General features: G+C 40.2%; 2 protein-coding genes across 2 annotated transcripts; one reads left to right on the top strand and one right to left on the bottom strand.

The window, feature by feature from the left end:
- Positions 1–17,124: 17,124 nt before the first annotated feature.
- On the top strand, positions 17,125–22,382 carry LOC125289311. Its single transcript, XM_048236064.1, has 8 exons — positions 17,125–17,207; positions 17,312–17,407; positions 17,566–17,811; positions 18,039–18,296; positions 18,580–18,835; positions 19,926–20,194; positions 20,896–20,979; positions 21,080–22,382. The coding sequence occupies exons 1-6, from the start codon at positions 17,125–17,127 to the stop codon at positions 19,932–19,934; spliced, it is 948 nt and encodes a 315-aa protein (XP_048092021.1). The 3' UTR covers positions 19,935–20,194; positions 20,896–20,979; positions 21,080–22,382.
- A 1,993-nt stretch (positions 22,383–24,375) lies between these two features.
- LOC125289310 (interferon-induced very large GTPase 1-like) lies at positions 24,376–37,841 on the bottom strand. The gene is given in 8 exon segments (XM_048236063.1): positions 24,376–28,617; positions 28,619–28,671; positions 28,674–28,700; positions 35,205–35,465; positions 36,305–36,562; positions 36,796–36,853; positions 37,090–37,157; positions 37,520–37,841. Coding segments are annotated over 7 exon segments (4,719 nt in total). The 5' UTR covers positions 37,117–37,157; positions 37,520–37,841; the 3' UTR covers positions 24,376–24,582.
- Positions 37,842–68,870: the final 31,029 nt, after the last annotated feature.

Raw genomic sequence — 68,870 nt, 5'->3', positions numbered from 1 at the left:
TTTGGTGTTGCTTTAAATAGGCCTAACTATCTGATACCCTGATGAAAGGCTCTTATTATGAATAATAGCATAAGGTCTTTAAGGTCTCTCAGGCTTGAACCACGCTGCTACCAGCTCCAGAATAAAAGGCATGTTTTTTTTTCTCGCTTGACGTGAGGTTCTGTGCAGAAATACCAGTCAGATAAGACCAGTTGATAATTGTAATTTGTTGTAATTGTAATTTAAAAGGGTAAGTGGAGGCCACATGTGTACTATAAAGTAGCACAAATAGGGTGATCACCAACCAGACTCTGAAAAGGGGGACAGGTTGTGTCTAAAAGTGAGAACAAATTCGCCAAAATGAGGACACCACCCAATTTTCTGCTCATAAGCCTATTAGGCCTACTACTAGATATGACTGACTGAAGGGAAGGAGTCATGGAAGGGCTGCTATGCCCTGTGCCCTGTGGTATTTCTGAGAGGAGATTAAAGACTAGGCATATCCTACTGAGTGACATTGATTGGAGGGCCAAATAGTGAGGCGGGATCCACTTTCCTATGTCCACACTTGTGCATTCTCCTCTTTGACTCCTCACTGTTTTTCTATGAAGTTTAAATCAGGGGACTGAGATGGCAATGGCCAAAGCTTGATTTTGTGTTCAGTAAACCATATTTGTTTCGATCTGGACGTTTGTTGAGGTTCATTGACCTGATGAATGATCCAATCATAACCCACTTTTAGTGTCTTGGCGAAGATTGGCAGATTTCCTTTAAAAATGTTCAGGTTTTTCTTGGGTTTCATGATACCATGCACCTTAATTAGATAAAAACAGCCCCACAATATAATAATAATAATAATAATAATAATAATAATAATAAAGCTTTATTTGTATAGCACCTTTCATACACAGAATGCAGCTCAAAGTGCTTTACATTTGAAGGATGTAACACAATAATAGTCAGTCAGTCATTATCAATCACTTTTCTTTGCTGTTTATGTTATACTCAGCAACATATCAAAATATAGAAAATGGCGTCATAAGACTGGCAGCCTTAACCCTCTTACCCCCACAAGCCGCGCCATATGGCAACTGTGGCAAGGAAAACTCCCATATTCCAGGAAGAAACCTTGAGCAGAACCTGACTTAATAGGGAGCCCATCTGCTTCTGGCTGGCTGCGCCCTCAATAGTAGCAGATGTAGAATAATCTGAAAATGTAGTCTACAGGATAAGATGAGTTAACTAAAAGCTTTCCTGTACAGGTATGTTTTCAGATCTTTTTAAAATATTTACTGAACTCGCCTGCTTGATGTACAGAGGCAGGGTGTTCCATAGTTTGGGGCATAATGGATAAACGCAGCTTCTCCACTTTGTTTGTGGAGCACTTTGGAGTGCGATTAAAAGATTAGAATTGGATGATCTAAGTTTCCTTTGTGGTTGATAAGATATTAAAAGCTCAGATATATATGAAGGTGCTATGCCATTCAGAGCTTTGTAAGTAATTAACATAACCTTAAAATCAATTCTATAGGAAATAGGGAGCCAGTGCAGTTCAGCCAACACAGGGGTGATGTGTTCTCTCTTCTTAGTCTTAGTTAAAAGTCTAGCCGCAGAGTTCTGTATGAGTGCCAATTTCTTTAGATGTTTTTGGGAAGACCAGTGAAAAGTGCATTGCAGTAGTCTAACCTGCTAGTGATAAAAGGCGTGAATTAGTTTTTCTGCATCTTGTTGAGTTAAAAAGGGCGCACTTTGGCAATGTTTCTCAAGTGGAAATAGGCTGTCTGAGTAACTTTTTACTGATATGGGGCTTAAAACTTAACTCTGCATCTAAGATGACACGAGGCTTGTTACTTTTTGGTTTGACCTGGTGTGCCAAGTTCCCCAGATTACTAAGAATAATATCTCGCTTTAGTTTTGGTCCAACCAGAAGTACCTCTGTTTTGTCATCATTTAGTTTCAAAAGTTTTGCTCATCCACTGATTAATGGAGGTTAGGCATGCAGTGAGGGAGCAAAGGCCATCTGGGTTAGTTGGCTCCACAGAAAGATACAATTGGGTATCATCTGCGTAGCTGTGGAAGTTTACATTATGCTGACTTATGGCGTTTCCCAATGGAAGCATATATAGAAAATAGCAGGGGACCAAGGCAGCTCCCCTGGGCCACACCAAAAGGCAAGTCATGTTTTCAGATACATGATCTCCTAGACTGATATAAAAATCTCTGCCAGTAATGTAGGTTTGAAACCAGTTTAGAGCATTATCAGAGAGACCCACCCACTTAAGCCAAGCATGTGAATTAGGATGCTATGATCAATGGTGTCAAATGCATACTCAAATCCAGAAGAATAAGGATTGAGACTTTGTTTGAGTCGGTAGCTAGTCTGAGATCATTGACTATCTTTACTAGAGCCGTTTCTGTGCTGTGATTTGATCTAAAACCTGATTGGAATTTTTCAAGGATACTGTTTTCGTTGAGGAAGGTATTTAACTGATTGCAAACAACTTTTTCAAGTACTTTGCTCAAAAACGATAGATTTGATATAGGCCTGTAGTTGCTCAGATTGGTATGGTCAAGATTTGACTTTTTAAGTAAAGGTTTCACAACAGCGGTTTTAGTTGGAAATATACCTGTTTCTAATGAGGTATTTATTACCTTGAGAAAAAGGGAGCTAAGCCATCATATACTTTTTTGAGGAATGTAGTAGGGATTGGATCTAAAACACATGTTGAGGAGCGGTTTTGAGTTATAATTTTACCAAGCTCAGATTGAGTAATAGTGCTAAAGGACCTTAATTTTGGGGGCTGTTTTTGGGTGTACTATCAAACATATTGCTTGTGTTACCAATAGCCTCCCTTATAGAAATGACTTTGTTTTTTGAAGAAGTCTGCAAATTCTTCGCATCTTAGAGAGGATGCCTGACTGAGTGTATCAAAGGTGTTTGATGCAATAGCCTATCAATGGTAGAGAACAACACCCTAGAGTTTCCACTGTTTTCAGCAATTACCTTAGAGAAGTGGTTCCTCCTCTCATTCCGAATAGCTCTATTATAATTTGCAATTTTTTCTTTTTAGAATAGCACGGTGAACCTGTAACTTAGTTTTTCTCCATGTTCTCTCAGCTTTCCTACATGATCTTTTTTTAGATCATGGATATTTTCGTTCATCCAAGGTGTCAGTTTGCTACAGGGCCTTTTTTTTTTAGTCTTTAAGGGTGCCACTCTGTCAAGCAGAAGCGTCCTAATTCACGATTAAGAGCCTCTACCATTTGATCAATGGGATGATGTAAAATATCTAAATTTATGGAGTCTATAAGAGCTATGAACTGCTGTTCTGCTCTAATGTCCAAGAGTCAGCGATTTGATTGCAATTTCGGGATGAATTTTTGGAGTATGTAGTACAATATTAAAAGATACACAATGATGATCAGACATATTTATATCATTTACTGATAAGTCTGTGACTTCTATCCCTCTGGAAATGACTAGATCGAGGGTGTTGCCAAGGTTGTGGGTGGGTCCTGTAACATGCTGCTTTAGCTCTAAACTGTCCAACACATTAAGGAACTTACTGGCTTTAGCATCAGTTGTCTTATTGACATGAATATTGAAGTCGCCATTTACAATTATCCGATCATAGCTAGTGATGATGAGCGACATAAGTTCAGAAAAACTGGTCGAGAAAGCCAGTCCATAGTTTAGGAGGGCGGTATAAGGTTAATAGAAGTACAGCTGGGTCAGCCTTCAGAGTGAGGGGCAATATACTCAAAGGAAGCGAATCGCCAAAGTTGACTTCGTGTGCAACTATATTTGTTTGAGAGAATGGAGGCAATTCCACCACCTCGTTTGCCTTGTCTAATTGAGTGGAAGAAATTATAATTTGGGGGACAAGTCTCAACAAGAACAGCTTCGCTGTCTGAAGTCAACCAGGTTTCAACAAGAAACAGAAAATCCAATTTTTTCACTAATAAAATCATTGATTGCAAAGGTTTTGGTAGTAAGTGCACCTATATTTAGTAAACCCATGTTAGCTGAAAATGCCTCTGGCTTTTGAGGAATATGCTGAGGTATGGAAAGAATATTTGTTAGGTTTCTAGTTTTAAATTTGTCTTTTCTTTTACTATACGTTGGGTAGAAATCAACGTTGGAATAGAACTATAAGCATAAGTCATGCTATTGCATGACACAGCTTGATCTATGGTAGTAGTATTGTATGTTACCCTGCAGAAAACATTCTCAGACTCATCCACATGTATAATGCCATTCGAATCAATACCTGGGGGCGTGAATCTGTAATATTTTCTACAGAATGTCAATGTCTCAGTGTGGGCTATGTTGTCAGAGAGTAGCCTGGCTCCATGTTGGTTTGGGTGGAGACCATCAGCTTCAGCATACTGGGCCTCTCCCAGAACAAGCCCCAGTTGTTGACATAGGGATGCTTAGGGAAGCGCAGTAGCGTTGAGCCAGGTGTGGAGATCAACAGTCTGGACCATCTCTCAGCACCTTTTCTGTAGGTAGGAGAGGCCCAGAGATGACAAAGCGTTTTTTCTGTGCCCATCAGAGTGGTGATGAGAGTTTTGTAGTTTTCCTGCAGTGCTACTGACTGCTTATCTCTGATGTCGTTCGTGCCCAGTGTGTACGATGATGTTGTTGACCTTGGTGTGGCGGGCCAGGATGCTTGGGAGTTTCTGCTGGATGTCAAGGACCTTGGCACCAGGGAAGCAGTAGACCTTGGAGGGACCGCTACATGATGGGGGAATGCAGAGGTCTCTAACCATGGAACTGCCGATGACCAGGGTGGAGGTTGATGAGGTCCGGGGATGAGGGGGTAGGGGGGGCGCCGACTTTGAGGAGGGACCAGAATATCACAACCCCTCCACCATAATTCTCATTAGGCATGGGGTTCTTTTCAGTATAGTTATTTTTCTATGTACGCCAAAGTGTTTCTTGCCAAAGAGCTCAATTTCCATTTCATCTGACAATTGACCATTCACTGACTCCTGTTGTTTACATTGGTAATTAAATGACTGGACAGGCCTTTAACTGGCATGCCCTCTAAATAATCAATTAGCAGTGAGGTAAATTTTGAAGATTTTTTGGGGACTTGGGGACCCCAAGATGACACCTTTGTCTGTAACTCTCCAATAGTGGTCCAAATTTTTTGCCTATCTTACCTAGGGTTGCAAAGGGCCAGAAAATGTCCGGTACATTTCCGGAAACTTTCCGGAAACTTACCATGGGAAGTTAAGCTGGGGAATTTTGGAAATATTCCAAATTGGAAACTTTAATGGAATTAAAGGTAATTATGGGAATTAATTGGAATTTATGGTAATTAACTGTAAATTTTGGGTAATTCGTACAAACTGTTTCATATATAAACAAACATTTTGTTTCGTAATAAGCCATTTTATTTGAATGTTTGTATTTTCGCTTAGCTTAGCATACAAAGTTAACTAGCATGCTAGCGGGAATCCCATTCTCTGCCTATTGTTTACTAGCATGCTAAACTAGCAACACTGAACTGCCCAAGATACACCACACCACTCAACAACAAAATCCGATTTTGTTGGAACCTTTTTTTCCCATGCACATGAACGCACCATAGGTTTCCTTTATGTCTAGCCTATGCTGATTGCTGTGTGCATGTGACTGACTGATGCAGGGTACAAATTCGACTGAAATTGCATTAAATCAGGTTGTTTTGACTAATATTATGCTCTAGATGGGGTTTTGTCCACTACATTTGTTCCCTGTTATAGACTAACTTTCCATATTAAAAATTCCCAGTTTATTCCCGTTTATTCCTGTTAATTCCCATATTTTCCCGTTAATTCCCATGGAAAGTTTCCAACTTTGAAAATTCCCGGAATTTTGCAACCCTAATCTTACCATCCTCCATACTGTACATGGGTGGGGGCAAGATAACCATGGTCTTTGTCCAAGCATTTGTCACATTTCCAGTTGATTAGAACCTTTTAATCATTTAATCAACTGTAAATATAGGCATTTTCAACAAAGTACCTAGTTTTTATAGACATTCTCTCACTTACAAATGTCAACACACTTTCTTTTTATTTAAATTTAGTGTATTATCTTGTCTTTCCAATGTTGAAAAAGGATGATTTAGCCTCTATGTTACTTTATTTTCATACTTTAGTAAAAAGAAAGTCATGAACTACTTCTGAAAGTTCAGTCACTCTAATTAACTTGAAGAAGTTGAAATAAGATAGGAAATGTTTCTGATATATATATATATATATATATATATATATATATATATATATATATATATAGACACACAATGTTTTAGAAGTGCTAATAATTGTGAACAATTAGATTTTCTTTTTCTCAGAGTAAATTTGCTTCTCTTCAAGGGTTGATTTTTCCCCTTTGTTTTCACTGAGAGAGTATAATACATCGCAAAAAGATGATTTTTTATACCTGATTTTAGTCAACTTTACCTAAGGTGCCAATAATTCTGGAGGGTACTTTATGCAGTGAGACTAGTACAGTGCTCGGCCCATTCCTGTAGAAAGCATGTAGGCCAAATGCATGTAGGCCAAATGCATGTAGGCCAAATGCACGTAGGCCAAATGCACGCCCGTAAATAGGCCTTCCATTCAATGATGCTTATAATAAATATTTAGTCAGCACAAATCAAGCACTATTTTAATTGGCATTTTTTAGATCAAAATGACATCGACCTAACACTAACGAGTTTTACGAGTTTTGACATAGGGTTAAGGCTATGTTTAATTCAATTTCAATTTTCAATTTAATATCACTTATAGAGCGCCAAAACATTTCACATGTCTCATGGCGCTTTACAGAGTGTTAAACATTCAAGAGCTTGATGATTGAGAAGATGACAAATACAATTATCATATGAAATACAGTATGCAGCTGCCTAACACTCTTAAAACATTCTCTGGCATAAGTGTCACACTCTGCCACTCTGTGTCTTTAGCTAAAATGGCCATTGCCCTGTTTCCCGATAACGACGGAGACACGCTCTTACGAGGGTTTTCTACGATCCATCTTACGATCGTTCGTTTGGTTTTCCGAACTGTTTCCTAAACATGCTCGTAGCGTGAACGCGCGTGCACTGCTCTTAAGATGCTCTTAAGAGGGAGCTGTCCACGTTAATAGTTCTGAAATATCCTCTAATTTGATGGTGATGTCAGGTGACTGCACGTCACAGCTAAAGGCCTACCATTTAAACTTCGGATCTACACATTAATTCACATCAATACGAAAATAGAAACACTTTGAGATCTGCATGTAAGCATCCCAAGTAGGTTATATACCACACACAGACATAAATAATTGTAATTATTTAAGATTAGATTGTTGCACCATGCAGTAATTTTTCCGCGGTGTCACTTAAGAACACATTTGAAGATAAGAAAGAAGTCCAGTAATAAAGTGAGGAAATGTGTAGGCTTAGATTTTGATGCAGTGGCCTAAAGACTAAACCACATATTCCTTTCTCTGCTTTTACCTCATAGGCCTAATAAAATATAGCCTTCACTTAGCAAAGATAATGGCAAACTATTCTGGTAACATTTTATAACTTGATTGCATTTTTGTTCGCTTTTCATCACATTATTATGACCATTAAATGTAGGCTATGCTATTTTGCACGCTAAAATCTGATTCATCACAGGTAAACATACTAAAGAATGGGAACGTAGTTGAATTATGTATTCTAGGTTGTAATTCCCCTGTATGTCCTGTTGGTGACCTCAGTGAGAAGTGCCTGTTAAGACGCTCTTAGCTGGTAACGAGAACTCTGGAGCACTCGTAGATCTACGAGTGTTTTCACGACGCTCTTAAGCTACGATGGTTTCGGGAAACAGTCGGCAAATCTTAAGACGTTCGTAAGAGGGACGTTACGACGCTCTTAGACTTAAGATGCTTTCGGGGAACTGGGCCCAGAGTTGCCCATCTGAAGATGCATTTAACAAAGTTGACGCTCTGAACACCTATCCTTAAATTCAGGACTGTGCAGTTTGAATTGCCTCATGTCTATTCTGAGTCCAAAGTATTGATTGGTATACTTAGAGTGGCAGTTTACGAGTACATGTCAAGATCCGCTGAATGTTTTTATGCAAACAAAACTTCCAAAGGCGGTTTATATTTGTCATGATGTCTTTTAATGTTATCTCTTGTATTTCCCACCCAAACACCTTATTTGACCCAGCACTGATGACTGTTAGAGCTGAGGGATACACCTCTGATGTGCTTGCTCCTCTCCTGTGTTGTCTGTTGAAACAGATTCACTCCACGACAACTTGGCAAGGTATCCTCTGAGGAGTGGGAATGGAAAGTGATGTCATTCCATCTGGAACTCTGTCTGCAGACAGTTCTCTGTGAGAGGGAATCTGTATTAACCATTGTCAGGTCACTGCTTACACTCTCTACTGTTTATAATGAATCCGATTTCCTCTTGGATCTGTACTATTATGTGAAGGACTCCGAGTCACGTTTTGACCGGAGTCTCATTCCAGTAGTGCAACCAATTTACCAGTCAGCTCCTGCAGTCTGGTCCATAGACCTATCAAAGAAAAAGGCCCCTCTACTCCTAGAAGTGCTGAAACTCCAAACACAGAAGAAACCAGTAGAGCTGCGAGGCTGGTCAGATGAAGAGAGTGAAGTGAGGAGTTTCCTTCAGTGTCTGCCCTACATCTCACAGCTCAGGTGTGTCATATAATTTCATTGCAGATACAAACTTCACTTCTCCTTTCTATATGATATTAATGAGATATTTAATGTAATGATATACAATACTTTTACCATTTTATGTCATGTGTTTACACTGTTGGACAATGATGATTCTTTTTAGATTCCAAGAAGATTGTGTGTATTATGATCCAAGAGGAGTGCTCCAGTTCCTGGTGGATTTGAGTGTAGCAGCAGCTGTGTCTGATTCAGCTACAGGAGAGAGTTGCTCTGAGCTCTTGTGCTCTGTGTGCACCTTCCCTTTTGAGAAGATTAATAAGTATACTTATTATTTCAATGGTTCTCATCAGACATTCTTGCTGGATTTGTGTTCTTGTGTAAAAGACATTGAGATCAAAACAGGCAGAAGTCTCTTGCCTGCACTTAATCCATTTTACCAATCAGGTCCTGAAAACTGGCTTATAAACCTCAGAGAGAGAAAGGTCTCCATTTTCCTCGAAGTGCTGAAACTCCACAAACAGAAGAAACCAGTACAGGTGTTGATATGGCCAAATGAAGAGAGTGAAGTAAGGAGTTTCCTTCGGTGTCTGCCCTACATCTCACAGCTCAGGTGTGTCATATGATTTCATTCCAGATATTAACTTCACTGCTCCCATCGATGTGATATTAATTAGATATTTAATGAAATGATGTACAATACTTTTATCATTTTCATTAGTTTTTGGCTATTTCATGTGTTGTCATTGTTGTCACAATGATGATTCTTTTTAGATTCCATGGACAGTGTTTGTTTTTTAATACAAGAGGATTGTTCCAGTTCCTGCTGGATCTGAGTGTGGCAGCAGCTGTGTCTGATTCAGCTACAGGAGGGAGTTTCTCTGAGCTCTTGTGCTCTGTGTGCACCTTCCCTTTTGAGGAGATCGACAGATGTGTTGATTATTACAATGGTTCTCATCATGAGTTTCTGTTGAATCTGTGTTCCCGTGTGAAGGACATTGAGATTGAAACAGGAAGAAGTCTCTTGCCTGCACTTAAGCCATTTTACCAGTCAGGTCCTGAAGACTGGCTTATAAACTTCACAAAGATAAAGGTCTCCATCTTCCTTGAATTGCTGAAACTCCCTAAACAGAAGAAATCAGTACAGGTTTTCCTATTGCCAGATGAAGAAAGTGACGTGAGGAGTTTCCATCAGTGTCTGTCCTACATCTCACAACTCAGGTGTGTTATTAATTACAGTTGGCAACAAAAGTATTCATACCTGTCACAGGCTGCTTCTTTACTTGACCCAAATGCAGGACAACACACAAAGAGTATTCTTACCAACTTTACTTAGAGTGCAGCACAGGAACAATATAACAATGAATATAACAAAACTAGGGTATTATATGCACAGGGATTTAACAAGGCTAATGGCTTCTACACACAGTTGCGTGCATTGCAGTGCTGGAGACGAATCCCATTCACATTACATGGGCTAACGTCATCCGTTGCCGAACTGAATTGTGGGTCCATTGCGTTGCGTTGAGAAGTTCAGCTGTTGCTGCACCGACAGACGGCACCGGGCAATCAAATTACGGTTATACTTCAAGTCATTTGCATAGCTACCGTCGGGAACACCCACTGGCATGCGTTGACGGAACACAACTGTGTGTAGAAGCTGTAACTGGGCACAGGTGGATAAGAAACAAGGTATAAAAAGGGACAAGTGAACACAGGGCTGGAAACCATAATTAAACTAGCAGACTAATAATGAGGAACAGGTGAGGGGCAGCGACACAGGCACAGGAAACTGAGACATGGCAAGACAAACAAAGGAGCTAACAGGAACTAAAACCAAAGTCCTTTTAGGCACTCCTCCACTCAGCTGCCATATTTCAATGCATTTTTGGGCATTTATCGGGCATCTGTTTCGGCAGAAATGCGCGTCCGCAAGGCTTCGCGACACAAACCTTGCTCCAGGAGCGAGATCACAACACATAATTGACACGATGTCTTCACAACACACCACATGATTGGCACAATGTATTCACATGTTGACTTTTTGCCGCGGAATGGGTGGGATATGTGTAGACAACTGCCAAATTGGTGTTACAAATCCCATGCATTTCTATGGAGGATTTTTGAGTGCTGTGTCTCCAAAGCCAACAGGAAGTAAACAAGGGAATAGATCAAACTACAAACTAAGAGTTCCAAAACCAAAACACAATCTCCAAACCGTGACAATACCCCTGACAAATATTGATTTAATGTTGATTTTCTCTTGACCAATATGTTTGTTCTGACTGAAAATGACACTGCCACATTGATATTGTTCTCTGTTAACCATTGATTAAGACTCAAGATACCCAAGAGAAAATCAACATTAAATCGATATTTGCCAGGGGTATGAATAATTTAGTTTCGAACTGTAGATATTTAATGTAATGATGTACAGTACATATATCATTTTCATTATTTTTAGGTTATTTCATGTGTTGTCACAATGTTGATTCCTTTTAGATTCCATGGACAATGTTTGTTTTTTAATACAAGAGGATTGTTCCAGTTCCTGCTGGATTTGAGTGTGGCAGCAGCTGTGTCTGATTCAGCTACAGGAGAGAGTTTCTCTGAGCTCTTGTGCTCTGTGTGCACCTTCCCTTTTGAGGAGATCGACAGATGTGTTGATTATTACAATGGTTCTCATCATGAGTTTCTGTTGAATCTGTGTTCCCGTGTGAAGGACATTGAGATTGAAACAGGAAGAAGTCTCTTGCCTGCACTAAAACCATTTTACCAGTCAGGACCTGAAGACTGGTCAATAGACTTCACAGAGGTGAAGGTCTCCATCTTTTCTCGAAGTGCTGAAACTCCACAAACAGAAGAAACCAGTACAGGTGTTAGTATTGCCAGATGAAGAGAGTGAAGTGAGGAGTTTCATTCAGTGTCTTCCTTACATCTCACAGCTCAGGTGTGTGGAAATTTAATTTTCCTCCCTTTTTAAGCTATGTTGGCTTTTCCTTCATCAAATTAAAACATGGAATATTGTTTTTTGGCCATCATAAAATATCCATCCGACAACTACCGGTAGGTATGTTATATGTGTGAAGCGACTGTTTTGTTCCAGATAGCCTAGTTTGTGTGTGTGTTTATATCTGTACATGGGTGTGTGTGTGTGTGTGTGTGTGTGTGTGTGTGTATTTGTGTGTGTTGTCAATAGTTGAACACAATTGATAAGTAAATATGTAAAAATAATTCTATATTTTGTCTGACTTTTAAATGTTTGATTTTCTTCCTCTTAGATTCCATGTAAAGCTTATGATATTTCAAGAAGAATTGTTCTACTTCCTGGTGAATCTGAGTGTAGCAGCAGCTGAGTGGGATGCAGCAACAGGAGAGTGTTTCTCTGAACTCTTATGCTCTATGTGCAGCTACAGCACCTTTTCAGTTGGATCTCGTTATCTTTCCACTGATGAATTGAATCAGAATGATTTCCTGTTGAATTTTTACTCCCACATCAAGGCCTGCGAAACCAAAACACACAGAAGTGTGTACTCCGTATTCCAGTCAGTGTACCAGTCAGCTCCTGCAGTCTGGTCCATAGATTTCTCTCCCATAGGCCTCCCAGAGAGAAAGGTCTCCCTTCTCCTCGAAGTGCTGAAACTCCAAACACAGAAGAAACCAGTAGAACTGAGAGGCTGGTCAGATGAAGAGAGTGAAGTGAAGAGTTTCCTTCAGTGTCTGCCCTACATCTCACAACTGAAGTGGGTACAGTGATTATTGATAATTGGTTGCATATTAGCCAAAGTGTGTGTGTGTGTGTGTGTGTGTGTCATTTTGAAAATAGCCCTTCTAAAGAAATGTATAAAGCATATATAGAATTATTAATTATTGAAAGGTTGGTATTCCATAACTAGAGTATTTAATACAATTTTCCCTTGAATCTCTTCTTAAAGTGTCCATCATGACTATGATGGGAAGCTCTTCCTATTGGGTTGTGCAGCTGTTGGGTCTACAGAAGAACTGACTCATCTGGTTGAGTTACTGGACAACATTGAGCTGAAATGGGACTTGTACAGCAGGGAATGCAGGTCTTTGGGGCGATTGCTTAGTGTGGCCTCTAAACTGAACCTCACCCTGACACCTGAGCACATCTCTCTCAGGGGAATCAGGTTGCTCTTCAGAGGAGTCACTCACCTCCACAAACTAAGGTGAAAAAAAATATATTTTTTTTGTCAAAAGTCTTTTACTGGTACTTTTTTGCCACATTATGTATCTTCAGTTGTATGTGTTATGTAAAATGAATAGTTTATGCTTACACCATAACCACCCATTTTTAATAGCACATTTCATACACAGAGGTAATTCAATGTGCAACATAAACAAAAGCAAATAGTAATAGTACATACAGTAAAAGCATAAAAAGGGCAATAGTTTAAACATGTTTAAAAAGGAGTAATTAAAAGACATAAAAAACATAGAATGATTTAAAAAACAGTGCAAAACAACAAATTACTGGAACACAGCCAACAACTTAACAAATTAGCTGAATTTAGCTGAAAGACTTTTCTAGACTCAAAATGTGTGACACAGTGATAATGATCCTAGGCAAACAGGCAGTACACAACAGCACTCTTATTTCAGATTCTTGAGGTAGCCCCGTATGTGCGCATACATGTTTACTTTAAAGGACAAGTTCGGTATTTTAAAGTTTGGTAAAAAGATTTAAAAAAATCACTGCTCATCTGTTGAGGTGCTGGATTGACAAGTAACAATAAAAAGTTAAGAAAAATCCGCACACTCAAGTCTTTGCAAACAAGTTTTTTTACTCTATGTGCAAGCTTTCGGTCAGATGACCTTCTTCAGGCAGAGTAAAAACACATTAAGTGAAACAGTGCATGAGGTTACATCAAAGATAATGAATGCGTAGCAAGATGGGTCGTCCTAGTTCATGTCTATGAGGGCAAAGTGGAGTTCAGTCAGAGACGGGCTCTGGTTCAGTTCCCGCCTGCACAGGGCCGTGTCACTGACGTATGACTTACGTTTGAACGCCTCTGTTCCACGCCAGACAAGCCGGAGTACAAAATAAACTTGGTGTACACCTTCATTAATGTTGATTTGTAGGCACGGCTGACCAGTAGGCACGGCTGAAGTGCCCTTGAGCAAGGCACCTAACCCCTCACTGCTCCCCCCGAGCTGTTAATGCAGGCAGCTCACTGCTTGGATTGGTGTGTGCTTCACCTCACTGTGTGTACACTGTGTGCTGTGTGTGTTTCACTAATTCACGGATTGGGATGAAAGCAGAGACCAAATTTCCCTCACGGGATCAAAAGAGTATATATACTTATACTTATACATACTATCACAACATTCTACTGAAATAGGGAGGAGGGTTTGGAGATCATGATACCGTGTCCGAAATGTGCATCCATTGCTCAGAAAAATAAGGCTTTGACAAATTCTGGGAAATTCTTGATTCTGCCATATACCTCAATGTTAAAAAAAAGAGAGCCCGATCACTGCATAAATGTGCGGGGGCGGTACTGCTACACTATTTGCATAAATTTCCAGGGACAGGAAATGGCCTCTCATGAAGTATCTTCGTAATCAACCATCTTTGGTTACATATAATCATTGATTCATGACACCTGTGTCAGTTTCAGTGCATTCTAGGAATTGTAGTCTTTTACAGAGTCATGACATCCAAAAAAGCATCATGGGAAATGCAGTCCATAGATAGATGATGAAGCTTATCTAAAAACAGGAAACAAGAAACAAATCAATGCAATGTGCACATCAGGCTTCAGCCATCATAAAAACAAAGCATAAAAAAAACATTTCATTGTTTATAGGAATACATTCATATCAAAATCCCTCATTTAGACCCAAAGGTTGTAATGTCTCCAAAGTATGGATCCAAAAAAATCTCGTTGGCAGAGCTTTCTGTCAACATCACCCCTCTATGTAAAAAAAAATACTTGCTCTATACCTTGGAATCCAAGGAGGACATAGGATGTGAACAATCATTAAAATGGCAAGTTTAATGGATAATTTTCATCTCTCCGCCTAATTGAACTTTTTGTGTTCACTTATTCTTTGTTTAAGTGGACGGGTAGTTTTACCAATGTACATTTTATCGCATGGACATTTTAACAAATAAATTAATTTTAAATAATAATTTTAAATAACTCCCTTTGATTTTTAAATGTCTTTCCAGTTAGAGGATGTTTAAATGAATTTGTTTTCTGAATTATGACATTGGGCACAATTCCACCGAGGGATAGTTCCCAGGTTTGACTGGGGCTAGTAGTGCCTGTTTAGGGGAGGCAAAATAGAGGCTTTAACAAGTTTTTATGTGAGGTTAGGGCCTCTTTTATGAACAAAAAAAGAGGTGGATCCCGAAAGTTTTGGACAGGGCTGGATCTGTGGCTAAAATGTGCCAATGTTTTTGAATGTTTTTTTTAATGATGTGAGCCTGAGGAGTATAGGTAGTGATACAAGAAACTGAAAAGTGCCTTTCCTTTTTAATACTTTTTTCAAAAGGTCAGCTCTAGACTTAGAGAGTGCAACATCAAACGCTTCATCAACACACTGAGCTGTATAGCCTCTTTCTAGGAAACACTGTTTCATTTCTACTGCTTTCTCTTTAAAACCTTCATCAGAGTAGCATAGTCGGCGCAACCTGTAAAATTGACTTTTTGGTAGGCCATTTTTTAAGGCCATCACTCAAACATCAGCCCTGATGAGAAATTGGCTATTCAGGAACTTTCCAGGGACACTGACATCATCATCAAACCGGCAGATAAGGGCGGTGTGATCGTCCTGCAGAACATGACTGATTATAAGAAAGAAGCCTATCGCCAACTTAATGATGATGAATTCTTTGAGAATGCGCTGGATATCTAAAGATGAACATTGCTTTTTGAATTGTAAACACCTTGTGACCCCTATGTTTTACATTCATAAAAGCCTGGTTAATCCAAAGGGAAGACCTATTGTGGCTAGCAATGACTCTCTGTTAGAACCCGTGTCCAATTTTGTTGATTATTACATCAAGCCATATGTCAGCAAACTTCCTTCTTATGTTAAGGATTCTACTGATTCTATCAATAAAATCTCAGAAATAAGTGAGTTACCTGCAGACATCTTATTAGTAACATTGGATGTGGAAAGCCTATATACAAATATATCCCATGAAAGGGGACTAGATGCCTTGGGTTTTTATCTTCAAGATCGTACAGACCTCCCTCCAAGTTCATTTATTATTGAATTTGCCTCCCTAGTCCTTCAGTTAAATTATTTTTCATTCATAGGGGAATTCTACCTACAACTGAAGGGAACATCTATGGGCTCTACATTTGCCCCAGACTATGCAAATCTGTATGTTGGATCTTTTGAGCAGAAATGTGTCTATAATCCAGATATCAACCCTTATAGTGAAAAAATCCTCAAATGGTACAGATACCTAGATGATGTTTTTTGCCTATTTCAAGGTACAAGCGAAGAATTAGGGGCATTTGTTTAATTTTTGAATGGTTGTAATTCTAATTCTAATTGCTTAAATCGGGACTATTGGGCCCTATCGGTTGAGCATTTTGTCCTGAAAGGAAACATGTATGCGCACATACAGAACTATTTCAAAGAGTAATTAACACCCAAATAGAGCTTCAGAGAAGCCCGGTGGAGCCATAACGTCCAATAATAATAATAATAATATGTTTATTTTATATAGCGCCTTTCTCAAACCCAAGGTCGCTTTACATAGTAGGAAGGCAAGGAAACACAACAACAAACAAACAAAACAATACAACAAAGACAAGTTATCTGTATAGAGCTATGTGTTGGCTGTGGAGGAGAAGTGATCATTAAACAGAAAGGTCTTGAGATGTGCTTTGAAGAAAGGAAGAAAAAGGCATGAAGAGGTTGGGGGAGGGAGTACCAGAGTTTGGGGGCCAAGGCACTGAAGGACCTGCCACCCAGGGTGGAGAGTCTGGAGCGGGGGATAGTCAAAAGGGTCAAATCCAGCTGATGAGAGTCTGGAGTGGGGACAGCCAAGAGGTTTTGGTCAGAGGATCTGAGTGAGCGGGAAGGAGTGTAAGGGGTCAGGAGGTCGCGGATGTAGGGGGGAGCAAGGTTGTGGAGGGCTTTTGAAGGTGAGTAGTAGTACTTTGTATTTGATCCGGTACGGAACTGGTAGCCAATGGAGCTGACAGAGTTGTTACACCCAAGGAACAATACTCACCCGAAGAGTGCTCTGTGAACTGGGCAATGAGCATTTGATCAGTTAGCAGAAAGCATTTGAGAAAAGTTTGGTCTTAAGTCTAGATTTGAAACTGGCTACAGTTGGGGAAACTTTGATGTCATCCGAATGTCATGTCTGCTAGGTAATTTGGTCCCCGTTCCATTTAGTGATTTATAAACAAGCAGAAGTGCTTTAAAAAACAATTCTGTGACTTACTGGAGGCCAATGCAGGGACTTAAGTATCGGAGTAATGTGGTTGTTTGCCCTATCCCTTTATCAGGTTGAATGGCGCCATGGTGATGAGACTGGCCCAAGTGATGAGGACGGGGAGAGGTCTGTCTCCAGTCTCTGTTGAGGAGCTCAGTCTGGACCTCAACAGTAAAGAAGTCTCTCAGAGAGCGCTATCCAGGGTCCTGAGGTGCCTGGCTCCTCCTCAGGCTCTGGACGGTCCAGTGTCTGGACCTGACATCTTGCAGGGTCGAAGGTCACTCTCTCATCATCCTGCTCTGTCAACAGGACCCTCTCAAACTCAGGTGAATCCACATATTTCAGTGACTTGATTTGGTAGCAAATACCAGTTTGCAAGTAGAAAACAATCCCATAATTGAAGCTGTTCCTTATTCTTCACATGTATACCTTGACAGCTCTCCTCTATGTCACTGTCTCTCTATCCCTTTCTCTGACTCTGCAGACTGAGTAAGGAAAATACACAACAGCTGTTCATGCTGGTGTCTGATGCACAGAACGTGGAAATCATTGAGTCCTTTCTGGATAAGGTGGGAGGAGACCTGACCTTGTGCACTTTGACCCAGGAAGTGCTTCTCCACCTGCTGCAGCATCACTCTGGACCTGTGACCGTTGACTTCAGGAAGAGCAAGATCACTGAGAGGAATGTTAGAGACTTCCTTCATCTACTGGACAGGATACGGTTCAAGAGGTAGCAGTGATCAATGGTTGACAACCACATTTATTGGGAATATGTTATACATTACATTGTGATTGGAGATCATATTGATATGAGAAGTATAAAAGTACTAAATTGTTAGCAGCACCAAATACAGGCTGAGGATAGACAAGCTGAGTTATTAAAAATCTGTATGTCTTCATGTGGCGTCTGCATATAAATGCTGAAATTACTCAGCGCCAATGACTATGACTCCTCAGGCCTTCTCCAGGATTCATCATGTGCATCATCATGGAGATCTACCAGAGTCGTTCTCCTCAGTATGTGAGCAGCCTGCTGAGATCTACAGAGAACCACATCAACCTGACCACCAGAGGCCTGGATGCTGCTGACTGTGCTGCCCTGCGTTTCACCTTACATCACAGCCAGGGGGTCAGACTCAACCTGATGTGGACCTCCATACCAGAGGGGGAGCTAGAGAGCCTCCTGCAGCTTCTCACCAATGTCTCTCAGCTCAGGTCTCTCAGGATTTATCAGATTGAAATTTGTATTAAGGACCATCATTTAATCCATGTGGATATTTAAAAAAAAAAATACATTTGGTTGTGCCGTAGGTTTTAGTAGTGATCAACCAGCACAAATCTAGTATTAGTTTAATAACATTTCACTCTCTTTCATTCTCCTGGTGTTGTGAGTGTACAGTACGTGTACACACATGGACATGTGAACATATCAGTAGACTGTAAAGAAAGTGATCACTACACTACAGACATCACAGAGTGTGTTGTTCTCTGACTCCAGTGTTGACAGGCAGCTGCTGTTGAGGATCCTCCACTGCTGTTACTCCTCAGACGTCCAGCAGGGGGCAGCAGCAGCTCTTCTTCAGGCTCTGCAGCACAGACTGGACTTCTCCTGCTCCTCTGCTATGGACCTGACAGAAGAGACACAGGAACCACCTCTGCACCTGACACCTGAGGACTGCAGGGTCGTCTCCATGGTAATCCAGAGGGTCAGCGTCAACCCTGAACTCATGCTGATGGACTGTGATGTGGAGGAGGTGGGGCTAGAACACCTTTTGTGAAGCAGTTTGTTTCTAAGAAAGGTCAATGGAGAACCTAAAAGAGTCTATGAAGAGATGTGAAGCAGTTTGTTGTGTTCTAAGATGATGAGGTCAAAGGTCATTACTGGAGAACCTAAAAGAGTCTATGAAGTAATGTGAAGCAGTTTGCTGTGTTCCCAGACGATCATGTGTCCAAGGTTTATTTCTGTTGAACTGAAATCCTCCAGGTAGTCAGGTAGAGGAGAAGTCTTAAGGTCTAACAACTGTCATGTAGCATCGAATGCTTTCTCTCCACACTGAATCTGTTAAATATTCCATTCTATTGCATCATATATCTCGTTCATAATATCAGAACAATGAGAGCAACTGAAAGAAAAATTAAAATGGGGCATCCGTCAAAAATCTGCTCAAAACGCTGTGCTGCATCTCACTGCACAGCAATATGTCGTTGCATTCAGTAAGAACATTCAAACTGAAAACACAGTAATCAAACTGATTTTGGCACCAATGCTCACTCCCATCACATGCAGTTAGAACATTCCAATTGAAATCAAAGTAATCAAACTGATTCTGTCACTAATGCTCACTCCCATCACATGCAGTTAGGACTTGGTGTGAGTAGGTCAGTTTCAAGCATAATATCTCACATGGGACTGTAAATAATAGCAAAAGTCCATCTGAGGTAAAATGTGAAGGTGTTCTCTGTGTTCTAAGATGATGTGAAATTCTGAAATCCTCCAAGCCTACTGGGCCATGTAGGAAAGAAGCCTTTTAGGTCTAAGTACAGGAATGTCAAGTACACACAACATTGTGATAGGAAATCCATACATTGATATGGGATGTACAGAATTCATCCATTTCAGGTGAGATATGAAGCAGTTTTCTGATAATTAACAAGAGAAGAGATTAATAAAATCTCTCAGACAACTACTGGTCTAAACAGAGGACTGTCAGGCATGGAACATAATTGAAGATATACAGTATGCATGGTTTTAAAATATGATGATTGCTATAGTGAAATTGTTATAAACTGTGGTTCAACCTTTATATTTACATTGATAATCTCTTTTCTCTCTCTCTTTCTCAGGTGCAGTAAGGGCCAGTTGTTGCAGCTCCTGACTCTGGTGTGTGTCGGCTCTGAGAGTGAGTGTGTGAGGAGAGCAGTGTCTCTCTCCCATGCTGTGGGTGGGGAAGTGGACCTCAGTCACACTGTGCTGGACGCTCGGGCCTGTGGATCTCTGGCGCTGTTTCTGGAATATTCTGAGGATTGTCAGAACTGGACCTCAGCCACTGCCAGCTCACAGACCATTGCCTGGAGCCTCTGCTCCCTCATCTGCACAAATCACAGACCCTGGAGTAAGTCTGTGTGTGTGTGTGTGTGTGTTTTTGTTTGTGTGTGTGTGTGTGTGTGTGTGTGTGTGTGTACACCTGCTTATTTGTATAACCAGTTGGATCTAAAAAAATAGTTATTCCACTGCCCACTGAACAGGTTAAAACATATATAGTTGTTTTGAGTTTACAGGACTGGCATTCCCGAGTCATGAAAAAATGGTGAGTGCATATATATTCTAAATGTATGTGTTTTGTTTGTTGCTGGTCCTATGAAAAGGCTATAAGCTTTTAGTCGGACTATAAGTTTCATGTCGAGTATAAGTTGTTGTGTTTGTTTCAGTCAAAAATGTTTAATGAAGAGGAAAAAAAACATAAACATATAAATATATGTATGTTGCACCTGAGTTGTGTGACCGCCAAACTATGAAAAAAAAAAGTGTTGCATTTGTAGTCCCGTCTGTACATGTGGTTGTTGCGTTTGTTTCTGTGTCTGTACATGTGGTTGTTGCGTTTGTTTCTTGTCTGTACATGTGGTTGTGTACATTTGTTTCTGTGTGTGTATGTGTACATGTGGTTGTTGTGTTTGTTTCTGTGTCTGTGTGTACATGTGGTAGTTGCGTTTGTTTCTGTGTGTGTACATGTGGTTGTTGTGTTTGTTTCTGTGTCTGTACATGTGGTTGTTGGTATTTCCTGTCATGTCGTCATGCACTTCCTGCTTCCTCCAGCCTCAGTAACAACAGCATCACAGATGAAGGGGCTCAGCTGATCCACAACACCGTCAATGCAGCAACATCCATTCAGACCGTAAGGTTAGTATGATATTAAGGTATTGTACTTTGTACATTTATGTTATTTTTTATTTGTCAAATTCAGTGAAGATGAAACATTTTCATGTGTTCCTGTCTGCAGGCTCTTCAACAATAAGATTCAGAGCAGACAGCTCTTCCAGGGAGACGCACGCTTTGAGCTGTGGTGACCCTGTAGGTGTGCTGATATCTCCACTGGATTTGACCTGATGTGTTTCATACTCACGCCATGCCATACAACGCACAGGAAAGGGATCGCTCTGATGTAGTTCATGTGTTCAGAAGTGAGAGAGTGACCTGCACAACAAAGTAGGAGGGAAACAGCACAAACACGCCATATATGGTTATATGATTTAGAAGACGCTTTTATCCAAAGTGACTTACAATATATCAGAGCAAAGTGCTGTTGGAGTGATTTTAATGGACCAGAGCAGAGGAAAGGAAACATAATGATGAAGCACAACATGCTCAGAAGAATTGAAGTGTGGGGAGGGAAGTGTAGTGAGACATTGTTACATTCGGTCCTCATTGGTCAATCTTTAGTGTGTCTCACATTTTATGGGTTCCACGGGTTAGTGACTTTCAGGTAAAGAAAATACATTAGTTGACAAATCTTTCAAATACATTACAAAAAATATATGTCACGTTCATGTTCATCATGTTTGGCAATGTATTTAGTCTTACTTTAACCATTGTGCCTTACCATGTATCTGATGCTGAATTGTTCATATTCTGTCTTTATAGCCATATTGCTGATGTAGTTCTGTTTTATTTGGATGAACAGTTGGATGATTGTAAAGTGTTGGAAGAATGTTCATCAGTATAATTATCAGTAGACCAAAAAACATTTACTATGCACTCTGATACTTGAGGCTGAAAGGGCTTATAGTATAACTTTGTAACTATTTATACTGCAGTCATTACTATGTATGAATTATTATTTAGACTTATGTTGATCATTAAGAGGCATTATGGATACTTTATAATGTGTTTACTATGCTTTATTTACAATGCTTAGTGGATACAGGGATCAGATCAAATGTTTTTTTTTTTATCAGGATCAGGATTATCACATTTACTGTTCAAACTGTTTATTTGAGCTTTTGTACTTCAAAGGTACTGTTTGTATTTCAAATACACCGTTTGTATTTCCATGGTACTGGCATAGAAGTTTACAGCCAGCAGATGGCGTGAAATGTATGATTAAATCATGTGTCTTTTTTGTATATAATTTTGTCTTTTTTATGTCATTTATGAACTGTGCTGTAGGACAGTATTGGGAGTAGTTCAACAGGAAGGACAAGACATTGGCAAAGGGACAGTCTGGCACTGTTGTGTAAAATGTATATATTCTATATTCCCTGAACTTTTATTTGCAGTGTGTCTGCCACATCAATAAACTTAAGTGTCAACTGTCAGTCAAAATTCCAAATCTACTCTGAAAGCATGTTGTCTTACTCACTCACTGTAATGTTGTAAATCATGATGATACATGTCACTCTGGGTGTCTCTCCAGTATGAAGTCTTGTAGTGCAATTCCACAGCAGCACACTCAGTTCTCTGAGATGTCTACACTCTTAAAACGAATGAGTTGAAAACAACACAACAGTTTGTGTTCTTCTTTCTTGTTTCCTTTTTTTTAATTTATTACAGTACACTATGTGTTGGAAACAACACAACTTGCGATGTTTTATAACACATCTCTGTGTCCAGATAGGGACAACACATTCATTTTAAGAGTGTACACTACAATAGCCATCTGTGGGGTCAATGGGGGAAAGGTAATATCAATATTGAGTGTGGGTGAGTGATACTGAGAGTGTCTGCGAGTGTACATGTACACACACACACACACACACACACACACAATGCCACTGCCGCATGATGCAGCATGAAAAGTATGATGTGTCTGCAGGCCTAAGCGTTGTGTAGGTGACATGTTGGTGACATGCCAGTGATGTGAAGATAATGTTCTCCTCCAGATCATCACTTGAGGGATGCAGAGGGGAGTAGCAGAGCCCCCGATTAGCATCCTTAAAGTTGCCGTTTCAAACAGCAACCTAATAAAAGTAAACCAGACATCCTACTGAGTGGTGGAGATAACGACGGACGCTCACAAGGATAGACTTAGGGTGGCTTACTTGGCCCCTGACAAAATCCACATTGAATGCTGCAGGTTGTAGGATTTGTGTCTAGTATTTATTTACATACATACATACATACATACATACAAAAACTAAATGATAGATAAATGCTTTAACGCTTAAAAGTTATTAAGCTGCTTATGAGCCAACATGTAATCTTTCGGCTCCCTCTAGTGGTTAATATCCTAAACTGCAGCCACACAAAGAGTAGTGGGTGAAATGGTGATGGCTGAATTCCCTAAGATGAGCTCACAGATTAGAGCACTATAAGCCTAAAACATTAGAAGATAATGGCATTGAAGAATGCCCCACTGCTTCCAGTCTCCATCTTCTGTCTGTCCACATGTCAATGTGTGCCTAGTAGTGTGAACTTGAATGTCCCCTTTATATATTGATATTCAATACTTTATTGATATTGAATATCAATAAAGTATCTATTTATCTATCTATCTATCTATCTATCTATCTATCTATCTTCCCCCTTTGGGATCAATAAAGTATCTATTTATCTATCTATCTATCTATCTTCCCCCCTTTGGGATCAATAAAGTATCTATCTATCTATCTATCTATCTACTTGTATATTTTCTTTTTCTTCTTCGTTCTCATATATTTTAATTTTTCACTTTATAGTTTTAGCTTTGGCTGTCTTCCATTTGAAAAGTGATTTCTTTCTCAAGACACTAATTCCCCAAGACTGAGAGATAGAGGTTCTCTGAGGTAAAAGGGAGAATGCAGGTAAAACTGGTATAGAGGAAGAGAAGAATTGGCATGTGGGGCTAATTTTTGTGGGGCCCAGTTTTGTATGAACAATTATTAAACACATTGACTGATAACATGAGTACTTACAATTTGGCAAAGAGCACATCAGTGAAAAAAATACTATGTACTATTCTGACCCTTTAGTAAAGGCTATTATCAAAATTATATTATTAATGTCCCCCTTGCAATTATTGATCATTATATTACTGTGAAGTAAAAGTAAAAAAGTACTGAAAAGTATTAAAAGTACTGCGTCTTGACCACTTCAGCGTATGTTACTTATGTTTACTTGTTATCTTAAAATAAAATTCATTTCAAACCAGTTCACAGTTTACATATTTTATTGCAACAGAAGCAAAGATTACATTATGGGGAGTATTTAATGATGCAACTACCATACGGTACCCTAACAAACATGAACAAAATTTATGTTTGTACTAAGACACACAGTTATAGCTTTTCATATGATCATGCTTCATAATCACACAAAAACCACTGTAAACAACAAAACATTATCATTGAAGGCAATCAGTTTTTTTGTGTGTAGTAAAACTAAAAAAATAGAAAAACTAGAACACAATAAAGAGCAAAAGGAAAATCAGCACCACTCACTAATCCACCTACAGGTTATTTTGAAGGATCATTCAAGTTCAGACAATCAGTGTACATCACTGCTCACTGAAACTAGGCTTGGTGTGATTTAGGTCACTCTAAAGGACTCTTTCAGGCTATCCTCAGCCTGCTTTTTGGTGATTGCTTGCCAAGCAGTGGGAATATCAGCTGGCTTTGCCCTGTAGATAACTGCAAACTGTGTGTTGAATTTTACCATGACATATTTCCAGTAATCTGAGGCTTGAATACTGGGGTCTGCTGGAATGTGCCAATCAGAGTAAATCTCACGATATTTCTTATAAGGATGCCACTGATAATTTGTCTCAAAGCATCTGAACCGATTGTCACTGAACACAGATGAGGAGCAAATATCAATGAGTAGTTTCTCACTTTGTTCCCATCGGTACATACCCAGACCCTTAGGCCTGTGGATTGAAGCACAGTGATCTGTGTGAGCCTCCCCACCAGCTTCGCAGGGTGCTTTGCAGAATGGACACTGCTGGCCACATCCGAAGACTCGTTTGAACAGCTCATCTTGTGGTTTCAGCTTGAGAGTTTGGAGTCTTGTTTTAACATCTAGTTTTAGGAATTTCTCCTTCAGTGACTTTTCAATGTCCTCAATGAAGCCTGAGAGCGATTGGGCAAATGGTTCAACCTTCGCATTGCTGAGAGCCATGACGGCATCAAGTGCATCCTTAGGAATGGCCAGTTTTCCTTCAAGTTCTCTGCAAATGTTTTGAATGAAGTTCTTAACAGTGGTCTCTGAAGGGGTCTTCCCCTGGGCGGTCTGAATAGCCTTGAGGATTTCTTTTGAGATCGTCTTGAAGTACTTGTCCTCCAGTTGTGACATCTTATTTCCATTTCCCAAGTGCTCCCTGATCTGGTCAGATATCCAATCCTTCACAAAGTCCTCGTATGAACGGATGTATTTGACATACTTATCAAAGTTGCATTCCAAGAGAAGCTCTTTCAGGATTGAATACTGGAAAGATGTTCTAGTGCTGAACTGTAGTGCATTTTTTCCCTCCAACATTTCATCAACTATGTCTGGACCTAGAGAGGCTGCAACCCAAGACTCCACAGCAGGTTTGAGGCACAACATTGCGAATTGTTCTGCTTTCCTCTTGCACTGGTCTCGCTCATTGTACAGGTCTTTGAAATCTGCAAAGTACTTTTCTTTGAAATGCTGGAGGCACCTATGTGGATCATTATCATGTATGAAGCGATTGTGCAGGTCCTGAAAACGTCTGGCAGCAATTCCACAGATATGGAGTTTAAGAGAAACTTCAAATATTTCTGAAGAGTGAAGCTTACGATTGGAGGATAGCGTGTTGTCAATCTTGTGCAGGATCTCTTGAATGTAAGTTTCATTATAGTCAGATGTTCCACAACATTTCTCTTCAACAAATGACAAGCAATTCTGAATGAGATTGTCTGCTACATCCTGGGCCATCATTTTGTAGTCATCAGAGAAAAAGCTTTTGACACTGTGCACAATCCTCCGGATGAAATTGTCAGGAGTAACAGTGAAGGGCTGTGTACCCAACTCTACCAGATTGACATTGTTAATCATTTTGTTCACTGTACCTCCTCTCTGTTTCAAATTTGACCTCAGGTGATGGTATACATTACTTACAATGTCCGTTGGCTCCAATCCATGGAAGGCTATCTCAGACACAGTTTCTTCCCACATCTTCTCGAAGATTTCCAAGAGCTCTGCATCAGTTTTCTTTGAACTGCTGGTTTTACATTTGTCAAGAAGCTGCAGTACTTTACTTTCCATGACATCAGTGTGTTTTTTTTTTATACTTTCCAATTTGTTCATTCCCTTACTAATGGAAACAGCCATCTGAAGTTTGCTCAGCACGGATTTCTCCAAGTCTCTTCGGAGACATTCTACACTTCTGGTAAAAACCTCGCGGTATCGCTCCACAAGATAGACATGCCCCTCTGTCTGCTTGAAGTACTCTGTCAGACTGTTGAGAACAACTTTTTCCATCTGGTCAAGTTCTAGGACAGCCTTGGTTTTCAACTGACATAGAAAGTCATTGATGTCATTGTCCAAAGCGGTCTTGGTCACCTCAAAGTTCGAGATTTTGGTTTCAGCGCTGGTGAGCCATGAGTACATGTGCTTCTTGAAATCCCACTCCCATTTATTGTACTCCGTGCATAGCCGCATGTAGGCATCTGCCACCAAGCTGTTCCTGAAGCTGAATATGAAATTTTCGTACTTCACGGCGTTCCACAGGCTCTTTGTCCACTCAAGGAAATCCTTGATGCTGTTTCCAGATGTCTTACAGTTTCCAAACACTTGGATCATGGTCTTCTTGAAATCATAGACAGCCTCACTATAGCCTGCATTGACAGGAGCCATGGGAGGATTTCCGTGCCATAGTCCAGGAATGTACCAGTTTCCTCTTTCTGGGTCATACTCCATCACGTCTGTGAACTTCTGGTTCTCCTCCTTGCCCTCCATTTTGGCTACTGCTTGCGTCATTTCATTTAGTTGTTCCAGAAGGAGCTTCCTGTCCCTCAAGTTTTTGTCATGTGCAGAGACATCAGCCACATTCTGGTGCACAAACTGACAAATCGGTTTCTTTCCCACCTCTTTCATCCTTAGAAACGCATGCACCACAATCTGGAGAATGTCTTTCATCTCCGTAGAGTTCTCCATGGCGATGTTAATTATTGTGATGTCACTGAGCTTTACCAGACAATCAAGTTGCAGTAACACATCTCTCACCCAATTCAATGGTATGTTGGAGGCATCCCCATCTACAAGTTCCAAGGGAAAGCCATCTAGCAGTAGCTTGGCACACAGTTCAGGCAAATGCATCATTTGTTTTCTGCCTTCCGAATTTTTGGGCAGGGTTAATGTGGACTCATAGAGCTGGCCCATTTCTCGCACAAAGTGCTCAATTCCCAAAGAACTATTGGAAATCTGTTTGTCAAGTTCTTTGATTTCTTCTTTGTTTATAACTGAATCTTGACATTTTTCCTTGTATTGGTCTCTAAGACCTGTGAGACTTTCCCGAGACAAGTTGTCCAAATTCATCCTCATCCATTTTAGAAAGTAAGACCTTTCTTGTCTAGAAGTTGATAATGCACCAAGGAAACATGTCATGGCCTCTGACATGTCATAGCTCTGTTGCTCTTTCCTGAGGTTGAACTTTTGTGTCTCAAGGTCACTCTTGTACTTCTCAATATTCTGATCAGCATGTCTCAGTCTGCACTCCTCCTTCTCAAGTTTTGCCAGCTCCTTCCAGATATTCCCTTGCAAGGGGAGTTGGGTGTCCTTGAACTGTAATGTGTCCTTGATTTTTGAAGTGATTTCAAAAGCATTTTTCTTAGCATTCTGGCATTCCCTGTTGTCCTCATCCACATGGATGCCAAGCTCATGGGCAATATCAGTCATCTGTTCCAGCTGCATTTTAGATGGGTCACTCTTCAGCCAGTTTGTCACCATCGAACGCAGATTTTTGACAAAGTCTGCATCATTCATTTGTTTGACTTTAAGAATGATATTGGCTTTCTTCAAGTGCAGTTCAGAGGCAACCAGCTTCAAGTCGTTCATTTTGAAGTTCTTGTTTTGAGCATTGCCCACCAAGAACAACTGTGCCTTGTGATGCTGTGTTGTTAATATTTTGTGATCTGTATCCAAACTGTCAAAAAAGACAAAAACAGCTGAAGATGTCCGACACAAGAAGGAGTACTGTGTTTCAAACGAGCGAATGTCACCTCTCAAGTTGGCCACAGTCACTGGCTCAGGAAAAATATCAATGTTTCTGTTCCCGCAAGGAAGGTACCAGCTAATTTCCACCAATCCATCAGAGATCTTCCGTGGACTGTCCCCACAGTCCATATCATGGTGAAGGAAGGTGTCATGGTATTGCTGGGGGTTGCTGAGTAATTTGTTCAGGATTTGTGATTTGGAAAAACCACATTCACCTAACCTAACAAACGAAATCATTGCCAAATAAGAGAGAACAATTCTCTCTTCTACAAATCCTCTAGGATCCCCAAGAGAGTGTGGTCTGAACTTCTTAACAATATCCCGCAAAGCCCAGACCATAAACATTGGCTGGTTTGTATCACAAGATGGGAGAAGCAAAGGCACTGAAAAACTGACACATAGACATTTTTTTCAAGGCCATCTCCTGCTGCAGAAAGCCATCGAACACAGAAACAGAGCAGTCACAATATAATCTCAAGGTGCTTTACAGACTTGATGCATATCAAAGGAAATAACAATTATCAAAAACAAACAGTTCCATTTTTTAGACTTTGATGCATATCACAGACTCATAATCAAGTTTTCCCACTTTTATCAACTAAATACTTTGACAGCTTAATCAATGTTAGTGCCAGCAGTCAATCAAAACTCAAAAGCTGCTCATTTCATATTTTTTCATATCCAATGGAAATGAAAATGTGTGTGCATTAATGACATCATGATGGAGTTTATAAACTCAGGCGGCGCTGTAAAAATCGAGTATACTGTACATTTGTGAAATTATCACTGATTCCATATTTGAATGTTAGGGAAAGGGGAACATGCTAACAGTGAATAATAAATGCCTGGTTTTACTCGGCTTAATTGATTCATTCTAGAAATGGGCACACTCTTACTTCTCAGGCATGAACAGTACCGATCCCGATGTACCGATGTGTGTGTGTGTGTGTGTGTGTGTGTGTGTGTGTGTGTGTACATGATATCTAATATGAGAGAATGTATGAACTATGATAGGGGGCAGGGTGGGAGGTCCTGTGTAGCCTACATACACAGATATAAAAAGGCATGCTTTTTGTTGATTGGCAGCAGAAATAGGGTTTACCTTATTACCTAGCAATTGCCACGCAACCACAGCTATGATCCCAGACCCCACGATGTAGTTACAAGTGCGCGCGTGTCTAGCCTAGTACTGTATTTTCCGGACTATAAGTCGCACTTTTTTTCATAGTTTGGCTGGTCCTGCGACTTATAGTCAGGTGCGACTTATATATGAAAAAAATATATAATTGAACATGTTTTTAAATGTTAATTTATATTAACTGACATGAACCCTACGTGAAACATTACGTCTACAGCCACGAGAGCGCGCTCTCAAATGCACAAGTCCTGTGCACTTTCAGTCAGAGATTAGTGCTTGGCTATGCCTGAAACACACGTGCATACCTAAATCGTCAAATTATGGCTGGGATTCTAGCCGGGCCTCAGATTTGGAAAAATAAAAGCCAGTATAATTTTGTTTCAATTTAACTCATAAAAGAGCTCTTCTTAATATTTTATATTGTTGGTTGGTATTGTTGCCAATGAAAAGTCATTGTCCTACACCATGAGTCTCCAACACGTTGCTGTCAATGCCCTCAAGCTGCATGCCGCCCCCTTCTGAGCTAGAGGCTGAAGCAGTAACACAACTGTTGCTGCCAGGCATCAGCCTATGAATTTTATAAAAAAGTAAATCATGCATAATTTAAAAAATAACTACATTTAGGCTATCTTATACCTCTTTGGCTATACGGAATAAGGTTTCCCTTGCAGCACATGCAGCACACGTTCTATGAATGAATGAAAGTGCGGATACCTTATCTTGCAATAAGTGGATGGCAATTGAAATCCCGACACTATATGAAAATTAATAGTGAGCCATTAAATACCCCACAGATTTCAGTGGTCATCAGTCCTGATATTTAGCAATATAATCAAACAGTCCAAACGTAAATTAAATCTCAAATTGAACATCTGCTTTGATAGCCTACCCATGCCGCTCCAAACGAAAAGTAGGCCTATGTCTCACAATAAAACGCAAGAAATAAAAGGACTATATAGCTGACTCGAATACAAGCCATGGCCAAATAAAGGTGCTGTGCTGTCTCCTAAACATTACTCACCTGTTATCTAGACGTGCATGAAAACATTTGAAAACAAAACTCACTGCCATGCAGCCTAATATTTGATCGCTGTTTTGCTACTAATTATCTTTCACGTAATGAATACGCATAGAAAGTGAAAGTAGGCTTACTGTCGGCTCCGTGTCTGTAGCTGTCTGTTCCGCCCCAAGAATCGATTATAACGTCAAATGGAGAAGTCATCCATGTTCTCTCGCGTTATAGGCGGTCATGCTTCTGCGTTTGCAAAATTCCTGACGGTTCCTGATCGCTAAACGTTTGTTTTCCTTTCCTGTCGATAGCGGTTGATGTTGAAGCACCTAGGCTATAATTTGACTTCAGCGGTGACAAATCCTGCTGAGAGAGAGAGAGAGCAACAAGAGAGAGGCACCCCCAAAGTGGTCCTGCGTGCGCATGTGTGTGTCTCTGCATGGGGTTCAATTGAAGTCAGAGTTGGTCCGTCAATAGTCCCGCATTCAGGCCGCTCCATTATTATATTAACGTCAGACAGCGCTGTAAAATGTGTGGGAATTTCTCGCATTATGATGGTTAGATTTGCGGGACTTTTATTATGCTCAATACTAAGTAATAATTTATTCGCAATACCCGCGCTGGAATTTAGACCCTGGTTTTAAATGTGCATCTTTTTTTCTCTCGCTTTTTCTGGAGGTGGCTAGTAAAGCAATTGTTCTGCTGCCAGCCTGTGCCAATATATCGTCCAAAATGCTTGATTGCATTGCATTCTCCATATTTTTAGCTAAATTTTCATGTACCGCATCAGCATTTTTGTTCAGTGATTTTTTTGTAAATTGCTTTACAATTAGCGTCGGGCCTTTGTCAGCAGCCTTCAGCTTGCCTCTTGCCATATTCACTCATTCGTCTTCAGTAACATTCCCTGTAGAATTCTCAATATTTTTGGCCTCAATGTGTCCAGTTACATAGTCTGTCTGTTCTTGGTCTTGGATTTTGTGAAATATATTTCTAAATGTCACCTGCTTGCAGCAGCTTCGGTCTGCACTTCCTTTTAAAAACGAATCTTTTTCGCTCTCCAGCATTTAATCTGCTGCCGGCTTGTCTCTCCACATCGTCCAAAATGCTTGATTGCATTGCATTCTCCACATTTTAGCTAAATTTTCATGTACCACATCAGCATTTTTTGTTCAGTGAATCTTTTTGACTTTACAAATTGCCTTTACAATTTTTAAACTGCATCTTTTTTCTCTCGTGAGGATTTAATCCTATTGTGACTCCACATCGCCTGCTTGATTGCTCCACATTTTTTAGTCATGTAAATTCATGTACGCATTTTTGTTCCTTTGTAAAACTGCATTTTTTTCTCTCGTGAGTTTTTTTTTTTAATTTTGGTCTTTTTCCACATGGCATTTTCTTTCAGTGGATCTTTTTTCAGTGGATCTTTTGCTTTGCAATTACCTTCCTGCCCTCCTCTTGGCTGCCTTCACTCCTTTGTCTTCATTAACATGCATCTTTTTGGCCTCAATAATCCAGTTACATAGTCTCTGTTTTTGGTTTTGGATTTTGTGAAATACATTTCTAAATACATGCGACTTATAGTCCGGTGCGACTTATATATGTTTTTTTCCTGCTCATGACGCATTTTTTGACTGATGCAACTTATACTCAGGAGCGACTTATAGTCCGGAAAATACGCGTGCGCGCCTGTCTATCCTAGTATGTAGTTCCACGTGCGCGCCTGTCTATCCTAGTATGTAGTTCCACGTGCGCGCCTGTCTATCCTAGTATGTAGTTCCACGTGCGCGCCTGTCTAGCCTAGTTGCTCTAATGTAGAAAGGGGCAGCAGCAGGGAAAGAAGTCCAAAGTGAGTGCATGTGTCTGCATCAACGAGTGCATCTGGTCAAACATTGGTAAGTGACAAAAGGAAATGTTTCAACTTTAGGCTGCTACACAATAACACAACTCTAAACCACTCGCATCACACACAAGGGCACCAAGGGACAGAGGGGGTACCAAAATGTAGCCAATAAATAGCTTTACTGCAAACTGCTTTTCTCTCTTTAAGAATGTTTACAATGTCAAAATGCACCGACTCAGTGTTACAGGGCCACAGGAGATATTTTGAAAGTGAGGGGGACCAAATTGTGAACACAAACCCATAGAGAGATCAGATTTCCAGATATCGGATCGCCACCTCTGGCCCACTTTCGACCATCATATTTTAAACTTGCCAGAATATTAAGATCAAAATATTTTTAACTGTGAGATGAGCACAACGCCAGATCTGCCCTCAGACCAGCTTCTTGCTATGTGCAATTCTACCTTTATTTATTTATTTTTTATTATTTATTTCACACTACTTGGGCCAATGGTAGAATACTGGTCACTACTTGGGCCAATGGTAGAAAAAAGCAACATGATATGTTGATATTTTATGAAGCCATGAATGAATCATCATGCCTATGATCCAAACATAGGCTATTTGATCATGTAGTCTAGTTAGGCCTACTTAAATTCTCTTGTATAAACCAAATTAACTCCCCACTGTGTCTTTGCAGTTAATATTTATACAACGTTAGAACTTTTGTTGCCTTTATAATCAACTATTTGTTCCAACAGCATTTAAACAAAGCATTTATACAATTTAAAAAAAAAAATTACATAAGAAGTAAAATAAAATACTGTTACTGTAGTAACTGTATCACATTATCCCAAGCTTCAAAGAGCTCCCCATGTCTGTGACAGGCAGACGTGACACCGCTAAATTCTCAGCTTGTTTATACCCCACACTGAACGGAGAAGAACGCTAGGCCCATCCAGGGATGGATTACTGCACGGGCCTACCGGGCCCAGGCCCAGGGGCCCATGGGGTCAGGGGGCCCTAAAGCCCAAGCTTTTGCATGGAATCATTGCCTCAATATCAACAAATCAGGATGTAGGCTATTGAATGTAGTATTGGCCATCCCCAAAATGCACCAAAATACAGGAAATCACATCAAACAAATTAAAAAATTCTGGGGGAGGACCCCCAAACATTCCCTCCCACAATTAGTGGGGGGCCCTTAATACATCTGGTCCCAGGGGCCCGAAAGTTCATAATCCGCCCATGGGCCCATCACTCTGGGGTGTGGTAGCCTACTCTCTGGGATTTATGCACCAAGGTAACTGAAGTATCCAATTTGTCTCTTGAAATTATGTTTGAAATAAATGTCTTAGAACAAAAACGTTGATAGACTTGTATTTTATAGTTAGGCTAGTAAAAACGAGTTGATAAGTAGGCTAGTTGAGTTTGTTATCAATAAACAGCTAATGTCATGTTGAGCAGGAGGAGTTGAGCACTAGGCTACCATAAATCCTCAAATTATGCCCGGGATTGATTCTATTTACAGCAGGACAAATAAAGGCAGGTTCCCATATACAAGACGGGGTAACAATTGCCTACCATACCAACAATTACCATCAGTCCACTAGAAGACATTGTTACGATTTAAGTCAATGAAATAACACCTCTTCTTAATATTTTATTATATGTTGTATTGTATTGTATTATGTTGGTTGGATTAATAGCCTACGGTTGGCAAAGAAAAGTCGTTTTTCTACCATGGGTCTCCAACACACGTTCTCAAGCTCATTCTCTTGCCGTCCCTTTTGAGCTAATTGCCAGAGGCTGAAGGCTATTACATTTAAACACAATTATTGCGACTCAGGGCATTCCAGCCTACGAATTTTATAAAAAAAAGTAGGCCACTAAATCATGCATAATTAAACAATAACTCAATTTAGGCTACTTGGCTACGCAAAAAGGTTTCCATTACAGCACAACCCCTATTCAATGTATATGCAAATAAACAGCAGTGGAAATCCGACACTTTTTTCAACTGCATGAAACAGTGAACCATCAAATATCTCCCAGATTTCAGTGCCCATCAGTCCCAACATTTAGCAATATATAATCAAACAGTCCAAAAGTAAATTAAATCCCAAACTAAACCGAAAATGCTTTTAATAGCCTACCGGTATGCTGCTCCAAACGAAACACATGTCTAAATGCAGGTTAGAAATATTTTAAAAAGCCTGCCTCGAATACCAGCCTGCCTCAAATAAAGATGATGATGATGAATGATTTATGCTAAGTAAGTAGCCTGGATTATTTTATGATTGTTAGTAGACAAACTGGCTTCAGATATCCAACAGAGTGAATATGAGATTGTACCGTCTTACAATACTGTAGATGGCTGTGGTTAGTGATGTGATGCTGTTAATGGGGAGTTTTACATAGTTAGCGCAAATCCTTTATGTTATTATTTATTTAGCGTACCTATAAAGCTTTTTTTCCTTATCAAAAGTGAGGGGGACGACGGCTGTCTCTTCAGCACTGTGGGGGACATATCCCCCACGTCCTCCGAGCCTCCTGCGCCCCTGCCGTGTTACATGCAAGGATGATCATGCAGCAGATCTAACTTGAACGTTAGTTACTCTAATTAATTGGGAATGCATCTTAACTGCGCATCAGAGAGAGAGAGAGAGAGAGAGAGAGCGTGAGTGTGTACATGATATCTAAAGCTATGAGAGAATGTATGAACTATGATGGTGAACTATGAGGTGAAGCACACACTAATCCCGGCGCAGTGAGCTGCCTGATACGACAGCGGCGCTCGGGGAGCAGTGAGGGGTTAGGTGCCTTGCTCAAGGGCACTTCAGCCGTTCCTACTGGTCAGGGTTCGAACCGGCAACCCTCCGGTTACAAGTCCGAAGCGCTAACCAGTAGGCCACAGCTGCCCTCCGCAATTATCAAGGGAGGCATATATTTTTAGTTTTTTGCCACAATAAAAAATCCAGGAGACTTACTTGTGTGTGCATATCTGGTGGCCATCTTGCTCTCACTGCCATTCTCAAGGACAGTTGTGACCGCAATGGAGTACTTCACACCTGGTAACAGGCTGTTGAACACAGCATCTTGAGATTTAGTTGCCATCTCCTGGACAAGTTCATCTCCCTGCCAGCAGGTCACATGGTACTCCCATACCGGAAAGTCAGGTGACTCCCACCTGAGGGAAACGGAGTCTGCACTGACATGGTTCACCTGGATTCTCTCTGGAGGAACTGGTTCTGAAAATGTTTAAAATAAAAGAAATCTTCACTTTTTGTACAAATCTGGAATGCTTCTTTACAGTAGCCAGTAACAGTACAGCTGTAGAATCAAATGCATTTTGGCAGCTGCATGTGTGAATAGATAGATAGATACAGTAGATAAATAGAGTAGATAAATAGATAGATAGATAGATAGATAGATAGATAGATAGATACTTTATTGGTCCGCAAGGGGAAATTCAAGGTCTCAGTAGCATACAGACATCACACACAACATGCACTAACAGCAGAAAAAGCTAATACAAATATATAATATAAAAAACACAACTAAGCAATAAGGACAGCAGAAGATGAAGAATATACTAAAATACAAATTATACTAAATAACATTAAATCTAAATCAAGTCTAAAACAGTATCCACATAGTGATTAAGCATGAGGCGCTTGCAATGACTGAGGCAGGGACTGAGCCTGTGATTCTCTGTGCATAGTAAGGTAAGGTGCTCTGTGAGAGTGAGTGTCATGGGGATGGTGCAAATGAGTAAGTCCAACAGTGCAACAGTGCAAGAATAAAGTCTAGAGACCAGCATAAAATAAATATGGACATATAAGAGAGTAGACAAAGTAATATAAAAAAAAAACTATAGAAAAACTATATCAGTGCAACTTGTTCACACAGCATGTGAACTATTGAAAAACAATTGATGAACACAGTGGTTGATCACAGCGTTCAGCTATTATGGACACAAGAGTCTTAGTCAGATGCATTTGCCTCACTATTTTTACTTAAATAATGTATGTGGGTGCTTATTCAGTAAAGTAAGATACTTTCTGATCATGAAGTTTTAGGTTCTTACTAGTGTGTGTGGTCACAGTGACTGGCGAACTCCACCGATCCTTCTCTGTGACTGAGGCAACACTGAAGGTGTACTCTGTCCCAGGTTTCAACTTCTCCACTTCAGCACTGTTGGAGTTGGTGGTCCTGGTCTCTGCCTGTTCTCCATCGGTGAAGAAGCTGAGCCCAAAGGTGTCTATCCCCTCAGGTGGGTCCCAAATAAGAACAGCAGAGTGGGTGCTGATGCTCTGTAAGGTCAGGTCACCTGGAGCTGGAACATCTGCAGATACAGTTGTTTTCATACAACAAATATTATTCCAGGGCATTATGAACATAACATACACATCTACTCTTGTATTGCAGTGCCACTGTATTTCTTTTACATAATGGGATGACTCGATTTTAAAATGCATTATTCCAAAGAACAGTATAAGATTCCCTCACAGAGTTTTGTAATTTATCTGCTAGTACAGTCTTTTTTGTTGTCATCATCGAATCATTGGCATGCCAAACCTGTGTTTGCGACCGAGTTATCCTCTTCCCCTAAAAGATCACTGGCATCCTCAAAAGCCTTTGGAAAGCAAAAAAAAGGATTCTGAATAAATCAAATCAAATGACATCATAACACAATTGTGAATGCTTGAAGGACTGTGTGTTACTGCAGATTACATCTTGGGATTGTTACAAAACATTATACTTGTCAATGTATGCAGCAATCTTTTCATAAAAACTAAAAATTTATATTATGAAAAAGATTAAGTTCGACTAGATGTTGAAATTTGGCCTATAGCCTACTCAGGAAATTACCTCATCCTCTGAGATATGCCTATCCATGAGGCCAGCTATGCAGCTGAATCTGAAGCAACCGTATCAATCTGTAGATTAGAACATGAATAACACATCATAACCAATATGTTCTGTGAGGGGTTAAAACATCCATTATTTTTTTACCAAGACTTAAAATAGTAAACACGACTACTGAACAACAAGCTTCATCTCATGCACAGCCTAGCCTAATTAGCCTAGTGGGTAAAACAAATAAGCCTCTAGAAATGCTAACGTTAACGAATTCTGGATCAATTTACATGTCGGTAACGTAACATCAGAATATGTGGCTTTTACAAAATTTTCATTACAGAAAACACTCGCACGATATTGTAGGCTAACCAGTAGGCCTCTATCTGCACGAAGTAGGCTACTTTCACATTAACGTGGACCAAGACCAAGACTAACCTACTCAGGTCGACTGTTGTTGAGTGCTGATACCTGTTGTCGTCGCAGGCATTCCCAATAGGCCTACAAGTCTAAGCAATTGCTTGATCAATTTAAAAGGTTCGCCTAATCTACTTTTGGCGTTTTGTTTTCTCGTAAGATCACAGGACAAAATAAGGAAATGGTTCTGCCAAATAATGGTTAAAATGAGACGAGTTGCACAGATCGAGTAAATATGGAGCCCGGTACCGGTCATGTGCAAAGGAAAAATACTTTGCGGCTAGGCCTACTTTAGGTAAACCTTAAGGGTAAGTAGAATGCGTGCAGGCTCCTTCAGCTCAGTCTACTAAAACATGTCCACAATTCCACGTGTGTGAAGATCAAATCCTGTGCATCAGCTATCGTTTTCATTGGGAAAATACACACATTTTAGTATGCTGGCTGGCTGTGTGTGCAGATATTGTCCATTTTCATTGGATTTAAACCAAACAAAGCACGATTTTGCAGAAACTCTGTCTTGATACCCCTTACAAAAAAAAAAAAAAAAAAACGTTTTTTAAAGTGTCCATAGTTTATTGAGTGTCAAACTGGCATTTTACGAGGTATTCCTTTTTGAACATTAAACAATTGTAATGTGCAGTTTGCTGCTCTCACATGTGACCTTTCCTGGGCTTAACTTAAACTTAAAGGTCCACATGTCTCCTTTAGCAACTAGAACAACTAAACATTCCTTATGAGGGGTGAGATAGGGAAATAGATTACCAACATGAACAGACATTTAATGAATACCCTGGGTTAAATCTAAATCTAGTCAAACACATAAAGGACAGAACAACGTTTAAGCCACTTGTTGCTACAAAAGCCTCTAAAACAATCTTGGTGTCTTAACAATGATCCTAACTTCGACAGCCTGTCGGCCATCTAATCACTAAATCAGCCTTTTTCCACTTGAGGAACATTGCCAGACTAAGAGATTTTATGTCACGGCACAACTTGAAAAAACTGCAGCAGAATTGATTACTGCAACGGACTCCTAGGCCTCCCCAAAAAGACTAAATAACTTCAAGTCATATACAAAACGTGGCTGAGAGTTCTCACGAAAATCAAAGAGATCTGATCATATCACCCATACTCTAGCCCCTGCACTTCCTGTACCTTTTTGCTATGCACTTCATCTCTGGAACCAACTTCCAGAGGATATAAGAAATGCTCCAACTACCTGTTTTTTACCTTTTGTATGATCTTTTGTGTTGCTTTTTATATAGTAATTTATGTTTCTATTTCTTTTATGTTTTATTTATATGTAAATATGTATTTTATTATCTTCCTTTTACACGCTTATTTGCCTTTCAAGCTTTTATTTATTTCAAATGTTGTTCTCTGATGGTGTAAAGTACATTGAGTTGCTTTGGGTATGAAATGTGCTATACAAATAAAGTTGCCTTGCCTTGCTTTGCCTTGTTGTGCAAAACACAATTAATATTGCAATGCAAAACATTTCCCTCTCAAAACATTGGAAAGCAAAATTATTATTATAGGGACCACAAAAGCATGGCACTAAATAAAGTTAAGATAACATTGAGACAGTGTTAATATCACTAGGCCTTCACAGACTACAATCCCGCGCCACAGAGCTGTGAGAGCAACATCCCTCTGCTCAACAATCTGAACCGTTTCTTTGCTCGCTTTGAAGCACAAAACAGCACTTGCCCACAGAAGACCCCTCCCCCTCCACACGAGCAGCCCCTGTGCCTCTCTGCCGACAGCGTGAAGAGGACACTTGCTGCTATCAACACCCGTAAGGCAACAGGCCCAGACAACGTCCCATGTCGTGCGCTGAAGGACTGCGCAGAGGAGCTTAAGGATGTCTTCACAGACATCTTTAACACTTCCCTGAAGCAAGCCATCGTCCCATCATGTTTCAAAGCTGCCACCATAATACCTGTGCCGAAGAAAACTGCTCCATCCTGCTTCAATGACTACCACCCTGTGGCACTGACACCCATCATCATGAAGTGCTTTGAGCGGCTTGTCATGTCACACATCAAATCCATTCCCCCCCCCACCCTGGACCCCTTCCAGTTTGCATACTGAGCCAAACGGTCCACAGAGGATGCAATCTGCTCTGCCCTCCACCCAGCCCTCACCCACCTGGAAATAAGAGACTCATATGTGAGATTGCTGTTTATAGACTTCAGTTCTGCATTCAACACCATAATACCACAACAACTCATCTGCAAACTTGACAAACTGGGACTCAGTACCTACCTCTGCAACTGGCTACTGGACTTCCTCTGTCAGAGGCCTCAAGTAGTACGTGTTGGCAACAATATCTCAAGCAGCATCACACTGAGCATGGGGGCCCCCCAAGGCTGTGTGCTCAGTCCGCTGCTCTTCACCCTGCTGACGCATGACTGCACTGCAACCTACAGCAACAATCACATAGTGAAATTTGCTGACGACACAACTCTGGTGGGTCTCATCACCAAGGGCGACGAGACTCAATACAGGTTGGAGGTCGACCTTCTGACCACGTGGTGCAGAGACAACAACCTCCTGCTGAACGTCAGCAAGACCAAGGAGATTGTTGTTGACTTCCGGAGAGGTCACACCCAACACCTGCCACTGACCATCGACGGTGCTGTGGTGGAGAGAGTGAGCAGCACCAAATTCCTGGGGGTGCACATCAGTGAAGACCTCTCCTAGACCACCAACACTGCATCACTGGCTTTCGGAAAGCTCAGCGCCGCCTCTACTTCCTGCGGAAACTCAGGCGAGCAAGTGCTCCACCAGCCATCATGACCACATTCTACCGAGGCACCATTGAGAGCATCCTCTCCAGCTGTATCGCTGTGTGTGGGAAGCTGCACTGAATACAACAGGAAAGCCCTGCAGCACATAGTGAACACAGCTGGAAGGATTATTGGTGCTTCACTCCCCCTCCCTGAAGGACATTTACACCACCCACCTCACCCATAGGCACCACAATTGTGAGTAATGCAAGTCACCCCGCTCACAATTTGTTTGATCTACTGCCCTCTGGGAAGAGGTACAGAAGCCTCGCCTCCTGCACCACCAGACTCACCAACAGCTTCATACACCAGGCTGTTGGGATGCTGAACTCTCTCCCCCCCCCCCTCCCCTCAGCTACATAACATCCTGGACTTTGGACCCACAATGGCTGCCTTGCACTACTCCACTTGTACACTTGCACACTTTGCAACTTGTTGTTGTTGTCCTGTTGTCCTGAAAACACAACACTTCTGCTGCTCTTACATAGCTTGCACCACCATGCCACTTGCTTACTTAGGTCAAACAGAACTACCTCAGCCATTTATTGGCCTGACTTTTGCACTATTATATTGACTGTCTATGCACAATTTCAACCCAATTTTGCTGCTCTTATTTCTTCATTGTATGTGCCTTCTTATTTACTCATTTATTGTTTACTTGAATGTTATGTTTGTCTGTGGACTTAATTGGTAAAATATGTCTTGTCTTCACCGTGGGATAGTGAGAAACGTAATTTCGATCTCTTTGTATGTCTGGGCATGTGAAGAAATTGACAATAAAGCAGACTTGATCACTGTAGGCTAATTTTTACTGTAAGTCATTGAATTTGAGTAAAATTGTTCTTTGCTCTGATCTACTTTCATGGTCTGCAACACCTACTTCTGCCAAAGGGTGGCAGTATCTTCATAACCATAATATTCATTCCTGAACCACTGCCATTAATGCCTGAAAGAACATGCCAACTTTTTGGGAAATTAGTTTGTCATCTACCTGGCCTGCTCACTACTTATATGTGGGTATAAGTATAGTATAAGTATATATACTCTTTTGATCCCGTGAGGGAAATTTGGTCTCTGCATTTATCCCAATCCGTGAATTAGTGAAACACACACAGCACACAGTGTACACACAGCGAGGTGAAGCACACACTAATCCCGGCGCAGTGAGCTGCCTGCATCAACAGCGGCGCTCGGGGAGCAGTGAGGGGTTAGGTGCCTTGCTCAAGGGCACTTCAGCTGGTCGGGGTCGAACCGGCAACCCTCCGGTTACAGTTATAGGTCCGAAGTGCTAACCAGTGTGTGTGTGTGTGTGTGTGTGTGTGTGTGTGTGTGTGTGTGTGTGTGTGTGTGTGTGTGTGTGTGTGTGTGTGTGTGTGTGTGTGTGTGTGTGTGTGTCAGTCAAACTATAGACTACAGAGAACCAAATCATTGAAATAACAGGCTGTCGGATCAATAGAATGTCTGACCAATAAGCATTTGTAGAAATATTAAGTGGTCGAAATAGCAAAGTATCGGAACAATGACATGGTGGCATCCTAAAAGGGATCATTAGCTGTTTAGTAGTGAGTATTCTGGAACAAGGCGTCCGAAGGAGAAAATGTAGACAGGAGATCTCTGAAGACTGTTGATCTGTATTCACCGTGGCGTATTGCAGTGATAGTACAGCCCAAACAATGTCCAGACCAACCGTCAAACAATAGGGCGAAGGTGAGATGTCATCAGCTGGCCCCCCGATGAGATCTGACCTATGGATGGCTGTGCCCTATTTTTTATACACCCCTTCTCGCGCCCCAAAACACCTGTTAGCCAATCAGTGTTGAGCAAGGTCAATTATATCAGTGGAAACCATCTTCCCATCATACATAAAAAATATATGCAAAACTGTGTAATGCATAAAAATATATATGCAAAACAGTGTCGCCTCTACCATTCTCTATAGTTTAGTGTAAAAGGGTTTTCTTATTTTGTTTACTTCATAGCAGACAGTATCCACCTGGTACTTGCTCTGTCCTTGCGTCCTTGCTCTGTCTTCACCAGTTGATACCATCACCTCTCCCTTGACCATCTAATGAAAGGATGTCTGCTGGTGTTTACAGTACTTTCCCGCACCCCACCCCCGGGGCTGGTCTGATCTGCTCAAGATATGTAGCCTATTCACCTTGAGACGCTTGAGACGCAATGAGTATCTTGGAAACCATACACATACTGTAGGCCTATGATCCTAAACCTAGTTTTCACATAGGCTTATGGTAAAATGTGATTGGAGCATGTTTACACACACACACACACACACACACACACACACACACACACAGATGTCATCAGACCCAAATAGCTGTGAGCTGATGATGGGGTCTCATAAGATGTGATCCTCTTAAAAGACAAAGGGGTAAAGAACTCAAAGGAAACTCAAAGGAAGAGATAGAGGTTGAAAAGAAATCAACAGAAGCCCAGTAAGGAAACAATGTGGAGTGAAAGGTAGAAGGAGCAGTGACAGTTGACAGTTATGGAATGTTAACCTAATTTTATTCAACCATCGAAACAAGAGATTAAATAGGCTAAACTACAGAAAAGGATTAGGATTGCATCATAATAACAGTTGTGTATTTCAATGAAACACTCATTCACACAGATCTGGTAAATTACAAGGGGAGAGTGGTGCTGAGATAGTGGCCACCTGTATCTTGGGAACCATACACATAGCCTTAGGCTACTGTAAAATGTGGATGGAGTTGGAGCTTTTAAGACATTGCAATTCATATCAACACTCTTTTCCTCTTTGATTCCTTGTTGGTGGAATGAGTTAGGGTAGGCCTAGCTCTACATTCTTGTGATAGTTTTGGGATTTTCAAGAAATGTTTAAAGACACTTCATCTTGCCCTTAATTAAATAATGCTTAGATCATGAGTTATAATTTCCATATAGTTTTTGTGATGAAAACTCATTATTTTCATTGCTGATATTTGATATTGTTATCATAATTCATATTATTATGCTTATGTAGGCTTTTCGACTTTATTTCAAACTATTATTTTTAAATAGTAATGTAGGCTTTGAAAAAAGTGTGTGTTAAATATTATAAACATGTTTATGTTTCATAATCATATGTTCATAAACATAAACAACGTTTGACAACTCATTGACAAATCTTACATATGTTGAAAAAAGGATTTTGAGAAAGCAGGAGTATCTTATCAGTAAGATAAAATGCTTTGTGAATATAGACCCTGATTTGTAAAAGGTTTGTGTAGACCAAGTCTATTCCAATTGTAGTACAGGTATGTCTTTTTTTCTTGTATTGTTACAGCAGTGATCTTATAGAAGTAAATCGTGGTTACTTTAAACACTGGGCTCTTTATGTTGGAAACAATGAAATCATTTACCTCGTACCTCGCCCGCTTACAGGTATGCTGAATGAAAACGACACAACATAATATCATCAAATAATAGAAGATAAATAGTATATCTAAGCTGAGCAATTCATTCTATTAGATTTACTGTGTCCACTGAGTTCAGTTCACTTCATTTAGATAGATAGATAGATAGATCGATAGATAGATAGATAGATAGATAGATACTTTATTGATCCCCAAGGGGGAATTCAAGGTCTAGCATACAGACATCACACACACATTCACAGCAGAAAAAAATAATTAAAAGTATATAATATAAAAAACACAACTAGGCAATAAGGACAGTAGAAGGTAAAGAATATACTAAAATACAAATTATACTAAATAACACTTAATCTAAAGAGGCGCTTAGTAGTATAGGCCAAGGGCTAGGTGGTACACGCACCCTCAACCCCCACAATACTAAACTAGATTGGTATTTTCTTGTATCTCCTAAAGTTTGTCCTAAAGTTTAAGTAAAATGATGTAACCAGTAAATATACTCATCCCCATCTTTTTAACCCCTTTCCAGATGGCACATCTTGTTGTAGCTAATACATTCCTAGCTAATTCTTCTTATAGCTATAGGCTAGCTAAATCCAAATTGTTACACATAGCCTACCCCATACTCAATATAATTCCAAATATACAAAATCATACACACAATCTCTTTGATATGTATTTATTTATGTATGTATGTATGTATTTATTTATTTATTCATATTATTTGTTTAATGTGTGTGAAGTTTAGTCTAGACGTTCTTTTGTGTTAAAATTGGTGATTCAACTAGATGTACCGCATAGCGGTACAAAATATGACCGTAGCTCATTTGTCTCCATTTCCTACTCCATCCCCTACTCTTGCAACTGTGGTGTATGCAAATGAGTGTGTGCATGTGTGTGTTTGCATTTGTGTACTGTATACAGTAACTATATATAGTTATAGTTATATATTGTGTGTCTGCTGTGTATATATAGTTATTTTGTCATAGACATTGTGTGTGTGTTAAGCATTTCAAACGTGTATGTGGCATATGTGGGTATGTTTGTGTGTGTGTGTCTGTGCATGCCTGTGTGTGTGTGTGTGTGTGTGTGTGTGTGTGTGTGTGTGTGTTCATCAGGTATGTTGGGTGCCTGAGTGCCTGAGCACCTACCCCTTTGCCTACGAATGTCCAAAGTGCCCTTGGGTCATTCCACGTCAATTCCAATTCAACCAGGGCCCATGTAACTATATATAGTTATAGTTATATATATGCTATATATAGTTATTGTCTCATAGACCATTTCAATAAACATTTTATGCATACAATGTGTTTTAAGTGCAATTAATGCAAATAATCTATTAACAGCTATACTAAATGTATACATATGTAATATGTTTCTCATTGGTTTGTAAGTTGTTTTGCAGCCCCCAATCTAAAGTGAGTACTATTTATACTTTACTTTAGCTTTCAGGCCTGAATCAGCAGATGCATTTGTCCAAAGCAATTTAGAAAGGTTTGAGTGTCCTATAACCTACTTGAAAGTATTTCATTTGTGTTACCTAATGATAGTAAAGAGTTAACAAGCCATTTAGTAATACCTTGTAAATGGTTAGTTACACCTTCTTATGAAGCTAATATTATTATTGTCATGATGGTCAAGAATAGCTTTTATTAAAGCCAGTGTGCCAGTGGTGGCACAGTAGTAATGTAGCCTTTCAAGATGGGTTCTTGGGACCTGGCCTGGGATTTGATTCATCAATTTTCTAAATTGCTTTGGACAAATGCATCTGCTGAGCCAGGCCTGAAAGCTAACCCACATGAACTTCAGGCCCAATTCACCAAAACATTCTTTATTTGCCTATTAAAATGATTCATTTTCAAGGAATCTATGCAGTTCTCAAGAATTGCCTGTCTCAACGTTTTACCATAGTTTTGGAATTGTTAGGCTAAACTTTGAGAGCTGTAGCTTATCAATTATTCATTGTCTGTAACAGATGTCCCAAGTTAAGGCCAACGCACACCAGCGCTGACATGAGCGTGGCGCCCAACATGATAAAATTATTTGGTTATTTGGTTATTTGTTATTATTTGGTAATTATTAAAATTATTTGTTTATTTGGTGCTTGTCAGTTAAAAGCGTCGGCGTACTCATGTCGGTGCTGATGTGCACTGGCCTTAATTGAGAAACAAAGTTAATTCAATAACTTGCCAATGAATGATGTAATTAACAAATATTTCCAAACCACCCCCCCCCCCCCCACACACACACACACATACTTTGTCCCCTATCCTTATGTGTGCTGCTGCCTTCTTTGGTAGGTGACTGAAGCCTGGGGATTGGTGGCCAAAAATCCTTTTTATATTTTTGCTTTGGGGTTCATGGCTGCTGTGGCATCCAGAACGTCCGTTGCCATTTCTGGCGCCTCTGGTGGCCCTGTGACGTGCTCGGCAACTGCTGCTGCAGGCTCTGCTTCCTCTGGAACAACTTCCTCCTCATTTGGAACTATTTCCTCTTCCTCTGCGACATCATCTCCATCGGCAACATCTTCTTTTACTACAGCATTTGCTTCTCCTGCAGCATCAGCTTCCTCTGCAGCATCTGCTGCTGTTGTTTTCATGCCAAGTGCCTTGTGGGTAGGATGTGCTTTGGCCATGGGTTTTCTTCTCTTTTACTTTCAATGACAATTTTTCACATTTGGTCTGGATGATCCAGCATGGTCATAGCTGTCCCTCAAAGTTGATCAAAATTGTATTGGAGTTTTTGGCTGGGCTCTGTTTAGGCCTTCAGAAGACATATACCTGTAAGGGTCCTGTCGTGTTTTGTTTTCCCTGTTTAGTGTTTTCCTTCATGTCTGCTCCTCTTGTTTACTTCCTGTGTCCTGTTCCATGTGTTTGTTTGTTTTGCCATGTGTTTCTGTTCCCTGTGCACGTGTCTCCGCCCCTCACCTGATCCACGTTAGTCTGTTAATTATGGTTTCCACCTGTCTTGTTTTACCTTGTTCATTGTCCACCTGTGCCCTGTTACCCCTGTGTATTTAAACCCTCTGTCTCCCCTCAGTCTTCGTCGGTTATTAGTCAATGTGTTTTGTGTTACACAAGGTTTGTTTAGTTGGGAATAAAGATTCTTGTAACTCTTAAGATTGCCTTGCCGTACTTTGCCCTGCGTGTGGGTCAAGCCCTTGCAACCGTGACAATACCACACATACCTTGTCCCCCATCCTTTTTTATGACACTTTTATCAATTTTGTAAATATCTGTCCTTCAATAGTGTGGCTGACACCAGACCAATTCTCTCAGTTGCACTTTGCTGCTGAAGCGCCTGAGCTGTGTTGAGTACATTTCGGAAGACCGCAAAACTGTGAGAAGCACTGTACAGGTTTACATTTAAAGAATGTGGATTTTTGTTTTGTAAAAGTCTTGTTTGTTTGTAAGAACTTTTTAAAATGACCGAAAAATATCTAGAAACATAATGTCTAAAACTCCTATAATGTGTTGCACAGCCAGCTAGCATCGACCAGGCTCTCTTATAGCCTAATATCACTTTGTACCACACGTGGCGTGTATTAGACACAATGCAACCTAATATAGCACCTTTAATGAGACTATCGCCTTTATATTGTTATTGCATTGATTTTACTGTGCATGACCCACAGGATCATCATTATTTATGAAGAAAATGCATTTTTAAATTAAATGTGTGCAGTTGTGGTTATTCATTGGGGGCACAAAGCAGGTGTATGTGACTAGTGCCATCTACTGGCCAGGCACAGTCATGCTCTGTCTCTCCCAGTCATTTCCTGTCAGTCTCTCACTGTCCAAGTAAAAAAAGGAACATTAAATTGTCTTCAATTGTCCTAAATTAGCTAATTGACAGAAAAGAAGGGAATTATGCTTTTCAGACTGCAAAATTTCGTGACCCCTCCCATATTCTCGGCAACTTCCAGTTTAGGAACCACATTAGACAGTCTGGAGAAGATGTACTAAGGCATCACTGCCTGTTTCAGGCTAGCCTGGCGAGCCAGACCCACATTAAAATGTAGGGTCTGGGCACTCACCGTTCGCAGTGCTCAGTCCGAGGGGCGGGATAATCAGTTGTCTTTCAAATTCCCTCTGCACGCAATAGGATATTTGTTTTCAAGTAGCAGGGAATTCAAGCCAAACCGTTGCAACTCTGCCATCAATCATTACAGTATGTTAAGCCCACCAAAACGACTCTATACACGATTTCAATGTCCTGATTAAGTTTCGATTTCTGGAGCTCACAAGCCAACAGAGAGTTGCTAGACTAGCAACTTTACATTAGCAAATTACATTTGCTGCCGCTAGGGGCGCGTCTAGATTTCTAGGCTATGTTTCAGGCGTTAATTTGTCGATATGTATACTCCTTAAAACATGATATCATATCTACAAACAGACCAGACTGTGGTGAAGACACAAGCAAAGAATGGCAAGTTGCCGTTTCCTTCTCATGCATATAGGAAGGCTGAGGGTAAAATGGGAGTATTGCGCAACAATATGGGAGGCGTGATGACCGATTGATGTCTTATTCCGACCTTTGTGTGAAAATTGCGGGTGAAGGACACATTTGTTTTGCCTCACCATTCTGACAGCGGGTTTTACCAACATAGATTTCTCCTGTGACCTGAGAGGTCTGGAAGGCGTGTACAGCCAGAGATTTTTTTAACGAGGAGACACATCACTCAAAAAATCCTCCATAGAAATGCAAGGCGTTAGTTTGTAACACCAATATGGCAGTTGTCTACACATATCCCACCCCTTCCGAGGCAAAACGGCGACATGTGAGTACATTGAGCCATTGAACCGATAAGTGGCCGCAGAGTGGAGGGACTTGCCTAAAAGGACTTGGGTACAGCTGAAGCATGTCTCCATCCCATTTCGTAGTGCAGCAGCAATGCAGTCATACAGGTTTTGTCAACTTTTATTCCACTGATTTTTGGTTGATGACTCCTGGAACATGGGGGCTCATGAACCTGGGTGGGCATGTAGCCCCACTTGGCTTATGAGAAATCACATCCAATATCCTGGGGGGGTGACTCTGTCCAAAACCTTAGACCTACATCACTCACAGGTTGTCGTCTTGTCACAACTCACTGGACACTAATGTAAACAGCAGGCAAAGTCTATCAATAAAGCTCTTGAACTATGTGAACTCAGGTCTTGCCCATGGTGTTTTAATAGTTAATTGACTTTCCCTATAGTTAATCAGTGCCATGGCCTCCACACACTGAAATTCCTTTCCTCAATTTCTCTGTCACTGCTCTTCCATCAAAACTGACATCTTTTTCATGAACATTTCTCTGCCTTTTTTTTTTTTGGGGGGGGGGGGGGTTAGTTCCATAACTATTATTATAATAGGCAGGCTGTGGCAAATGTTTTGTTTGTTTGCTTGTTTGTGAAGTAAAAAATAACTGCTGATATGTGACATAAAATACTTTTTTTTTGTAGCCTATAATGCAGTAGCCTACAAAAATATTGTTCAGTCCAAACAATTCTGGAGGCTACGTACACTAATGTGCAACAGAAAATATTGCATTTATAAGTATAAGTATATATACTCTTTTGATCCCGTGAGGGAAATTTGGTCTCTGCATTTATCCCAATCCATGAATTAGTGAAACACACACATCACACAGTGTACACACAGTGAGGTGAAGCACATACTAATCCCGGCGCAGTGAGCTGCCTGAATCAACAGCGGCGCTCGGGGAGCAGTGAGGGGTTAGGTGCCTTGCTCAAGGGCACTTCAGCTGTGCCTACTGGTCGGGGTTCGAACCGGCAACCCTCCGGTTACAGGTCCGAAGTGTTAACCAGTAGGCCACGGCTGCCCTGAAATTTCCTATAAACTGCAACAATTTCTCCAAAACCCGCAGCTTTGATACTCGGGTAGTTAAGTTGTAAGTTGTAGAATAACTAGATGTACCGCATAGCAGTACAAAATATGACCGCCGCTCAGTCCTGTACATCCGTTCCACGAAAATAAATCACACTAATCAATTTGTCTCCATCTTTTACTCCATCCCCCACTCTTGAAACTTTTGTGTATGCTTGTTTGGCATGCCTGTGTGTGTGTGTATGCTGCACAGAAAGTAGCCTACTGGCGCTGCAAAGGTGAATAGATTGTAGAATAGCCAAAAAAGTTGTAGCATTGTTATAAAACCTTTAAAATCTATAAACAATCACAAGTAGGGCAGTTCATCACAGTTCATCCATTGCAACTGGATTGATGAAAGGTCACTTACACCTGTAGGCTACATTGTATTTGGGAAAAGCAGAAGGTATCAGCATAATGTAATATTTTTATTTATTTATTTATTTATTAATAAACAAAAACATCTCTGTCAGTTCCATGCAGTTTTCAACAGATATCAGAAGCAAAGGTCATTTTTGGATGGATGGATTTTTTGTGAATGTTTCTTCTTCTACATACGATTTTAGTCATCTTTAGTTCATATGATACTTTATTGTCAATGCACAAATTAAGTACCAGTAGTCTGAAACGAAATGCAGTTTTACATCTAACCAGTGGTGCAAATAACTGACATGTCCAAATGAGCCTTCATGAAATGCGTCGCTAGACTGTTCATAAACATTTTAACAGGCCAAGTTGAAGAGCTGTTGTTCGTTATTGTTCGTGCAAATATAGGCTGATTCATGTTCCCTTGCATTGTGTAACTAAGGTCCATGGCTAGTCTGGCTTTCACCAGACCAAGCTCAATCTTTTAAGAAATAAAAAAAAAATCGCCGGCAGATCAGGCTGGGTTCACCCATGGTAGGCGCCCGATATTCTTTAATTTTCCGATTGAGATATCCACGCTCTGGCTATTCTAAATGCAAAAATGCATCAGGGAGTTATGACAAAACCGTAACTGTTAACAAACTAGATCCTTCCCTAAGCTACAGGTATAAAGTAGGCCTATTTACAACATAAATTGTCAATAGGCTATGCTGGCGACACCAATAAAATCTCCTTTGGAAATCAATGGCTTACGCCTTACAGTATCAAGCGGACTTAAGCTGCCACATCGTGGCGAAAAGTTGTAATAAAATTCACGCAGCTCCATGAATCACGAAAAGCGCGAATGAAGTAGCCACTTCTAAATGGGACCCACTACACAGTAGCTTAAGTTGTGTTGCTAAAGCAGCCATAATGAAAGCCATAATGAAGCTATCATTGTTTGGATACTTCACACACACACACGTGCTTTTTAATCTCACAAACTACAACTACCAAGCTGGAATCAAAGCACATCGATTCCCCTCTCACACCCTGGGCTAGTCTAGCAACTCTCCGTTGGCTTGTGAGCTCCAGAAATCGAAACTTAATCAGGCATTGAAATCGTGTATAGAGTCGTTTGGTGGGCTTAACATAATGATTGATGGCAGATTTTCAACGGTTTGGCTTGAATTCCCTGCTACTTGAAAACAAATATCCTATTGCGTCCTATTGCGTGCAGAGGGAATTTGAAAGACAACTGATTATCCCGCCCCTCGGACTGAGCACTGCGAACGAAAATGAAAATAGTCCTATCCTTATTAGACGTTCTCTGCGGTAAACTACAGTCCTTGTAGGAAGCGTCCATTGTTTTTCCAACCCACTTTTATCTTCCAACAAAATTACGTCTCACTGCAACGATGCGCCATCTAGTGGACAAACGACTACGTATCGCCAATAGTGGAAATGCAGCCATGATGATGATGATGAATATTTGGCTTTCCTTTAATCCTACTGAATTTGCAGTGCCGGCCCGAGGCATAAGCAAACTAAGCGGCTGCTTGGGGCCCCAATCGAGTTTCTTTCTTTTTTTTTTACATAATAAATAACGTAAACAAGTGACATCAATGAATGAATAAATGAAACAATTAATAATTCAAAACAAGAAAATTCTGATTTCATGATCAATATGCCTGCCTACCTCTACTGTGTCTGCCAGCCTTTGAGTCACGCCAGATAAACTAGACACCTCGGTGCATAGACAATTCGTGCAGACACTGCATCAAATTCAAAAATCGGAAGAGACGGGGGCAATGTTAAGACAAGTCACAAAAAAGGACGTATCCCTCTGGTGCCGAAAACAGAAAGAAGAAAATAAAAGAGGAGGAGAAAAACGAGCAAGATACAGGTATGTTTGCATGATTATTTACAGTATGTTTTGTGCTTGAGGTAGCTAGCTATCGTAACTCCCCTATTTCCACCCGGTCCCGTATTTCCACCGTCTTCGTGTATGTGTCATAATATCCATTTCTATACAAACCAAGACAGCGGACTCCTATAGAAAACGCTAAACCACGCACAACATAGGTGTATCTAAATTAGCTATGTACCAAAAATGACATTTTACCGCGACTTCGAGGAGCTGTAAACAGTGTTGTAAGGCTGCGTGTGTCACAACCGCTTGGAGCTCAGTGGAATTTTAATTTCACGACGAATTCTCGGTCTAGACTAACCGTTAATGTGCCGTTGAAAACGTGTAAATAGGCGACCATCAGGCCAGCACTATAACTCCGAGCGTGGTAAACAAAATCGGATATTTCAGGCAGTAAATGCTCCCGTTAGGAACCGAACCAGATTTTGTTCAAATCTACACAACTATGGCTACTGAAAAATGTAAGGTTCATTTAGTAAATATTATTTTGAAGTGTTAAAAAACATCGTTGTTTTAGAATTTCTGAACAAAAGTGGTGATAATTGGGGGTGTTACGATAGCTGTCATGATCTAATATAAGCCATCACCAGAGCTAAATCCCCTCCATCAACAGAGAAATGTCTCCCATTAATATATATTTATCTAGGTGTATTTCAGATGTCAAGGGTATTGGGATTGTTTTGGATGTTCAATCAAGCATGTACCCTAGCCATAGGTGGGCTTATGTTGTAAATTAAAGTTAGCTAGCTGACTGAAGTGGACATTAGCACTACAGTAGCTACATGAAAACGTACTGTAGCTGAAGGCAAATTTACCACAGAGGGATTGTTTCTGATTTCGCACCTGAAAGTGTTGATAGTTTATTACTGTTCTATAATATGTGACATAGTGGTAAGTCTGATAGCAGGCTAAGCCCAGGCTCCCAGTCCCAACCCCAACCCACTGACTAGCGCGACTCTGGGCATCGGTAACGTTCCAGCTTCAAAGGCAAAGATGGAACAGCACGTCCGCTCTGCTCTAAGATCTTTGGAGAGAGATGGTAGTGTTTGAGAAAATATACCATGTTGGGTGGGGAGACTTCTGTGATGAAAATAGACTTACATTTGATTAAGATAGTGGCAAGTGATGTAGCGGTGCTACCCTAATATTTAGGCTGCAGTAGATCACCATGTTAAGCGTTCACCATACTGCAATTAAGTATAATTTTGATTATGCCTCATTTGCCAATAGAATATGAATTGTTACATGTGGAATTGCTTGTTGATGAGTCTAAGTAATGATAACAAAATAAACTCATTCTGCTCGATCAACTGTGCACTTATGCAATATTTTCTTTTTTCAGAGACACTGTTGATGTACTTTGGAGCACATCTCTACCACTACCTAACTCTACCTCATCAAGTGTCTGCCTCCATGGCTGATGACACAGAAGGTGAGGTTTTCTTGATGGCAAATGGTTACATAGCCTGTTAATATGACATGACACATTTAACATAGTTTTTGTTTTATTTATTTATTTATTTATTTATGTATGTATGTATGTATGTATTTATTTAATCATTGCAGGTTCGTCCACTGCAGAGTTGCAGATACCTGAAAGCCAGGAACGAAGTAGGAATAAGTATCTATTTTTTGGGACATTTTATTTTTGATTATTAATGTTTGTCTATTTTGGTTTTATTTTGTAGTTGAAGATTGCTCATTTAATGCACATTTGCGGATTTGTTCTGCAAATCTGTTGAAAACAAGTCATTAAACGGATGTTTACAAATGTTGTTGTATTTTGTTATTTGTCAATTCAACTTCAGTAAACCACCCTTAGTGCTTCACTTTGAATATGAATGTTTCAAATAAATCTGTAAATAATAAATCAATAAGTACCCTTAAAAGGTGACAGGGTTGGTGTAAATAACAACTAATACATTGGTTTACCAAGCACATGGGGCCAGAAGTCTAGAGCGGAGCCCCAAAACATTTTTGGCATGTGAGCAAGGATGGATTACTGAATGAGCCTACCGAGTCCTTATGCATCTGTGTCCAGGGGGACAGTAGTTCATAATCAGTCACTGTATTAATACATAACCTCACTGTATTAATTTTACATTATAGCGTGAAGTTGTCAATTATCGCCAAGCACAGGTGACTCCGCATTGTGGGAGGGGGCCCCCAAATCAAATTCTGCTTAGGGCCCCCAAAAGGCTCGGGCCGGCACTGTGAATTTGTAATTATGTATCAGCTGTTCTAATTGTCGATAGATAGTATGTGGGTGCCTGTGTGTGTGTGTGCATGTGTATATGTGTGCACCGCCATCTACAGGCCAATGAGTATACAGTCACTACACATGTACACATAACCTAATTTTTTTAGAACCCCCCATGGATGAAATTCTACGAAACGTGGCATACCCCCAGAGAATGCCAGGTTAATCATACACATAAAATTTGGTGCAGTTCTAAACATCTTAACTGAAGATAGGAGCGATTAAAGCAGAATGATATTGCATTTTATTTTTTTTACCAAAAAATCACAAAATGAGTGATTATGGGCCAGGTTGATGTGGGCCCTTGAGACCAACATACCATAAAAAATTCTTCATCCCTCAGTGCCACGGTTCAGGTAGTTATTTAGGAAAACTGCATTTTTTTGGGTTTCGGGCCCAGGCCTGTGGGGACCAAAAAATTTTTCCAAAAGTCTAGTGGGCTACATACCCACCAAATTTCATATGCCCCGGTGTTTTCGTGTCCCGGTATCGTTGACCAAAATTTCAGGAAGTAGATGACGAAAAAAAAAAAGAAAAACTAATGTGTTACGACTACAACTAATACTAGATGTACCGCGATAGCGGTACAAAATATGACCGCCAGTCCAGTCCTGTACATCCATTCAGCTTAAAAATAAATCATATTAATGAATTTGTCTCCATCTTCTACCCATCCCCACTCTTGAAACTTTTGTGTATGCTTGTTTGGAATGTGTGTTTGCGGGTCGCATTTCAAAGTAGCCTACTGGCGCTGCAAAGGTGAATAGATTTGTAGCACTTGCCAAAAATTTTGTAGCATTGTTATAAAACCTTTAAAATATCTAAACAATCACAAGTAGGGCAGTTCATCACAGTCCATCCATTGCAACTGGACTGATGAAAGGTACACCTGTAGGCTACATTGTATTTGGGGAAAAGCAGAAGGTAGCAGCATAATGTATTTATTTATTTATTATTAAACAAAAATAATCCCTGTCAGTTCCATGTCGCTTTCAACAGCTATCAAGAAGAGAGGTCATGTCATGGATTTTGTGAATATTTCTATACATATGCATAAGTTTAGTCATCTAGTTCATATGATATTCAGCTTTATTGTCAATGCACAAATTAAATACCAGTAGTCTAAAACAAAATGCCGCTTTTACCCAGTGGTGCAAATAACTGATATGTCCAAAAGGGCCTTTCATTAAATGCGCTAGTTAGACTGTTCATACACATTTTAACGGGCCAAGTTGAAGAGCTACTGTCCGCTATTGTTTGTGCAAATAATATGCTGATTCATGTTCCCTTGCATTTTGCAACTATGAGGTCCATGGTTAGTCTGGCTTTCATGGAGACCAAGCTCAATCTTTAAGAAATTGAAAAGGAATCGCCGCAGATCAGGCTGAGTTCACCCAGCCTAGTCCATGGTAGGCTCGATAGAAATATTGTTTAATTTTGCGATTGAGATATCCACGACTGGCTTTCCATTAATGGTTCGGCCTCGGTTCAGAGAGCTATTCTAAATGCAAAATGCATAGAGGGAGTTATGACAAAACCGTGACTGTTAACAAACTATAAGCTATATAAGGTAGGCCCTATGCTAGGCCTATTACACAACATAAATTGTCACTAGGCTATGCTGGCGACCCAAATAAAATCTCCTTTGGGAACCAATGGCTTACAGTATTGTAACAATCTCACCCTCAGACAAGATTCAGCTTTGGCCAGGACGGCCATTTATTGGAACAGGCAGAGTCAAACACAATCAGACATACTAGGACAGGGCAACACAGGGGTAGTCTCAGGCGCACATGTAACACACAATAAGGGTTTACCACACACATCAACACGAGGATAAACACATGAGGTACAACTAAAGAGACTAACACGCTAACAAATACACAAACATGCTAAACGTAACTACAACCATTATAACCGACATTACACATTCTAGCATTCACTGCGCACTGCATTCTGGGAGACACTCATTCAACGCTTAAACATGAACATCCACCGACGCTTACATAACCCCCTCCCCGACCATTGTCGCCCCCGCAATGACAGCTCAGCTCACCGCCATGGGCCAAGGCCGGGTGTCAGTCCCAGTGCTTAGTCCAAGGACCGAAAGCCTCCGCTACACGATAACCCTCCCCGACTGGAAGGGCTCTCGCTGCCTCTGTCACGCCAGTTCTCCCCTGAACAAGCACCAGAACCGCCAGACGGGTCGGTGTAGCTTTGGGCCCCTCGGTTTCCCCGGCAGCTGCGCCACCTCAAACAGCAGCAAACAGTCCCACTGCAAGCCGAACCCCGATACGCTGAAACCCTGGACGCTCGTAGCCCCTTCTGGCTACTGTGACAGCTCGTGGGTCGTTGCCACCTGTCCACAGTGTGCCGATCTCCAGGCGGTCAGCAGTCCACGCCGAGGTCCCTCCTCGCTGCCCTCTTGTAGAACTTTTGTCGGCTGTCTCTCGAAAGCACAACAATGCTGCACTGTGGCGGAAATGGAGACCCGACCCTCCCAGCAGGCTCGGGACACACAGGAACTTGCACACAAAACATGAAAAACATTGCGCAGACTTGTGTCAACTGGAACGCGGCGACTTGAAAGCGCTATCATTGTTTGATACTTCACACACACGTGTTTTTTAATCGCATAGACTACTACTACTAAGCTGGAATCAAAGCACATCGACTCCCCTCTCACACCCTAAACACGCACTTCGAACAAACAAAAACGCCTCGGTCTCACGGTATAGCCATAGGCAAAACTGTATTGGACCGTGTAACGCTGGTACTATCATCCATCGCGAAAGAATGATTTTTGTAGCACGCGTGCAACAAATATGTGTAGGTACAGCCCTGCCCTGGATACATCTCTCAACGTATTTCTAAAACATTTGGTTTAAATGGGGATTGTAGATCACGGGTGCGTTAATAAATCTACATTGCGCGAAGTTGACACAAATTATTCACTTTGACTTAATTTATGTAGTTTCAGTCCTAGTTACTTTACTTTGAGCCATGCTCTTCCTTACTTGAATCACCTTTGAAAATAGAGGATTGAAGTAGCCTATATGGGTGTTTGGGAATGAACGTTGACTCAGATGCTTTTTGAGACTTAAGCTAAATGTCCCAGCCCGGTGTTTAGGATGCATCATAGACAGGTTATCTTTCAGGTAGCCTATATATTTTCCATTAGAAAACCATCATGTAGCGAACGTGTTGTGGCTAACTCACTTAGCTCCTGTTAGTAGCCTAGGTTATGGTCGTAAGCAAATGAGATGACAGTCGAAAGATGCAATTAGTGCTGTTATCAATTTTCTTGGTAGCCTATAACAATTTTCTTGGTAGCCTATAAAGTTTTCTACAAATACATCAATAATCAAATTGGCCTCCATCACTCAACCAATGCTAACGGTAACATTATTTTACCTACTCTAGGCTATTGATATAATTTAAGATTAACGTAGCCTACCTGCAGTAAAAACCAAGCATGTCCGATAAACATTCTCAGATTTATTTCGGCTTCAAGAAGAAATGGGAATTACTTGTCATGCAGAAATCATCCTACCCTTATTAGACGTTCTCTGCGGTAAACTACAGTCTTGTCCTTGTAGGAAGCGTAGTGTCTTTCCAACCCACTTTAGATTAACTTCCAACAAAATTACGTCTTACTGCAATGATGCGCCATCTGGTGGACAAACGACTATGTGACACCAATACTGGAAATGCAGGCAAATTATTATGATGAATATTTGGTTTTCCTTTAATCCTACTGAATTTGTAATTATGTATCGGCCGTTGTAATTGCCGATACTGATGGTATGTGCGTGCCTGTGTGTGTGTGTGCGTGTGTATGTGTGCACCCCCCATCTACAGGCCAATGAGTGTACAGTCACTAAATGTACACATAACTTAATTTTTAGACCCCCATTGATGAAAATTCTACTTAAACTTGGCATACCCTCAGAGAATGTCAGGTTAATCATACACATAAAATTTGGTGCAGTTCTGAACATCTAAACTGAAGAGAGGGGCGATTAAAGCAGAATGATATTGCATTTTCATTTTTTATGGGGGGGGGGGGTGCAAATCACAAATGAGTGATTATGGGCTAGGTTGATGTGGGCCCTTGAGACCAACATATCATAAAAAAATCTTCATCCTCGGTGCCACGGTTTAGGTAGGTAGTTATTAAGGAAAAACTGCATTTTTTGGGTTTCGGGGGCCCGGGGACCAAACTAAATTTTTCTAGTCTAGTCTAGTGGGGCTACATACCCACCAAATTTCATGTGCCCCAGTGGTTCGGTGTCCCGGGTATCGTTGACCAAAAATTCAGGAAGTAGATGAGGAAAAAAAAAAACTTTGACAATCCCTATATGACCGCTTCGCTAGATTAGGCAGTTATTAATTTCCTTCTTGTTCCTGCGATTTGGTGGGGCTATCGAGTCAAATTGGGACAATCCATCGCACTACATTCAACGTGTCAGTGTGCCAATGTTGGTCAATAAATAGTTAACTTCTCCAGCAGCAGCATGTAGGAGTAGATTTGCAAGCTAACCCGCCCTGTGTCAGTCTCTGTTAACTAGGCCTACTGTACAATGTAGAACAAAGTTTATTTGTTGCGGGATGCTTTGCGGGTGCTTAGCCTACACATATGCCTAACATAATATGACAGATAGTTAAGTTCACACTTCGCTATTGTGACTAAACTAGTCCACATCCCATGAACGCTTGCTGTGATTGCAAGTAATGCTGAAACACTGATGAGCTGTCATCTTTACCCAGCCTTTACCAAAACCTCAAACAGCCGAATCTCCTCAAGTCACGTGGTATTAGGAGGACGGCCATCTTTCTAAAACACAAACAACAAGAGTAGCAAGCAGGCCAGACATCAACACGCAGCGACCGTTGGAGTGGGTGAAATCATTAATTTAACAATTGAACACGATTCCATGAAGATAGCGCAATTCTTTTGGAAAACGTGATCAGAAGGAGAACAGATACCCATGCACTCACATCAAAAGTGAAGATAGTAAACAACGACTGGATACTAAAATACAGTTGCTTCAGATAAGGTGAGTTAATACTGTCCTACGCTGTGGCAATGGCTTGCTTCATGGTGGACGTAGCGACTGACTATGCATTTAAACCGAGGATGGCCCCGCGTTACGCGTGTGCAGACTAATCGCGGGTCCGGTTTCTTTGGTACCGACTCTTATCCTGGGTTTGTTGTGTTACCGGACTGTGTCATATAGTCATGTCTTCACAAGGCCAACACAAGCAGCGGGTTAAAGTAACAGGGGCGGCCGGCCTGTGGTGAGGGAGGGGGGGGGAATGTGTTAACACACGCGGACACTCCGCCCCCCTTCGCCATATCTCTTGTCATGGGGAGTTGAAGTGAACCCACGTAACGTGGTTTAACCGAGGCCCACAACGACCGATTGCATTATTGAGATAGCCGTAGCGGAGTTATAAAGCATGGTAGCTTATAACGAGTAAAGCTTATTTGCTCGTGCAGTGTAGAGCTGTATGATTTGTATCATTATCCGTGTTCATTTGCACCGAGACGTAACGTTAGTGCTATCGCTAATGCCCTGGACTCGATCACGTTGCTGACGCTACGTCCCGAAAGGAATCCAACATCAGCGGTTCATCCTTAGTTCCAGACGGCAATATTACTGGTAGTTTGGCTGTGCATATCTCAGGTAACATCAGGTATGTTCACAAACAAATTCGCGATGGGGATTATAATCGTAGGTTGCTCACTGGTTTATGAACCATTGCAAACGGATATGATTTGCTTGAACAGCATTAGCGTCGTTTAGCCAGCCATGTTTCATGCAATGAATTGTCGATATGCATGCATGAACGCAGTAAAAACAAACGTGTAAATGTATAATTTCAGTTATTTACAACTACGATTGCGTTACTCCTACACTTAAACGTTCACATTCAAATCCAGCATGACCATATTCACCTCGCTATGATTAAAACAACCCATGCATGCATGTATCTCAGTTGATCAGGTGCACATGCGTAATGAGATCACCATTATAATTGTTTTTGACCTGAAAATGTTTGTTCTGAGTTCTTAAAATAACTATACTAATTTTTGTTTGGTGGAAGTTATCGTGTAGCTGTAACTAGCGGCAGAGACCAGTGTAGTGGATGAATGTACAAGAATGTATGGCCTGTACGTAAACATTACGTACAAAGTGCTGCACTTGTGAAATTGGGTTTGAAAGAGAAGTGTACCATTTGACCATCTTTAAGTCACCTATACAAGCTAATTGGGCTACATGGCACTCCTTCAATTCTTTTTGAAAATGACCACCAATAACTTTGATCTTTGCTAATTATTTCAACACCCATTGGAAAACTTATTCATAACATTACTGTTCAGAAATTGTGAAATCTGATGACAAACACGTTGTGAATGAGTGTCTGTCTGCTTTTGTCAAAATATAAAAATAAAAAAAGGTGCATTAGTGTCAGGAATGGCCTTAGACATATTGCCTAGGGTTAGGAAAGAAGGCTAGGGTTGGGAACATGGTCCAGGTGTGTGTGTGTGTGTGTATGTACATATATGTTTACATGTATGTGTACATGTTTACAGATATTTAAATAATTTAATACATGATTGATTAATATGTTAATAAATGAGATTAGATACATTAGAACTGACACTTTTAAATTGTTTAAAAACAGTACTCACTGATGCACTTATTCTTATTGTATGCTACCTTTTTTAAATTGTCCTAGAATTGTTGAGAGAATTGCTTTAATGTGCTTTCAGAAAAGCTTAAACTGTTCATCATGTTAGTCGCTTTGGCTGAAAATGTGTCAGCCAAATGTAATGTAATAAGTGCTGGGTTTCCTACATCTTCCCTTATACTTCATTTAAGCACCTTGAGAGTGAAGCTGTGCCAGATCTACCGTCACATCGGTTGTCGGTCCAGTAATTTAGTTCATAAAAATGTAGCATTTTGAGATCGTGAAAAGTCTATATAGGTGTTCATGTGAAACAAACAACTTGTGTTAGACAACTAATTAGGTGTCTCTCAGCTGCCTAAGTGAATGCACTTCACTCTTGCTTTCATGACGCTTGCTCAAAGGTAGGCTAGCTATCCTGGTGACCTTAACTCCCACTGCAGTCGAGCTAAACAGCTGATCACTCCCATGCCGCTCCTCTTTACTTCTTCTATGGTGCTATAGTTAGTTGCCTAGATATGGTGGGTTGCCATAGCATCTGTAGGTGCAATATAAGCCAACCCCCCCCCATCCCTTCGTTCACAAGCTGAAGGCTTGAATGTTATCGGTAGCAATGTAAAAATGTGTGCCTGTGTTTGTTTTGTGAAGAGAGCCGGGTGTGCCAAGCGTTCTTTAACTTCCTTCAACACTGTCACCTTCACTTGACTGTTGTTTCACACAACTTGGCAGTGATGTGCCAGTGAGGCTTCTTGACTGGGTTGAGGGTGTCCTTGTGTAGGGGGAATAAAGCATCCAACAACAACAATAACAACTTGCATTTTATATAGTGCTTTATCAAGGCACCGAAAGCACATTACAGCACATTAGTGGAGGGGGAACCTCACTAACCACTTGCATCTAAGTAATAATATTTGCAGTAGACTTTTGTTCACCAAATGTTAACCAAATTATTTGAAACACATTTCTGAATTTGCATTGTGATTTGGAATGCACATGCATGCCGGATATGCATGCCGGTGGCCGGTATGACCCTGGTACAAAAAGTTAAAGTACATCAGTCCAGTACTTTTTAAGTGATATGAGAGTATACAGTTGGACAAGGGCACTTGATTACAATACGCCCCCCAACTAGTAGCTGATCTTTGTTGTGTAAGTCTATAAAGTATATTTTGTTTTCTCTTGACTTGAGCCAGTGCTTCAGTACTTTCACACGCATGCCATGCAGTATGTGCATAATGCCTGACGGACACAAAATGTCTGTAGGTACCGGATGGTGCTGTTTTTATTATTTGCCCCGGTTCTGAGGGAGAATGTGCATGATCTAAGGATCCATGCTGGTGTGTCCTTTAGCACTCCATTTAAAAAGAGGATTCTGGGAAATGGGAACCACAGCTTGGAGCCCTAGACCGCAATATAGGACCTTGTTCCCCGACTTGGAGCACAAGACCGCAATATAGGCCCTTGTTCCCCGACTTGGAGCACAAGAACGCAATATAGGACCTTGTTCCCAGACTTGGAGCACAAGAACGCACTATAGGACCCTGATCCCCCGACTTTCATGTTCCTGTGGCATTTCGGGTCAGTCATATCTCAATCATGGCTTGGGCTACACAATTTGCAGGAAAATATCTATTTGCAATGTTTAAAAGTTAAGCTTCAGTTCGGTCTTCCAAAATATTCCAATGCACCACTTTTCTTAGGTGAGCTTCACTGTCTGTCACACAAGGAGGATTACATGAATATAAAAATCATAGATGTGGTAATATTAGCCATTGGGACAGAGTTGTGAGCTGCATGATTAATTGCAGTCTTTGCGATCAGCTAATATCATTAGTTCAAATTGCGATTTTGATTACAAATCGATTAATTTGTGTAGCCCTGCTCGTGTCAGTTCACCGGAGTTGAGACCGGCATTGTTAAGAGCTTCTACCCTTGGAATTATAAGGTTCTACATGCTTTCTGAGTAGTTCTGAGATACACTACCAGTCAAAAGGTTGGGGTCACTTAGAAATTTCCATTCCACTCCATTATAGAATGAAAACCAGCAACCGATGCATGCAACTGATCTCAACCCTTTTGCAATTATGTAAATTATGTACACATAATGTAATCTGAAAACAGCTGCCCTGATTTAAAAAAGCAATGCAACTGATCTCAGCTGGTATTCTGTCTATAATGAAGTGGAATGACCCTAAACTTTTGACCGGTAGTGTATTGAGAATCACAATTTTAGAATTCCATAGAGTTATACTGATAAGTGGAACTAACTTTTTCAGATATAACGTCCAAAAATGCAACAAACGTCGTATGCAGACACAGGCTACCGTTTAACTACCTAGTATTAACCTCTCTGAAATTCCCTGCTACACTTTTCAACCCAATAGAGAATTACTAAAACCCTTACCCCTATTCCACTCTTGTAGAGATGTGTCGTGTTGTATTGAATTTGTCATGTCACTCACGTATCACAATACTAATTTTGTAGTTGATCTGTTTACATAGGCCCTACGCACTGCAAGGTGGGCAGCTCACATGTAGAACAAGAACGACTGAATGCGGAGTTCAAACTGTAGGCGAGGAAGAAAATAAATGGTCTGGATCAAGTTTCACAAAATATGTTTTGCATTGCTCTCAAGACTGTAAGATGATGTGACTTGTGGCTAAGAAAACCATGGCGAAAAATATTATTCTCATATCGTCATTTGTATTGTTGTTGCCAAAAATGTCTTTAAATATTGTGATTTCAACTCAATATCGTTCATCCCTACACACTACCAGCCTCTGTGGTTTTTCATGTGGTTTACTTTACTATCTTTCTAATGATCGTTGTGTGTTGTGTGTGTGTGTGTGTGTGTGTGTGTGTGTGTTCGGTCTATTTTTGCTGCTTTCACGTCAATGTGCTTTGACTTTCAGACTACTCGCTTGTTGTGAGCTGCAGCTGATTTGAATTGCAAAGCAAAGTAGGCAGGCCACAGAATTGCTTTTCATTTCTCAACATTTTAGTTTTTAAAAGAGGGGTTAGCCTTCTACTTGCCTCCATTTGATTCAACACACCTGGTTTTACATGATGGAGAACAATGCCATTCATGTTTTCACAGGCTCGTTGCTTGCACAGATCTAGAAAAGTATGGAATTGTGAAAAATGTTTTACAGGCCTTTAAAAGTATGAAAAGTGGGAGGGGGGTAGTTATGGCTTTACACACTGTGTGTATATATATTCCACTCCATCATAGTCAGTTTCATTGTTTTTGTAAGCCGGACAGCAGTTTTCAGATTCCATTATGTGCTTACATAATTGAAAAAGGGTTCTCCAATGTTTCCTCAGTTAGCCTTAAAATGATATCCAGATTAGTAAACAGTGTGTGCCTTTGCAACATTGAATGAATGAATGGTTGCTGATAATGGGCAATGTAGATATTGCATTAAAGATCAGCCATTTCTTTCTACAACAGTCAAACATTAATGAGGCATAAAAAAAAAAATCTTGGGTTCCGGTTTCCGACCGACCCTGTCAATTTATGTGCGACCCAAATTTATTTTATGAGTTTGGGGAAGAAATGACACTAAATAGTCTAGGCTACATTAAATAAATCCACAAATAAAAGGCGAGCTATAATTAGATTAATTACCCCTTGCGTTATGTATAGGGATGAGTGTATTCTCTCTTTTACAAAGTAGCCTATGCACAGCTGTTCACGAAGATGATTGTTTTCGTCACTTACCAAGGCACTCGCAATTTTGTCCAAACACCGCAACTATTTCGCAAATTTGACCAATCATCATAGTTTCACCGTGAAATTTCACCCACCACAACAGTCCCTCACAAGAGAATATTGAGCCAGATGGCACACTTACTTCTGCACCTTCTGCATATGACACCAAAGACTGCCCTAACGTGTTCGTTCCTCTGCAGTTTTGATGACAATAAATAGAAGGCTAACGTTAATGATCTGCTTACTTGCATCTCTCAACCTGGTGTTGCTAACCTACCTAGGCTATGAAAGTAAGTTAATTGAGGCCTACTTGGTTTACTGACATTTCAGTAGGCTATGCAACCCATTGGCAAACGTTTACCTTGATATGTCCTTTTAGCTTATGTCATGTTTGCTAGCTTGTGGTCTTAGTTTGAGTAGTGCTACCAAAATCATAGAAATTAATAAAATTGCAAGACATTTACCTCTTCTATGATCCAAAATTGATTTCATTCTAGTTGTTTTTTTAACATTTATTTTAACTAATGACATAGAAGACATTCCCAATTGCATCCACATATCATAATGCACTATGCAAAAAGTGATTTACACTTGTAGCCGAACACAGTGAGATGCAAGCCTTCCAATCCACTCAGAAATGTAATTAGGCTACTCACTACGTCCTTAAAGGGGCAGGCAGTCAATTAGATGTACACCACCAATGTAATGACATTAAACAGAAGTGTAGTCAAATAGTTTACATCAATATGAAATTACTAGATACTTACTTGGCTATTAGTAATTATGCAGACCACAGACTATGAATTATTAAAAAGATATGAACTTAATATGAATTACAAAATATATGAATGTATTGAAACATATGACATGATGCCATCTCTTTAGGTGACTGTCTTTTTTGGACAGTTCTACGAAAGGTTATACTGCTTTGTGAATTACCTTAGTCAAAGCATTTTCACAAATAAAGTAGGCCTACTTTGATTTTCTGTAATCTTTACTGTTTACCTTTGATTATCCTTTTTTAATAAGCATCAATATTATCAGTGTGATTTACTAACCTTAATTGCCCTAAATTAAAAAAAAAAAAATTGCAACTTTTTTGCAATTTTCACTTTCTCCACAAGAAACAGCTAAAAACACTGCAACTTCCATCCAGGCATTTTAGGTCGAAACAGTCTCAAAAAACCTTGTGAAATCCTGGAGGGATTGATTTTCTACCTATCCCTTACTGCCAAAAAAAATAAATTAAAAAAATCCCTACCGACCCATGGCCTCAACTGACAACCAACAGGAACCAAACCTTTTTTTTTTTTTTTATGCCTGATGAAAATAAGGACATTTCTAAGTGATCCCAAACGTTTGAACTTTTGACAATCGGCAACAATTTCCTTTAGTTGTAACAATACTAATAATTTTGGACTAAAATTAAAATAATTTAGGACTATTTTCTTCTAGTTCAAAGTTCAATTTACAGTGTGAGATATTTAAAAAAATGTTACATAGACTAATGTCCTTCATTTTTGCACTCTGGCAGACAGTCTTTAAAGTAGCCTGCATATGCATCAGTATTATGCTCAATATCAGTTCCAGGGAATCCCTGCAAAGTGTTTGTTTTATACTAAAACAGGGTCTGTAGAATTAGTGTGTGTCTGGTGGTGTGTCTGGCATCACAATGATGGCTTCCTATCGTGATGTCAGTCAACCATCACGATGGACAGTGACATCGTTCATCGGCCCAATCCTAGCTGAAAATTTGCAAAGAAATATCTAAGCTAGAAGGTGAAAATCCCATCAAAGTACATACTTCGTCCCCTTAGAATGATAAGGTTCTATTTACATTCTGAGTAGTTTTGAGATATTGAGCTTCAAAGTCTTAAGAATTCCATAGAGTTAGATAGATAGATAGATAGATAGATAGATAGATAGATACTTTATTGATCCCCAGGGGAAATTCAAGAATATACCGATAAGCGGAACAAACCTCTTTAGATATAATGTCCAAAAATGCATACAACTACAAGAAACACCTCACCTTCTTAAGGTGTCACAGAATAAGAATGTCAACAACTCAATCTTGGAAAAAAAATGTCAGATAGAACCATATTCTTTCCGTCCTTTCCATATTCACAGACAGACGAGACAAAAACCAATGACCTAAGCTATACAACATAACATAGGCTAATGTTCAGAGTAAAGTATTGAGACGTTAAGTAAGCAAATATTTTATCACATGTCTGTCTTGTTGTCAGTATGGCAGTACTCTGTAAGTACATTATTTTCTAATGAACAATGTGCAAGGCAGCACTATTTTCTATTTCAAAACTACTAAGTTACACATTATTGTGTGTGGCGGGGTTGATTGCAAGACGGCGGATATGTTTAAATTTTTGTTCTGTTGACAGACATTGTGACAGTATAAAGAAAACAAAGGCTTTTACAGCGTTGTAAATGCACCACTGTACTGTGTTTTATGGGGTAGGACTATTCAGCAGGGAGCCAGACCAGTATAGTGCATTTTGACCAACATGACATTAGTCATTCCGTGTCAAATCAGATAAGGTTGTTGCTGCACTGTCTCAGATTTTGTTCAAACCTTGTCTAGATCATCAATGAGCCCTAAAACCAAGGCCTGTGAAATATTTCTGTGCAAATATTCTGTCTTCATATCTTTTTCAGACCTTGAAATTCTTTCATTTTTACAGCTTGAAAAACATGTGCCATGTTTGGGTATTAATATCTTGACAAATATTTTCTCTAGTCGTCTCATATTTTCCAACAATTTGAAGTCTCCACATCAAATGACCATGACAATAAAAAGGATAAAACAAGGGGTGTTTGTATTTTTGTCTAATTTTCAGGCAACTGAAATGGTATGTGGGGTAGCTAGCAGGACCATAAAAATCTATGTGGAAATTGTTTAGTATATGGATTTTTTAATGTGTAAAGTACCAATATTGTACCAAGTCCCATTGACAGAATAGATGCATATAGTTACAGGTGTTTTGGGAATACCAAAATAAACATTTAAAATAAACAATAGATTTTAGCGCCCCCTCAGGTGAAACACAGCATAGCATTTTGCTTCTTTTATAATGGTGTTACAGTATGTTCCCAAAACACACAAGTTGCATGAAAATGACACAAAAATACAAACACGCCTTGTTTTATCCTTAATATTGTCATGGCCTTCACATTTGGGAACATTAACAAAGGATTATATTTCTAGAGAAAATACTGAATGATGGCAGGTAGGGCTGTCACTTTACGTTTGAAAATCGATTGCGCAATCGATTGGACCAACCAACACAAGTTTCGAAAACTAAAATAGGGAATTGATTTTAACCAAATATGTACACTATTCATTTTAAACTGAATTAAACAAATAAAAAATCTAGATCTAACAAAACTCACAAACAAGCAGAAAAATAACGAAGAATTGTGAAGTGCAGTAAGCATTGCGAAAGCTAAAAAGAAAATTCCCACCAGTTTTACGCATCGGAAACGGCTGTTTCAATCGGCTGCTGTGCTGCTAGTGTTTTGCCAAAAAATTGAGGACAAACGCGATCAACCTGTGCGACATGAGAGAGACGAGTGATGGGCCCTAATAACTTGAGGAGTTCGATATGGAAGCACTTCGGGGTTTGGGTATATCAAACTATGGAGAAGGACAAAGCGGTATGCAAACTGTGCAGTCGTGAGTTCTACATAGGCGAAATTTGTTTGACATTTCTAATTGTAAATGCAGCCACGTTGAAGCCTGCAGTAATGTTTTTCACTGATGTTATGGCAGTCCACTCTGCTTATTGTTTTTTGAGAATGTTGCACTCCTGTTTGTCATTGTGCACGAAACTTCACGCCAAGAAATCATCAGAAATATTGCTGGCTTGTGCATCTTCAAGCGCCCCCTTTACGTTTGTCCTAATGCCTGTTAGTTGTTAGTGGATTGGCCTATATTTGGCATTGAAAATTGAAATGTCTTTAGACATGAAAAATCGATTTTACAATCGATTCAATGAACAATTATGTCTCAAGAATTGAACAGGATTTTTTCACAAAAGTGACAGCCCTAATGGCAGGTGTGTCACAATAAAGGAGATTTGAGACCCTCAATATCACTTTTTTTGCATGTTTTTTATTTTTTTTCTCTCAAACTTGGGGCTTCTATAAAACCAATGAGTCTGTGGTACAAACTTTTAATGATTGAATCGTACTGAGAACATGTTTGTCTTCCATTCTACAAAGTTTGGTCAGGCTAGGAATAAGACTTTTTAAGATATGAATGTTCAAACATGGCCTCCAAGATGAGGCCTTTTAGAGAGTGTAAACAATCATACATCAACACAAATATTCTACAGGTTTTAGTCATGGAACCTA

Source organism: Alosa alosa, chromosome 24 (assembly GCF_017589495.1).
Source record: "Alosa alosa isolate M-15738 ecotype Scorff River chromosome 24, AALO_Geno_1.1, whole genome shotgun sequence".
Taxonomy (NCBI): Eukaryota; Metazoa; Chordata; class Actinopteri; order Clupeiformes; family Clupeidae; genus Alosa; species Alosa alosa.
The sequence above is the reverse complement of the archived record's forward strand: the minus strand, read 5'-3'. Positions and strand labels throughout refer to the sequence as shown.

What these genes read in the sequence shown, in the direction of transcription:
- LOC125289311 (XM_048236064.1), top strand. Translation starts at nt 17,125, where the DNA reads ATGTGGTTGTTTGCCCTATCCCTTTATCAGGTTGAATGGCGCCATGGT. An exon ending in CAGGACCCTCTCAAACTCAG is followed by an intron (nt 17,408 to 17,565) that starts GTGAATCCACAT and finishes CTGACTCTGCAG; the next exon opens with ACTGAGTAAGGAAAATACAC. An exon ending in ACCAATGTCTCTCAGCTCAG is followed by an intron (nt 18,297 to 18,579) that starts GTCTCTCAGGAT and finishes CTCTGACTCCAG; the next exon opens with TGTTGACAGGCAGCTGCTGT.